The 72089-nt window shown below is 37.9% G+C and overlaps 1 long non-coding RNA gene across 1 annotated transcript; it reads left to right on the top strand.

Moving 5' to 3' along the window:
* Positions 1-40084: 40084 nt before the first annotated feature.
* On the top strand, positions 40085-59433 carry LOC139085075 (uncharacterized). Its single transcript, XR_011543100.1, has 6 exons — positions 40085-40277; positions 52823-52974; positions 53119-53190; positions 56746-56818; positions 57069-57181; positions 57770-59433. It is a non-coding gene; the product is annotated as an uncharacterized lncRNA (long non-coding RNA).
* Positions 59434-72089: the final 12656 nt, after the last annotated feature.

The raw sequence follows: 72089 nt of genomic DNA, 5'->3' as shown, positions 1-72089 counted from the left end.
TATTTGCAAACCTGATAAGGGGCTAATATCCAACGTACACAAAGAGCTCATACGTCTCAACAACAGAAAAACTAACAACCCAACTAAAAAATGAACAAAAGATCTGAACTGAGATTTCTCCAAAGAAATTATACAGATGGCCAATAGGCACATGAAAAGATGCTCAACATCATTAACTATCAGAGAAATGCCAATCAAAACTACGAGATATCACCTCACTCCCATCAGAATAGCTATAATTAACAAGACAGGAAACAACAAGTGTTGGAGGGGATGTGGAGAGAAGGGAATCGTCATGCCCTGCTGGTGGGAGTGTAAACTGGTGCAGCCACTATGGAAAGCAGTATGGAGTTTACTCAGAAAATGAAGAATAGATCTATCATGTGATCCAGCTATTCTACTGCTGGGTATTTATCCAAAGAACTTGAAAACACAAATGCACAAAGATACATGCACCCCTATGTTCATTGCAGCTTTATCACAATAGCCAAGACTTGGAAGCAATGTAGGTACCCATCAGGGAAGAAATGGATAAAGAAAATATGGTATATATACACAATGGAATACTACTCAGCCTTAAGAAATGATGAAATCTAGCCATTTGCAACAACATGGATGGACCTTGAGAGTATTATGCTAAGTGAAATAAGTCAGAGGCAGAAAGTCAAACACCGTATGATCTCACTCATAAATAGAAGATAAAAACAACAAGAAACAAACACATAGAGATAGAGATTGGATTGGTGGTTACCAGACAGGAAGAGGGGAGGGAGGAGGGCGAAAGGGGTGATTAGGCATGTGTGTGGTGATGGATTGTAAGTAGTCTTTGGGTGGTGAGCGTGATGTAATCTACACAGAATTCAAAAGATATTACGATGTACACCTGAAAGTTATGTAATGTTATAACCCAATGTTACTGCAATAAAAATAAATAAATAAATAAATTCCATCCAAAAAACACCACTCACTGTCCTACTTTAACAGTCCAAATAGGATTTAGTCAATAAAGACTCGTGTGTGTGTGTGTGTGTGTGTGTGTGTCTGTACCCTTCCTTTCCTTGCCAGACACAAGATTCCACTCTCTGCCCCACAGGGGGATTCAGTAGAGCTCAAAAAATTAACCACGTGAAACAAGGACATCCTGGGAGCTGAAAGCAGTGCAAACCCTGCAGAGTGAGCTTCCCAAATTTCTGCAGGGTTCAGAAGTTTCATGGAGCATAGATACTTCCTGGTGGGAGATGAGAACATTATGTACAAATAGCTCTGTTTGCACAGGGTGTGTGCCATGCACAGGTTCTGTGTGCTTGTATTTGTTTCTTCTCTGTGATAGCACAATTTTTAAAATAGCATAAGAACAAGATGATGCTTTTACTTACCTAAGATTGTCCATGCTAGGGAGCTGGGATGTGGCACAGAAAGTGTCCCGTGTAGGACTCATGCATATAGAATAGTGCAATCAGACAAAAGGCAGGGGCATCTCAGGCAGAGTAATGCCAGGTTTGCAGCATAGTCATTACAGGTGTCTTCCCATTGCAGCATGGGCAATGTAGCCAAGGACTGGAATGTACTTCGGGCGAAAGTTGTGCCAAAAATGTTAATTTTACTCTTTTGGTTGGCAGGATCTGAGATTCACATAAGCCACTCTAAAGAAAACAAGACATTTTAAGGATAAGTGTGTTGAGAATTGGAAGTGAACGACCATCCAGAGTCCAGGAAACTCTAATGACCTGTTATTTGTGGCCAGCACAGTATCTCGGTCTCATAGCTCATGGATCATTGGTCCATCGTGCATGCCCATCCATTCTCCATCCATTGCTGATTGATCAGTTACTCCATCTTCTTCAGGACCAAGTAAGACAGAGCACATCTGATTGGCCACATGAAAACCATCACCCCTGCTGGATAGAGAGCTTTGCCCCAGATCACCTCATAGATTACTTGCCAAACTGTGGATGATTCTGGAGATGATTTTCATCCCTGTACATTCATTGGACATTTCTGCACAAAGGCTGGGCAAGCACTACCTTCTTGAGTTTGGAAATAAAGCTTTTCTTTAGACAAAGGGAAGTTGAACAGGAGGGGATTAATCAGCTCAGCATAGAAATCAGACAAAAGGGATTTGGTTCATATTCTTGCAGCAAAGAAGTAAGCCAAAAAAAAAAAAAAAAGGTGATATAGAGAAAAGAATTTTGATTTGAACTTGTGGCAACTGTTTAAGAAATAACTCAATAATCGTGGGCTGAATTCTTATTTGGTCCTGGCTACTAAGAAAATAACATGAGCATGAGTTGAGTACCTAGCAGTACAAGGAATTATTTTCTCACCTACAAATGAAAAGCCTGAAGGTCAGAGAAATTGAGACTTGTCCAAAGGCAAACAGCTGCAAGCAACAGATTCTGGACTTGAACCCATGGTTCTAGGGCTCCAAAGTCCATGCTCTCTGCCAGACTGCCTTCCAAAGATGAATGTGGCTGGTCTTCTCCATCTGGGAGCTTAAATATGATTAGAAAAACAAAAGGTAACTTTTAGAAAAGAAGATAAGTTATCTCTCTTGAGAATCCATATGTCAGAAATATGAATTATTACACTTTTCCCTTTATAAGCATAGGAAGCCTAAGTCTTTGGTACAGAATATAGAAATCACTTGTTTACTCTTCACTGTGTGTAGTTTATGATTTTGCTTTCTTGATAAAGCTTGGATGAGCTAGAGCCTCTGACGCAGAAGTTGTCAACCCTGCACAGCCTCCATCTAATCAGCATTGCTCTCTGAGGACTTGCCATCACGTGTTTATTTGTTCAAGAGTGACGTCATTTAACAATGACTGTCAATGGTTTTTATATTATCTAAATGAGAGCAAAATTCTAAGGCCACTCTTTATTAACTTAGCTAATGAGACAATTTCTAAATGGGAAAATAGTTCAAAACCCACATGAAATGACTTTTTAGTTGGTTTTTCCTCAAGTTTAAACACAGAGCTATTTTCTTTTAGTAGGTAAACAAAACTCAATTTTTCTGAGGTAGTTCAAAGAATTTGTGTTTAGATATAAGGTAACAAAAAAACTGCTCTTAATATTAAAAAAACATTTAAAAAAAACCCTTTAAACAATTGCTATGAACTCTCAGCAGTGTGAACACCATGTCTATGTCATGGGATGAACCTCCCAAGGTGAGTGCCAGCAGCAGCTTCTGACTCTTACCACCTCTGCACCCAAGAAGTCTGGTTTGTTTTGTCGTCATGGTGGCTGGGCTCATCTTGGTTTTGCTCTGTTTGAGAGGACTCTGCTAATGGTGCACATGATGACCTGGGTTTTCTCTTTACTAAGTAAAGAACTCACTAATGATTTAGAGCTATTCTTTCAGAGTCACTGATCTATTTTAAGTCCACCCTCTCCTACACGGGGAAAACGTGATCAGCTTACCTTATCCTCCTTCCCCTGCTGAGTTGGGTCTCTCAGTCTGGCAGAACGTTAGAAAGAATTGGGTGCTTTCTTCACCAACAAATAAAATATTTTTTTCTTATCTAGAAGAAGCTGTCCTATATGTGAGGAGTATGTCATGCACATGTTTTTCCAAAATTCTCAGCCTCCAAAAGTCAGTCTTCTTTATCTTCTTCTCCAGTTATCAGTTAGAATGTGAGATTCTCCCAAAGTTTATGACTAGAGAAACTATAGCATCCTAGTAGAAAACTAGTAACTCACATGCTTTTTTCATGGGATTTTTTTTCGTTTTTGGAATTGGTACTCTCAGAAACAGTGCTAATTTGTATTAATTTATTTTACAATATTTTATTGTGTTTAAATTAATGTCAATTTGATTTATTTTTTAAGAATTTTATGACATTGTGGGTATTACAAAACTGTGAATAACATTTTATTTGAATTATTTGGTCTCCTAAACTCTGGAAAGCAGAGTGAAAGTCAAAATGAGCATGATATGAAAATAGTCTGCGTTCCTTGGGAACCAGGTTTTCCTCTTAGCTGATGATAATTTCCTGTATTCACAGACTTATTAATGTTAAGATCTCCATCCCTCAATATTGTTTTATTTTAAAGATTTTTTTTTTCCTTTTTCTCCCCAAAGCCCCCCAGCACATAGTTATATATTCTTAGTTGTGGGTGCTTCTAGTTGTGGCATGTGGGATGCCACCTCAGCGCGGCTGGATGAGGGGTGCCATGTCGGCGCCCAGGATTCGAACCGAGGAAACACTGGGCAGCCTGCAACGGAGCACATGAACTTAACCACTCGGCCATGGGGCCGGCCCCCTCTCAACATTGTTTTAATGGGCATTCTATTTAAATTGTATTCCTTTTGACCAATGAAACATTTTATAAGCATGGTTTCTATGTGACTTTTACTGAACAATTATTAAATGTTATCATTTTGATTGAATTTATTAGACATTATATGAAATTACCTTCTCATGAAACTTCTCTAGATTTGAATTTTCATTTACTTAGAAAATATGAAAATTACAATTCACATTAGTTCAGTACATTATGGTTTGTAAAGCTGTTTCAAGTCCAATATGATATCTGATCCTCAAACCAATTATTTGAAAGAAGTAGGGTAAGAGTTTCCGTGTTTAAATTCATTAGATAGCAAGTGCTGAAGCTGAGATGAAAACTCAGGTCTCCACTCTCTGAGTTTAATACTCTTCTAAGAGTCAATATTATTGAAAAATAGCATCTCAGAGGCAAGGAGTATCTTAACAGTTCCGGGCTGAGTCTCAGTCAAGAACCTAATGTAAAGGGAAAATTATATATACCAGACAGTCTGAAGAGTTATCATGGGAATAACAGCTTGTGTTCCCATTACATGTCTGCAGACTCATAATTTTTGGTCAAAGTTGTAATCCTAGCATCACTTTCCCTGGATACTCTGGTTCAGCTCTCTTTTCTCCCAAATGGTCAAGTGTTCAAACATCAAGTAATAGGAAGCAGCCAAATTTAGTTAGGAAAGGAAATTTGCTGTGAATAAATGTAAAAACCTTGTGCTATGGAGGTCCTTGCCCAGAGGTTTGCTTATATTGAAAGGACTGGTGGTACTTTTACTGGTTCCTGTTCCACTTAAAAGCCTATGAAATATATCTCACGGGACATCAGTCTTCCCTATTCACAACAATTCAAGCAAAGTTAATATAGTCTTTTCATGAGGAAGAAGACTAAGAGGCCTGAAGCCCTGCACTCCCTCCATGATGGCGTCTTTATGGTCTTGGGGACACCAAGTTTAGACTGAACAGACAGAGCCTAACAGAGACACCCTCACAGCCCATCAACACAACCCAATAAACCTTTAGTTCCCTGTAAGTACTTGATTAGAAATAGGATTAATAGGATTGAGCCAAAATATGAATTTCCACATGATAAATTTTAACCTGTTAAATAGTGAAGAGTCATTGTGGTACGGTAGGGTAATACTTTGAAACGTCAACTAATGTATATTTTCATTGTTCACCAGGACCCCTTGGCTTCTGAGGTTCAGAATCTTAAGTCTAAAGCAAACAGGAAGTATTTGTGTACTTAAACATAATTTTGAGTGAATACATAACAGGGAAAAGCAAGACTTACATGCATCCTTACCCTGCAACCTCCAAGACTTGAAACCAGTTACCCCAGATTGGGGAAGGAGGAGAATAGAAAGGTGAAACAAAAAGTGAGGAGATATTGAGAAAGGAGGCCTGTCAGCCTGGTTCCCCCACCTCCTGAAACAGTAGTTTAGGAAGACTAAGTATGGCAGCTGTGAGAGGGAAGACTTAGTGGGAAATGAAACTGAAACTTTCTTTTATAAAGCGCAGCAACCCTTGAGAAGGTTATCATCTAATATGAAAAAAAATTAGCAACCAATACCACAAAAATAAACAAATGTTTGTTGAAAATAGTCCTGAAATTTGTTGAGCTGACTTGTTGGACCAATGGTTGTTAGATTAGATTAGGATGAAGGATGCAATATTTGAAAAGAATGATGATACATTTAATTGTATTAATCTGGATATGACCCACTTTTACTTCCTGATCCAATGGTTTATTATGCTGCCACAGACTAGCTACTAAACATTAGTAATATGTGTACATATACATATGTATATCTTTATCCTAAAAGTAACCAGAAAGTAAGAAACTTTTGTCACTTGGGGCTTTTGGATGGAACAGCAGGAAGCAGAATTTGCCTAGCTTAAAAAGATAAGCAATTAATTGCAAGATAATGGGGAAGCTTCGGAATCAAAGAGGAGGCTAAAAGCCAGGCAGAGGAAGAGCAGATGCCAGGTAGCTTCAAGAGATTCATGAATATCACTACAGGGAAGACATGACAGTCTTCTCCAGGCACTGTGGCAGGAATGAGCATATCCAAACATATTTATTTCCTGTCATTCTGTTCATGATTTATATTTTAGGGAGAAAACTTGGGTCACATGCTTGAATAGGAGGACAGGGTGCCTTGACTGACAGCACTACCAAGCTGTACTCAATGATACAGAGGAAATGCCTTCAAAAGGAAACCAGAATTTGAGTACCCAAAGAATGAGGAATTGGTGTTACAGAGCCAACCAGTAACACGTGTTCCCTGCCGGTTGTATGCTATTTTGACATTTGTGAATAAACAGCAGAGGTTACCTCTAAACGCTATGAAACAGTTCCACATGTTTCTTTCTGTGTTTTCTGTCTTGCAGGTTCCATTTGATCAAAGGATGTCAGAATTACTCTCAAGTGCCAACTGCCTTTTAGAAGAAAGAACAACTTAACAGATCCTGAGATGCTAAGACTGGGTCTGAGCCAGAGACACTCAGTGCTAAACATTAACATTTGGCCGGTGACCGTGAGTTCTCCTATATGCAGTCATATATCTCTTCTTAAAAGAGAGAGTGTCGTTCCCAATCATCTTGAAAAACAACCTCAACACATTCATTATTTAATGTGCTTTTGTAAATATCTTCTACTGACAGGATGTTCTTCTGTTGTAAGGGAAATTGCTACCTCTTCATTCACCGCTAAGATCATCACAGGAACCTAAGTATTTGGAATCTCTCAATCCTCACAATTCACGATTAAGTTATGTTTAAATATGTCTATTATGTCTAAAGTAAATGGTATGTTTTATTTATTAAACTAAGTGATCACCTGCATTCATCATTAAATAATTAAAGATGAGCATTTTTCATTAAAGTCTGAAATTTCCAGTCTATGATAGTAACATTGTGACTAAGTAATGCCTCTCATTCCACTGAACTGTCTGCACCAATACACTGGGTTTTCAGTTGGACTAAAGACCTAACAACTGCTTCCCATATAAATGCATTAATCACTCATTTATTTATACTATTTATTAGAAACCAATTATTATAGAATACTCAAAACTCACTTAGGGACCAATTCATTTAAAAAATCAATTACACAGTTAGGTTGTATAATGTACCAATTAGCCTAAATGATTTTAGGCTTTTGGAAACTATTTGTAATTTATAAATATATCTCACTAAATTAATAGAAATGATCTATAAATAATTCAGCAACCTGCATTTTTATCCACATAGTTTCTTGTGATAGCACTAGATATGAATATTGGAAATGAGGGTATGGAGAATGCTCAACTCATCACTACCCACATCCCTCCCCGCAAAGACTGCTTGGGGTAGACGACAGAAATAACACCAGCTATGGGCTTGTTCCTTCATGTCATCGAAGCGGGAGGCAAAAACCAGAGCAATTGATTTCGGGCCAAGTGTGAACACAGAGACAACATACAAACATTACAGACACACACTCAAATGCACACAAAATAAATGCACACTCACAGAGACACACAGAGCATAAAAGTGCTCATTACACAAGGCCAGTTGAGTCGACTCCTGATTATCTGTAAGTACAGACTGCTAAAATCCACATTATAAAGCAGTTTTCTGTTTCAGTTTCACCTTTGTATTCATTTCATCATGATATTCTCCACTGCACCTAGCACAGTTCATTCACAGTAGTTGTTCAGTTGTGGGGATCTTTTTAAATAAAAATGAAATGAAAACATCTACACAGTTTAATAATGTCTTTTTACAGTAGTTTCTTCTGTGCCTAATTATTTGCTTTTTGAAAGAAACACAAAAGAATTAATTGTTTTATTCAGGCTTGACACCTTTCCTTATCCTATCTGCTGGAAATGTTACTGAGAACTTTATAACCTCAAAGCAGGTGCTGGTGCAGAAAAGTAAGAGTCCAAAATTATCCACAAACTGAGTCACCAGCTGCTGGACATAGGAGAATAAGTCCTCTCCCGATTGAATATTCAAGTCCTACAATATGTCCCACACTGTTTTTTCCCCTCTAAAAGGAAAGTGAAATGAATTATGAGCAATTGTCAATTTTTAGGATAAAATAACACCAGATTTATCTAGTGTACAGTAAAAAGCACATGTATGTTAAAGACAAATTTCACGCTCAGTATCCATGACATTCCTGGTATCTTGTTCAGCTATTCCTGTGCAATTCCTGGAATCTTGACTATTTTAACCGCTTTAGGGCACGAGCTGCTGTCGGACACGTGAGCTTTGATACTAATTACCCCGTCGTTTAGGCTTGCCTTTAAATTTTCAATGCTGCAAAGAATTCCAGGGAAACATTTAAATAGACTGTTGGCAATCCGAAAATTGAAATACTAATGGAGTAATCCCTACACACCACTATTTTTCCAAGTAAAAACTTGGAGTGTTTCAAAATATATCATTCCATCAACACTTATAACCTAGACAGTAGAAAATTTCATTTTGAAATAGTAAAATTATATGACTACAAAACAAATCAGAAGCAAATGTTTATATTCTCATAAATGTATTTTTAGAATCATTGTCATTCTTCACAAATAATTGAGAAGATTTTTCTGAAATTCAGTCCAACACTACTTTCTACTTAAGTGGGTATTTATTTTCAGAGTTTCAAGGTCTTTTTCGCCAGTTTTGTAAGACCAGTTTTTTTTCACTTTTTTCTTCTAAAATAAATAACCAACAGGAACGACAATGTGTTATTTCACCTCTTCTGGCGATAACACAGATATGGTGAAGTCACCCAATCCTAAAGAGATTTGGCTCGTATCTTAACGTCTTCCTTCTAGAACCTGGCTTCATGAGACAAAAATCACTTCATTTTCAATGGGATTAATTTAGAGAGATAACAGATAAAGGATTCATGTCATAACTCAGAGGATCAACACTATGATTAGGAAAATAACTCATCATGAGCTATTTAGGTTGACCAAATGAACTTTAGAATGAAAACATGCCCTTTGTAATGCTAACACCAAGTGATAGGTCACCTTTAGAAATTAAGTAAATAATTTACTTTTAAATTTAAAAAAATAAAAAGAAAGGAAGATACTTTCTGGCGAATTAAAGAAATATGGATTTCCAGACTTCCTCCCTTGTCCTTCTTAAATGTTTCTATATATGAACATTTGGTCTAGAATCTCTTTCCATTCCAAGAAGAACTTGTCACTATGACTCTCAGAATAGGTTACAATGTCCCCATTCAACACAGGAAGGACTGTAGGCAAGAATCAGAGGTTAAGGACAAGGAGAGGCAAGAAAGGCGAGTCCAAGTTCTCCACCTGTGGGAAATGCAGCCCCTAGAAAGGAGCAGCTGACTCCTATTCACCTCCATTTGTGAGACGTGTCTGAGCTCCGTAGATCCTACCAGGTGCCTGGGTGCCTAGGTGCTGACTGCCATCAGCTGAGGCCAGGTCAGGGACAAGTACTTGGTTCCTAAATTTCATGTTTAGGGCAAATTTGATCAAACAGAACATTAGAAATATGATTATCTGAGTAATTCATGTACAGGCAGAGTTTTGATTGAACCACCACGAATGTGCAGACAAATATGCTCATGACTAATAACAGCCATTCCTAGAAGCATAGAAGCTGGCTTGGTGACCTTTAAAGCTCTTTTTCAGTTCAAAGGCCCTGTGGTTTCCTGCAAGAGACTAGAGAGATGGGAACACAGTCATGCACCACTTAACATTAGGGAAATGTTTTGAGAAATGTGCTGTTAGGCAATTTCATCATTGTGTGAACATTGTAGAGTATTACTTACACAAACCTAGATGGGATAGCCTACTATATACCTAGGCTATATGGTATAACCCATTGCTCCTAGGCTATAAACTTGTATAGCACGTTATTGTACTGAATTCTGTAGGCAATCGTAGCACAAAGGTAAGTATTTGTGTATCTAAACATAGAAAAAGTACTGTAAAAATACAATATAAAAGATAAAAAATAGCACACCTGCAAAGGGTACTTACCATGAACGGAGCTTGCAGGACTGGAAGTTGCTCCGGGTGAGTGAGTGAGTGAGTGGTGAGTGAATGTGAAGGCCCAGGGCATTACGGTACACTGCTGTAGACGTGATAAACACCGTACAAGTAGGCTACACTAAATTTATAGAAAAATATATTTCCTTAATAATAAATTAACTTTAGCTGACTATAGCATTTTTACCTTATAAACTAATTTTTTAAAACTTGTTGACTGTTTTGTAACGACAGCTTAAAATACAAACACATTATACAGCTGTGTACAGCTTTCTTTATATCCTTATTCTATAAACTTTTTTCTATTTTTAAATTTTCTTTTGTACTTTTTAAACTTTTTCGTTAAAAATTGAGACACAAACACACACATTAGCCTATGCCTACACAGGGTCGGATCATCAATATCAGTCTTCCACCTCCCACATCTTGTCCCACTGGAAGGTCTTCAGGGGCAAATAACACACATGGAGCTATCATCTCCTACGATAGCAATGCCCTCTTCTAGAACACCTCCTGAAGGACCTGCCTGAGGCTCTCCTTGAGGAGATACCATTCTTTTCAGAAATATGTCCCTGGTGGGTTGCTCAATTTGTTTCTTTTTTTTTTTTTTTTAATCATAGATTTGCTTGTAAGTAGATAATACATCATGAACATTCCTCTCTATTAAGGAAAACCTTTTGTTGTTGGGGTCCATGTCTCAAACTTTTTGAGATTGTTGAGGTTTGGAAAAGCTTCTGTTAAACCCTTCACTGTGAATTTTCTTGAGGATTCTGCTTTTGTTTTTCTCCTGAAGCTTCCTTTTCTTCTTGCTTCTTCTTCAGCGATGTGTTCCTATTCCAGTTCCAACAACTCCTCCTTGGTCAATTCCTCAGGAACCACCTCTAGGAGCTCCTCAATGTCATCCTCAACCATACCCAGGGTAAAGTTACTTGCCATCTCAGCAAGAGCCTTGTTGATTTTTGCAACCTTTTCATCCTTGGAAAATCCTTTGAGGTAGTGAAAAAACCTCTTGGATGACTTCTTCCAGATGACATTCATACGCTCTTTGGTGACATCACCCCAAGCCTAAGCAAGGTTCCTGATGCTGTCATAAATGTTGTAATCCTTCCAGAATTACATCAGTGTTTTCCTCAATTCCAGCAATAGCCTGGGGGACGTCTTCCTTGGATAGTAGGCCTTAAAAGCTACTATAACTCCTTGATCCATTGGTTGGGTCAAAGTGGTGGTGTTTGGAGATAGAAACACCACTTTAATATTGGGATGAATACCACCAAAAAAAGAAAGATGTCCTGGAGTATTATCAACAATAAGTAAAATTTTGAAAGTTATGTGATTCTCCAAACAGTACTTCATCATTTTGTTGGCATAGCAATTCAGGATGGCATCTTGGAAGAGAAACTGGGTCATCCATGACCCAGCTTTTTTATTGCTCCTGTATTACACTGGCAATGTGTACTTACTGATATGCTTGAATTGAATATGCTTCTCACTGTGCCAGATCACAAAATGTTTCAATTTGTGGCCTGCAACATTGCCCTCAAGCAAGACTATACTGTCTCAAAAGCCTTGAAACCTGGCATTGGCTTAACCTCCTAATGCATCAAAGTCCTTTCAGGCATCTGTTTCCAGAATAGGGAGGTTTCATCCATATTGAATATTTGCTCTGGCAAGTAATTTTCCTCAACAATCAACTTATCTAGAGTTTCCAAAAATTCTTTAGCTGCTTTCACATCAGCACTCACAGACTCACCACTCACTTTCACATTATGTATGAACAACAATGCTTGAATCATTTAAACTGCCCAGAACCAGCAGTAAATTCAACATCATAGTTGGGTCCAGTCTTTTCTTTCAACGTCATAAACAAACGTTTTGCTTTGCCTGAGATTGTCATGGTGTTGAAAGGGATACAGTTCTGTCTCTCTTCAATCCAGATCATTAGAAGTTTTTCTCTCTGATATAGGCCCTTCTTAAATTTTTGTTGGTCTCATTACCTTCAGTGAGCAGATCCTTTAACTCCTCCCACCACTTTGTTCTTGTTCTTCAAGATCATAGCTATGGTGGAATTGGGCATGCCTGACTGGTGAGCAATAACCATCACCACTTTTCCACCTTTGTAATCCTTAATCACTTTTAATTTTGTTTCTAAGTCAATCACTCAATGTGACCTCTTACTAGCAACACTAGCAGTGGATTTTCTATGCCGGCCCCTAATAGCACTGCTCAGTTAAACTATTTTCCGTACTTTGAATGAATATGATTCAGATTTAAAACAAAACAAAATTTCTAACTCTTTTAAGTTGGTCAAGTTTAATTGAGGAGCAGTCCTGATTTTCAAAAAATGACAGAAATGTTTCTTTCTTTCCTGGTTTATGGATCAGGTCTGTACTTCCTCAGCACCTCAAAAGATGGGAAAAATGTGCTCTGGCCCAAAGGTTTCCAGATTTAGCAAATAAAAGTACAGAATATCCAGTTAAATTTGTATTTTAAGCTTAAAAATAAATACTTTTTTAGAATAAGTATGCCCCATGCAACATTTAGGACATACTTATATTAAAAAATGTTTTGTAGTTTATCTGAAATTTTAATTTAACCAGGTGTTCTGTAGTTTAGCTGGCGCCTTGTCTGGCCTCTGCCTGTGCTCTCTCTCTGTGAGTGGCTTCTTTGACAGACAGTGTCCTCTGTACTACTCACCTACCTTGCTGCTCAGAGATCCTCACCAGAGCCACTATGACCTCAAGTTTCTCCCAGACATGAACCATTTTGTTTCTGCTGACAAATTATAAAAGCCAGGAGAATTTAAGATTTTAGTGATCGACAAACACAACTTGTTGCACTGAATATCTTGATAAAATTCTCATTCTTTAGAAGTTTAGACGTCAGCAAAAGAAAAAGAAATGAGATAGTATGTACCAAATCCTCTTCACTAGAGCTTGCCAATGAGATCTGAAACCCTTGGATTTGAATTCTGACTCTGCCACCTACAAGCTGTGTGAGTATGAGCAAGCTATTGAACTCTGAGATTCAGCATCCTCACTTTTAAATTGGAGATAATGGCAGATAATAATAATAGCTACCCCAGGAGGAGGGTAAAAATGAAATAAAACATGTAAAGTACTTAGCACAGTCATGGTAACAGCTATTTCTATTGCTGCTTTTACCGTTACTACAACTATAGCTATCACTATCTTTATATGCAAGGCACTGTGGCAGACACCATAAAGCAGTTGTTAAAGAGCCCACGGGCTATTTTGGAAGTAGACCAACTCCTAAAGAAATAAAGAACAGTACAAGCCAGCAGGCCCTAAGTGCCAAATGAGGGTCACGGATGGGTAAACTACAGATCAGAGGAGGAAGGGACATTGGTCACATCCCTGGAAGAATATGAGGATAGAACGGTTTGTGTCCTATCATTTTCCCCTGGGAACTTTCCTCAGTGTACACCTCCAAATGCAGATAACTGATTACCTGATATAGTTCTACAAGCTGCCTCTATTTCCACCAATATTACCTGCAATGCCTTAGGGATTCTCACTAACAAACAGAAGCAGTCTCCCTAGAATCACCAAGAACTTTCTCCAGGTTAAATTCGAAGGTTGTTATTTCTTTTCATATCTTTCCAAAAAATTGTCTGATCATGTGTTGATCATGCGTCATTCTTAGCATCCTTTTTTAGTGTTCTATATGCATTCACTGGCTTGGCTTTCTTCTTTCTCCCCTTTGTTTTGTATGTCAGTTCCATGCCATCTCTTTTCACTTTTTTCTACGCTTTTTTTCTTTTCAGCTCATTCATGCAAAAGGTTTCAGTGGCTCATTCTATAGAAATATTTTGTAGCTTCTAAAACAACCCCTTCCCATAATCACTAAAACACTTCAGTCTCTATCATCTAGACTCGTCATAATTACATAGTATTGAAAGAGGTATATCTTGGTAATGTGGCACATTTATGTGAATATTGGCAAGACTGTAGTCTTACGTCAACAGTGAATTCATAAAATTGAAATTGACATAAAATTAGCATTACAGTGAACCAAGTGAGGTTGATGATGTCCACTCCATTAAATTAATATTTCCAACTTAATCGAAGCATTTGGCAAGTTTCCTGGGATGATTCACATGGTTCTCCTCCAGCCCCATCCTGAAAAGTATATTATTAGGTTGTCACTTCAATAAACATTGAGAAACAGTAAGCGTTCTGTTTTTTTGCTTTTTACAAAATGACACCCATTGACCTACTCCTGGCATTTTGTGAAACAGGAATGCACCAGGGTCCATAATAGTAGAACAATAGAAGGAGGCGGAATGTCAGAGGTGGGGGGGACTCAGAGAAGGAAAGTGTTGGTGGGAGGAGTTTTCTAGTTTTTCAACATAGGAGCCCTGGAACTTATTTTTTTTAGTAAAATAAATGGTACAGCCTTAAGAATATTACAGAAAGTCAGATGTTCAGCTAGTGAAGGGTAAAACCTTTCCAGGGTATCAACTATGTGTCTGCTCCTTATGGTTCATCTCATATGTAGCATAAGAGGATCTTAATGGTATTTGACTAATAAATTGGCCTATCTCAGTAAGATATTTGTTGTTTTATAAACTAAGAAATCAACAGAACTGGTTAGTTTAGGTAACCTTCTGTTTAGGAAAGAATTTTAAAAACAAAGTGAGAAAAGTGAAGTACATGGATCTGCCTGGGCACTAAAGAGGATTCAGACACTAATGAACAATAAAGTAAAACCAGCTATCAGTCAACTAATCCATCACTTATCTTTTAGAATTGAAGATCTACACAAAGACGTAGTTCATAAGCCACTTTCCTCAATCATTTTTGTTCAGAAGGATATTTCTCTTTTTATTAGGAATAAAAACATCTAGAATTTATATAAAGCCTTTTCATTTGTGAGGAGTTTCTTTACACACATTATGAAAGGACAAGATCAATAGTCAGAGGGCAAGTTTTTTGGTTCAGGCTCTACCACTTTCACGGTTATCACTTTTCCCATCTGTAAAAAGGAAATGCTGGGGCCAGCCCAGTGGCATAGTGGTTAAGTTCATGCAATCTGCTTTGGCAGCCCAGGGTTCATGGGCCTGGATCCCAGGCAGGACCTACACACCGCTTATCAAGCCATGCTGTGGCAGCATCCCACATATGAAATAGAGGAGGATGGGTACAGATGTTAGCTCAGTGACAATCCTCCTCAAGCAAAAAGATGTAGATTGACAATAGATGTTAGCTCAGGGTCAATCTTCCTCACTGAAAAAAAAAAAGGAAATGCTAATACTACTCAGGATTGTCAAGAGAATTCACTGAGTTTGCCTAATACATTTGTCTATTGGGATGTATAAGAGTATAAGAAATTAACACTTCAATTATCCAAATTATGTAAAAAAAATAATTATTATAATAAGGCAAACTAATTTTGAAACAAAAAACAAATGGTTTCCTCACATTTGTCTGTCATTCAGAAATGCCTGCCAATGTACATAAAAGATTTAGTTTATCAATTAATTACATATATATATGTGAGCATCTTGAACATGGAATCAACAGATATTTGCTAAGGTTATAAGATGACACTGATGAATATCAAGATAAAAATTTCATCAAATAACTCTGAAGTTTTTATGTGGATAATATAAAAGCAAAAGGCCCTTCTTAGCATTACATCTGGATTACATGCCCTTTGTGGTAGGGCAGATTTTGTGCTGATAGACCCCAGAACAGTCCTGCCTATCATTTAAGGTCAGCATCCATTATAATTGGCTGATGTTTATGTCATAGGTGTTAAATATTTTTAATTTCACCCTACTTATAGTTATATAAAGACATTTTCAAAATTGCAAAAAATAATTGGTTGATATCTAATTCATTCTCACCATATTACATCATTAGAGAGATTCAGTGTTATTTGTTATTTAATTACCTCATGGGAAAGATCTGTGCTGCTGTTTTGTCCCATTTCTTAAGCAACATACATAATAAACTTAAATGGAACATCTGTAATAGTGGTAAATATTCCCATCCCATGAAACTTTTTGTATCTTAAATGTTCTAATTGGCTGCATCTGCTTGGTGCCAAACATGTAGATGAAAATTTAAAAGGTATTAAATTAAAAATTACTCAGATGCTTGGAGATATGTTTTATATTTCCACCTTTGGTATTCTTCTTTGTATGTGTTTTGGGAGTGTCTTGGATAATAAATTAATTAATTTCCAGCCTCCATAAGCAAATATTTGTTGATTGCCAAATATTTGTGGTATGTTGACTGATTGGCAAATATTCAAGCAGGTAGCTCTGCATATTGATGATGGGAAGTCACCAGAAGGATCACTAGTACTGATTTTTCCTTCTGCCTCAGGATCCAATATGGCTCAGCAAGACGCTGTTACTTATCACGCGTCATTTACAATTCTGATATTTTGTTTGTCATGGATTTTTTTGTATTTATTTTGACTGTGTTTTATTGATGGAGGGTAGATCTGTAGATCAATGGAATAGAATCAAGCCCAGAAATAGACAAGTACAAATATGCTCAACTGATTTTTGACAAGGGTGAAATAGCAATTCAGGGGAGGAAAGATTGCTTTTTTAATAAATAGTGCTAGAGCAATTAAACATCATAGGTAAAAAAATGAACCGCACCCTAAGTCTTACATATAATGCAAAAATTAACTCAAAATGGAATTAAATATGAAAGATGAAGCTATAAAACTTTAGAAAAAAATAAGAGAAATTTTTGGAATCTGGGGCTAGACAATGAGTTCTTAGACTTGACACCAAAAGTACAATCCAAACATAAAAAACCTTGATAAATTGGACTTCACCAAAATTTACAACTTTTGCTCTCTTAAGACCCTGTGAAGAGGATAAAAAGACAAGCTACCGCTGGGGAAAAAGTATTTGCAAAACACATACCCAACAAAGGAATAGTATATAGAATATTTTAAAAGCTCTCAAACTCAACACTAAAAAAAAAATCCAATTAGGAAACCAGCAAAAGACATGAAGAGACATTTTTCTGAAGAGGATATACAGATGGAAAACAAGCAATGAAAAGATGTTAAATATCATCTAGCCATTAAGAAAATGCAAATTATAACCACAAAGAGATATTGCTACACACCTATCAGAATGGCTAAAATGAAAAATATTGACACCGACAAACACTGTTAAGATGGAGAAAACGGATCACTCTCTCATTGCTGGTGGAAATGTAAAAAGCTACAGCCACTCTGGAAAACAGTTCGGCAGTTTCTTGAACACCTAAACATGCAACTACCATATGCCTCAGCCATTACCCCTGGGGGTTTATCCCCCCAAAATGAAAACCATGTTCACACAAAAATCTGTATATGAATGTTTTATAGAAGGCTCATTTGTAATAGCCCCAAACTGCAAAAAGCCAGATGTCTTTCAACGAGTGAATGGATAAACAAAACTGTGGTATATCCACACCATGGAATACTACTTAGCAATAAAAAGAAACAAACCACTGATGCGTGCAACAACCTGGAGATGAATCTCCAGAGAATTATGCTGAATGGAAAAAATCCCCAAAAGGCTATAGACTGTATGATTCTATTGAGATAACATTCTGGAAATGACAAAATTATTGAAATGGAAAAGAGATTAGTGATTGTGTAGGACTAAGAAGAGGGGGAGGGGGGAAAGAAGTGGAGGTGACCATAAAAGGGCAACAGGAGGGACTCTTGTCGTGATAGAAATGTTCAATGTCTTGACTGTCTCAGTGTCAATATACCCCCCAAATTGGGAGAAACTGAGTAAAGGGTAGTGGTGGGGAAATTTCTCTGTATTATTTCTTACAACTGCATGTGAAACTATAATTATCTCCACATAAAAAAAGTTTAATGAAAACCAAACTTTAAAAATATGCTGTATTGAAATAGTACTTACCTTGGTTACTGAGTTTTTTGGCGTCCCCTTAAATTTCACATTTGAGAAGGTTGTCTTTCATGCCTCACCCTAGTCCCAGCTCTGGAAGTCAGGTTATGTGTGGGAGAAATCAGAATGAACGGGGGTCCAAAGCAACTGCCAGAAGTTCCCAAGGAGTGCTTTGCTTGTTTACAGTGACAGAATGATTTAAAATATTTGGGAAAATAAAACAAGAAAGATAGATAGTGGAGGAGACTAGAAATCACAAAAGGTTCGGGAAATGCAGAGACACAGAGCTTGGGAACAGACACTTCCTTGAAGCACTTACGAGTGGCAGGCACAAAGAGAAGGGATATTATGCAAATATAGATATTTAGAGGAATAAAACAAAACCAGGTTTTTGCTGTTGTTCCCCTTCCATCACCTCCTGTCTCCTGCTGTGCATCTTGCCAGGAGGAATCTTAGAATGCTAATATCTCTGTTTTGACATAGCGAGTGATAATTGCACAGTGGCCAATTGATTTCTAATTCACGCATTTGCAGATCAGCCCTGCAACTTTGCATTCATTAGAAGCCTAAGGAGTTGAGCACAGCAACAGCAGAGCCCACCTTCACCTGTCAGATAATAAAGTTTAGTCATGCAGCTTAAAATAAAATAAGCAAGAAGCAGATGGCAAAAGGACAGAATGTAGCATATTTAATCTGTCCATGTTTGCAAGGAAGCAATTGTTTTCCTAGCTCCGGAAAACAGAGGAGGACAAACAATAAAGCTTCTCTTTCCTGGGCACGTATGACACTGTTTATATAGGGGATCTGGATTTGGGGGTAATTTGACCCTCATCTCGCTGAATTCTCTTTCTTGGAAGTAGGAAATTGAGCTGGCCCACTTCTCCCGGTTGGCAATCAAGGAAGTGGGAGGTGTGGCCATGGCTGACTCAGTAAACAACTCTGAACAAAATGGCGAAACCCAAAGGAAACAGTATTGGACCGAGTGAACTTCTCAGAACCTCGGGTGGGCACCTATAATGAAAGAGCTGTCCCAGCACATGGGCAAGTGTTACACAGTTCAGTGTAAACTGTTCTGCAGCCACCACAAGGAAAACACAAGGTAGTAAAGTAGCATCATGGAGATTTTATTCCAATTTGGCTTGTTTAGAATCACTGCAATGCTAGAGAAAGGCAACGGAAAAAAATGACTTTGCCTCCTCTGAGAGGGCTCTCTGACATGGAAATCTGTAAGGCTGGCTTGAGTCCTTTGCCTGGAATTTATTCTTGTTCCAGTTCAGATGGTGCCTGACTATATTTTATTGATGTGTCAATTAAGGCCTATTGTTGACTGCCAGGGTAGAAGCACCAGTAGATATCTAAATGCAAGAACAAGGTAGAGCTGGGCAACTAAAGAAAATGGGAAGGAAAGTTAAAAAGCAAATGAAAACGAGGTTCAGGCTGGTTATTTTTTCCATTACATTTAATCATGTGACAGGGGAAAATTTCATAAAACCTGCATGTCTTTAAAAAGAATCCATTCAAACAGAAGGAACTTGATGAGCGAGAAGAGAACTGGCAGTAGGTCTGACTCTCTCCCCGTTGTTCTGCATCTACATCCTTGGTGAGTGTGAGTTCCAAAGAAAGAAAATGCTGCATGACCTACCAAGAGGTGAAAGCCATTCCCTTATCCACGTGAGCTGGACTTTGCACTTTGTCTTCTAGTACTGTGCTCTGTGGTTTACTACTATGAGTCAGGAACTGAAGGAAGAAGAACACACAAAAAAACTGGCTTCCCCTTGTCATTATACATCCATTTTCAACCATTCCAAGTCTTTACCAAGTCCAGTATACTTCAATGCTTCCTTTCCTTCTCTGGTTCCTATCCCACAGAGCATGTAGCACACATCTCAACACTTAGCTTTCCCACGCGTTCATTTTCATCTACCTCATTTGTTCACACACCTGGCCAACCGGGTTAGCACTAGGGTTAACATGGTGAGGAAAATAGCCACAGTAGCTATTTTCTTAGAACTTTCCATCAGGCAGGGGAGCACATTGTAATCAAAGTTCCTTAAAAACCAGGACTTTCTCTGTATTCCATGATTTCTCAAAGATAGTGGAGTATGTTTAAGTGGTTTTGTCTGAAAACAAGTAATCTCAGGAGTGCACAGAATTCATCCAGAATATGGCTCCTAAAGCAGGCTTTCTTTATAAAAATACAGATGCTGGGCATATAATTCTGATTATTTTCTGAGAGCAAAGTATGAGACTTTTAAAAATGGAGATACTGTAAACTATAGTTTTGTCATGGGCAATAAGAAACGTAATTTCCCATGCTAGAACAAAATTAGAGATTGGAACCTACCACTGACTGTGGTTCTAAGTGGACAGAGAAAATGCAGAAAGCTGCTCAGCGGAGGGAGAAGAACGAAGCAGACACTCAGAAAGGCTCAGCAATGACAGATGGTGACCAACTGTTCCAGTGTGCCTGCACTGAGGGGTTTCCTAGGACACTTGGATTTCAGTGCTAAAATCAGGAATGTTCCAGGTAAGCTGGATGAGTTGGCCACCTTACTAAGAGTTCCTGGAACCTAGCTTTGTTCCTGCACTTGATTCTGAGAGATTTGTCTTTTTGCTTACACTTATCTGATGTGGGTTTCTGTCACTTACTTGCAAACTAGAATTCTACTAAAAAATAAGTGTATTTTTCACTTATAAAGTATAAACAATTTTTGAGTCCCACTCAATTCTTTAAAACAAAGTAGATGAGATCCCCATTTTAGAAAAGAGAGAAGGGACTTAAAATCCTGGGAACATTTATCAAGATCATATGGCTGAGGGGTCAGGTAGCAAAGCTGAGTCCTCTGTCTCCTATCAAAGGAGCTTTGTATTTCTAAGAAGGCTCCTGCAGGGGTTTTAGCATCTTGCAGAAATGGATTCTGCAATACATGGGCAATCCATTAATCACAACCCGCACTTTTAAAGAGAGTCCCAGCCATAGCTCTACTTTGCTAAATCCGGGGGTTGCCCACATGTCCTACACAACTACATTGTTTTAAACTCTACCATTGTCACCCCCTTTTCTACCCATGGTCTTCATTGAAGCTTCACTGCCTGAAGAAGTGGGAAAGTAAGAATAACCAAAACTCAGAGATTACTTCCCTTGGGGTTTTACATACATTATCTAATTTAATCCTCAAAGCAATTGTGTAAAGTAAATTTTACTATTTCTTTTTACGGATAAAGAAGCTGAAACTCAGGGATTATTAAGTGGCTTTTCCAATGTCCATTCAGTGGAATCATGATTAAAATCCAGAGCTTCTGAGTCCAAAACCCATTCTTTTTTCCCATACATAATGCAAACTTCTAGGTATGTAGGTAACACTATTTTGGAGCATACAACTTGTTTCATAAGATCAAAGGAGAGTCTATGGAGACTTTCATGGTGGTGAAAGGCCATTGAGAATGTCAGGTGACTCTGGATGCTGTCTTCGGGCTGTTCTATGGAGTACAATTCTAGAGCTGCTTGAACAGGAGAGGCCCCAAGATACGTGATAGTTTCTATTCACAATTCATTTACACTCACTTTGGAATTTTCCCCTTTGTGTCTTTGGAAGGCCCTCATAATGATTGTTCCCCCAAACGAAATAAAACATTTCGAAACGAAAGAGAAAAACAAATAAGAATAATCTTGTGTTTAATGTCTATTATTTTTTACTTCACAAGTAATAGGTGTTTATTATAAAATTATAACTGAATCATAAAATTATTGAAAATACAGATGAATAAGACAAATGGTAAAAAGTCATCCTTAATACACTGTAAAGATTTTGCCATTTATCCTTCTAGGTTAAAGACACATACAAACACACACATTTTTTTATCTGAAAATAAAATCATATAAAAATGGCTTTGTAACCAGTTTATTTTCTTCTTATCAATAAATTGTGAATATCTGTACATGTCAATGAACGCTAATTTTTATTGTTTTTTCTTAATAGCATAGAGCATCAATCTCCCCTAGAGAGACGCCAGTGTTTATTTTTTTTACCTGTTATTTCCTCCTCTCCCTCCTCCATCAACACAATTCAGGTCCTTCCATGAGTAACGCAGGGTCTGATGAACTGGAGCAGTTAGGAAGTTAATGTGCACTGTCCACAGCAGGAGGCCTGCACAGCTCAGCTGCTGAGAAGTGAACTGCCTAAAGCCATCTTTTAATGGCAACTAATTTCCCATATTTGATTCTCAGCTTAGCCAACTAATGTCTAGTTCAAGTGTGACAAGGCATTCATGGTTCTCTTTGAAGGTTCTCTACGTGAGAAACCAAACAATGTGTTCAGGGCCATCGTGACCGTCTGAGATTTTGTCCTGACTTCTCCAGACCAAACTTTGATCAACTAAGGTCAGTGATCTTATAAAAAAAGTTTAAGGGTGGATGTCTTCATATTGAGCCCTTTCTCTTTTTAATTCTAACTATTTTAGATAAGTTAGTGATGAAAATTACTGGACAACAAAGTTTGTAAATGTCAACTAAGACTCTTGAGAAAGATCATACATCTAACCCCTAAAAATATTTTCATTTTGTTTCCTCCAAATGATTTTGTATCAATCAGTCCTTTTCACTCTTAATGCATTTAAGATATCTAGTATGTATTAAGCTCCTCTATCCTTGCCTTAAACAAATCCTATTACTCCGTGAGTCTATCCCATTACACAGTGATTATTGAATAGAGCTCAACTTAATTGGATACGATCATGTCCTGGTACATAGAGTTATCACCCAGGAAAGTTAGTATTTTTAGTTGTCACTAATATCCCTATTTCTGCTGTATTTTACATTTAACTTTTTTCCAAATATACAGAAGGTTTCATTAACATTTTTTTAATGGCTCTTAAAATTTTTAATTTTTTAATAGCTATAGTATGACCAGATTCAGGAGACAATATATTCAAGGATCACTTGGTCACAAGTTTTACAGGCAGAGAGGCGGTACAGCGTAGCCTAGTAACCATTGCAGGTCTTAAGAGTAGGAGCATACACGTATGTACACACATGCACACACATACACTGAAGTCTTTTATATCAAAGAAAAATGTCACTTCTTACTCCCTTACCTTGCAGCCATGACCTCTATTCCACAATCCTGGTTTCAGAAAGCCAGAATTATAAATTTTTTTATTCTGGACTAGATCACCATTTTTCAATTCTGAGACAACCTCACCACTTTATATACACTTCAGTAAGAATGGCAATCTCAAACGGTACTATAAACCATTTACAAAAGCCTAGCCTGATATAGGCAGCATGGCAAGCCTCATAGAAGAAAAAAAGTCAGGAGGCTGTCAGGGAGCATGGTGGGCCATGAGTCCTCACCCTAAGCACACTAAAGCACGGATGTGTTCCTGTCAATGAGCTAATCCTGAGCTGTTCATTTTGGAGGATTAACCTTCCCACAAAACTAGACTCCAATGCTTCATTCCATTCTAGCTCCTCAGCAAGAAGTGAGATCATTGTCTGCCTTAAAAGAAGGTGAGTCCAGATACTCTTTTGTCCCAACATCCCTTTAAATTGCCCAGGAAATAGTTTACCTAGTTGGAGACTCACTGATACTGGCAGAGTAGGGAAATATTTTCTCTTCTATGAAACCTAAGAAATTCCATAACTTTTCTAGAACGTCTTTACCTTGAGAGGTACAAAACCATGGCATAGTAGTTACAGCAGGAGACTCTGGAGTCTGACTGATCTGGCTTTGAATTTCAGCTCTGCCACATGTTTTCGCTATGACCATGGACAAGTTATGTGGCCTTTCAAAGTCTTGGTTCTTCAATTAGGAAGATGGGGGAAATAGTAACAACCATCTCATAAGGCTGTCATGAAGAATAAATTACACAAAGTATGCAAAGTTCTTACGAGCGTCTGAGACATAAGAAATGATTAGCTGTTGTAGTTACTCTATTAGTATTACTATTATAATTTTGTCTATGTCTTCAAAGCCACATCAAGTTAGGAATAATTTTTAGGCTATAGGATTTCAGATAGTTGGCTAGGTCACAGACTTTGATTGTTTAACAGTCCATCTCAATTAGATGATATTCTGACACCTAATGTCCATCAACAATCAGATTGCGGGTATTAAAGACTTTAAAAAAGCTCTGCCTTTCTACTGCCTTGTTACTTGTTTGTTTTGCTTTGGGTTAGGTTGGATTCTAATAAGAGAAAATTAACTGTTATCTTTAGATCCTTGTGCCTTTTTTTAGCTTACTGATGATGACAAGGAACGGGTAGAAGAATTTCTTAAAAAGTGTCAAAGATTGCCATGCAAAGGGAGTATTAACATATTTTTAAAGGGTAGGGGTAAACAACTGTGCACAGTAAATAACATTCATAGTCTATAGTGTCAAATTATTACTTGATAATTATTACGTGAAAATTATTGCATTCCTTTTTGCACTAATATGGTAGCCATTAGCCTCATATGGCTCATTAAATTAATGAAAATAAAATAAAATTAAAAATTTGGTTACTGAGTACCCATCAACAACACTTTAAATGTTCAATGATCACAACTAACTAGGGGCTGCCATATTGGACAGTGAAGATTATGGGACATTTCTATTATCACAGAAAGTTCTGCTGGACAGCTTGCCTTTCTAGGGTGAAGGAAGAAAACGGCCAGCTTCTGGCTGGGTTGAGGTTTATGTGCAGATCCTCTCCAGTGTCCTATGGTAATCATACCATCTAGGCTTAAGAGCCCTGCAAATGTGCCCAGTCTTCAAATTCAGAAGACTAACCTGGTTTTGACCCAACCCTTGGACCTTGGACTAGCCTTAAGGAGATTTGTTAGGTATGGAGAAGGTCAGGGAAACCGACTTCAACTGAGTTGAGTTGCCTGTTACCTAATGGTGAAAGAGGTGGGACCCAGGTTGTCAGCCCCATAAAGTGGAGGAGGGAACAAGAAGTTGAACAGATAAACACTAACAGATGAGATAATCCCGATAGGGTTCACCCTGACCTGGCACAGGCATTGACACAATTTACTTAGCATCAGCATTAGTAATACAAGATGCAACGAATAATAATAATCAGATTCAGTATCCACATGAACAAGACTATTATTTCTATTTTGAATAACTGTGATTTGGTGTTAAGTGACTTGCCTAAATCTCCATATCTGGAATAGACATAGTTACATGGGATTTCAACTGAGGTTTCCTGCTTACAAATCTTGAGTTTTCTCCCACAAACTAGGATATTTTTTAGCTTTAATAATAAATGTCAAATAACTAGTATCTTTGCCAATGTGGTCAGAGCGTTTATCTTCTTCTTGGGCTAATGCCTTATCTTGCATTAGCATGAACCTCTCATTCACACGTGGACACACAATTCTAATAAGAATGTGGCAAATATAATACGATTATAATTATTATTTTTTTCCAACTAGAGTGCCATGGGTACCAAGCAAAAGTGCCTTTGCCTTATTATCTCTCAAAAGCTCACCTGGCATATGCCAATCAGGTAATTGCTTGTGCAAATGGATCATTAGGTACACAATTGCCTCATTTGAAACACAAATTCAGGGCTGAGTGGAAGCAATCCCTGCATGTGCAATTTTGTGAGTGTACTCATCATTACACCCAATATGGAAAAATTAGCCCTTAAATTCTGTTCCCACCTATGGCTTTCTGTTTCCTTCACTGATGGTATCCATTAAAGTCAAGCAAACATGATGTGTTTTCTGGACATAAACAATTAGTCACTTTCCGTCATCGCGTCTTGAGTAAACATGTACATAAAACTGAGTTGTGTATGCAAACTTCACCTCATTCTAGCCAGGCAAGGAGGTTCTCCCTTTACCCCAGGCTCCAACTGACATTCTATTTCATAACTGTTTGCATGGAAATGATGAAGGTTTTATTTTATTTTATTTTTTCTTCCCAAATACGTTTGGCAAAATCTTTCAAGCTGTCTCCTTTATGGCAGAATATTGTCCCTGGCCCATTTATATGCTAATTGCTGAAGTGCTACCTTTCACAGACAAGTATTTACATGTTAATTAACTTTGGGAGGAGGGTTAGAAGTACTAGTTTGCCCTGTTCAAATTGGTAAAGGGGATGCTCTTTCCTTTCAAGAAGAGAACAAAGACAGTATCATAAAAGGATATTATTTAGTTACCTCCTCCTAAGAATTAGAAATATGTTTTCCAACCTTTCTCTCTGTAGAAGAATTCTCCAGATTGTGACCTGAGGCACAAAAAAAAAGGATCAGGGAGAGAACATTCTTCCTTTTAATCCGAGTTCCAGGTGAACACATCTGGTGTGGGGAATCTAGGTCAGTGATAGTGAAGGAGAAAAAAAGGAAAGAAAAAAAAGTGTAGGGGAGGGAGACATTTCCTCTTCCCAAATGTGGGTTCGTCTGGCCGGAGAACGAATTAAATTCACAGGAGACAGAATAGAAAGAGAAAATTAAACAAAGCTTTATGAGGAACCATGGCCCGGGGCCTTTCTTCCTGAAGGAAGAAAGGGCACCGAAGAAGTGGGGTGCACAGAGTGGTTATAGACCCCCAAACAGGGTGTTTCACATGATTGAAATGTCCCTTTTACAATAGTCACGAGATTGCCCTGTCGGCACAGCACTTGATGGACACAGCAGGTAGTGGTCTGCTATCTTGGTGGACGTAGCAGGAGGCAAGTCTATTGTCTGGAGCTGGGTGGTCACAGGTGAGCACAGCAATCAGTTCCTAGCCTAAGGAAAGATGCTTAATCCTTAAAGAAATGCCAAAGTTGGGAGGGGGAGGGAAGTCAGTTACAGGAGGTTACCAGACAAGCACAATAAAATGCAGATTTAAGTCTTTGCCTTTGGTATTGACTAAGAGTTTCTAGAGAGAAGGTCATCTCCTTTCTTCTTCCTGGTACAGAGAGGGAGGCACCTTTTACAGATAGAGATTTACCTTACAAATGTAAATGTGTCCTACTGAAGGGCAAGTTCCATTCCTCAGAGCCTCCTTCCCTGTCCCAGTTTATCAAAAGCAATCAGCCTCAAATAATCCTGATGCCAAAGAGACATATCTTGGGGTGGCCATTTCCAAGTCCCCACAAAAGCAAGCTTAGAAATAGTATATTTTTAATTGAAAATATGTGAGAATAACCTGAATCCATGAAAACTTATACAAGTGAATTAGAGATAGTTTCTTGATCTCTTAGCTTTTGATAAATAAATGACAAGCAATAGGATATTGGTGTATATGAGGAAGACATTTGGTGTAAACCTAATTCTGTCTGAACTTGTTTTTTCCAAAAGTCTGACATGGCTATTGTGCATGCATTATATAGCTGCTTTAGGTATGTACTATGTCCCAAAGACAAGAACAATGTCCTTAAAGATAAGGATGTAACTTCCCCCCATTGGCATTTCTTAAGGATAAGCATCTCCCCCTAAACTAAGGATTGATTGCTGACCTGCTGCACTCAACTTGTGACCTCCTACCTTGAGACCGCTGACCCACTGTATTCATTGAATTGCTGTACAGGTAAAGCAATCTCATGACTATTGTAAAAGGGACAATTCCAATCATATGTGATAGATGCTCTTTGACAGTATACAACCACTCTGTACATCCCCACTTCTTTGGAGTGCTCCATTGTTTTGTGGAATGACTCTCCTGGGCTATACAATCCTCAGGGCAGGCTCATAGTAAACTCACCCCAATTTTGATTTATAGATTGTTTATAGATTATTTCCATTGACACTTTATTAAACTGCTGTCTGTCCTGGTGATCACTGAAGTCGGAGTAAGAGGAGAGCTATGATAGAAAGATGATGTAACAGTGAAACTACCGGGGGCCAGATAGGAAGATATGATCAAAGTAGGAGTCAATAATGTTAGAAGAACTAAAATGAAGAGTACTTTGAATTTAATGAACAAAAGAAATGTTCACTGTAAAGTGCAGCCATCAAATGGGAGTGTTAAAAGATAAACTAAGATTTTTAAGAGTACATTTGAGCAAAAACAGATTCAAATCAGGCAGCACCCAGCTGGAAGTGGTTAGGAGCGCTCCATGGACAGAACCTAGGGAAAGCTATAGAAAAGAGGCAGAAGAAAAGGAAGGAGCTTTTGATTGGTGGTCACTTAAGTGGATGCATTATTTGGGAATTACTTGGCTCTATGTTATTGGTTGACCTTAGAGCTCCATTTCTTAACCCAGAGGCATTAGACGCTTAGGTTTTGGTTTGCTTACATAGGCTCCTAAGTCTTTAAGGCCACCCCAGTCTAATGGCCTCCTTATTTAATAAATTTAACAGCAGTAAGAAGTTAGAAAGACACAGAAAAGTTCATCCCTGTAACCTTGTGGAAGGACACCTGAGGGAGATGATTTAGTAACGGTCAGTACTTGTACCTTCTAAGTCTTGTAAACTCATAAATGTCCATGTTTGCCCTAACTACATTTGTAGAATTTTTTGGAAATGTTCAGATTTTAGGTGAATACTGTTACCACACAAAATTGGGATTCTTTGCCCCATGTGCATAAACAAACCAATTAATTATGACATCAGCCTTTGGGAGAGAAATCAGATTTTATTCTGAAAGATCGATCTGCAGGGAGGCAGGAACTGTGTGCCCTCAGATCTGCCTCCCCAATTCAGGATTTGGGGTGAAATTTAGGAGATTAGAGAGGACAAGCCAGCATGAGAAAATGCTGGTGGGACAGGTTTTGATTGGTGGGCTTCAAGCATTTATGGTAAGGTTCTAAACATTTATGACAGAGTTCCAAACATTTATGACAGGGTTCCAAACATTTATGAAGAGGTTCCAAACATTTATGAAGAGGTTCTAAACATTTATGAAGAGGTTCCAAACATTTATGAAGAGGTTCTAAACATTTATGAAGAGGTTCTAAACATTTATGACGGGGTTCCAAACATTTATGAAGAGGTTCTAAACATTTATGAAGAGGTTCCAAACATTTATGAAGAGGTTCTAAACATTTATGAAGAGGTTCCAAACATTTATGACGGGGTTCCAAACATTTATGATGGGGTTCCAAACATTTATGATGGGGTTCCAAACATTTATGATGGGGTTCCAAACATTTATGACAGGGTTCCAAACATTTATGATGGGGTTCTAAATGTTTATGACAGGGTTCTAAACATTTATAACGGGGCACTAAACATTTTTGATAAGGTTGGGAGGGAATTTTAACACCAGATCTTCCTGAACGAGGGACTCCTCACTTCTGATAAAAGCCTGACCCTCAAGTTGCAGTCATGTCCTGGTCCTTGGGTTCTGTGGGAAGGAGGATCTTTGGTCCTGAGGTCGTTTCAACTCACAGTTTCTTCTTTTGCCCACGCCCTGATTACGTAACTTTGCGGATTTTCCAAAAGGCAATTCTTTTTATTTTTTTCCAAGTAAATTTGTTGGGATTATGATGGTTTATAACATTGTGTACTTTCAGGTATACATTATTGTTGATCAATTCCTAAATATACTTCATCGTGCTCACCCCCAGTAGTCTAATTTGTATCCATCACCATATGTATGTGCCCCTTTATCCCTTTCACCCACCCCCGAACCTTCTTCCCCTCTGGCAATCACTCTCTGTTCTCTTTATCCATGTATTTGTTATCTTCCACATATGAGTGAAATCCTGCAGTGTTTGCCTTCCTCTGTTTGGCTTATTTTGCTTAACATCATACCCTCAAGTTCCATCCATGTTGTTGCAAATGGGACAATTTTGTCTTTTTTTATGGCTGAGTAGTATTGCATTGTACATATATACCACATCTTCCTTATCCATTCAACTGTAAGTGGGCACTTGGTTTGCTTCCACATCTTGGCTATTGTGAATAATGCTACAAAGCTGGAGGCATCACAATCCCTGACTGCAAAACATACCACAAAGCTATAGTAATCAAAACAGCATGGTACTGGCACAAAAACAGACAAACAGATCAACAGATCAGAATTGAAAGCCCAGAAATAAAACCACACATCTATGAACAGTTAATCTTTGACAAAGGAGCCAGGAACATACAATGGAGAAAGGAAAGTCTCTTCAGTAAATGGTGTCCAATAGGCAATTCTTAGTCACTCTGTTGATGAAAGAAGAGGTCAGTTGAACTGGTCCTGGATGACCCTTGGTTACAACACCAGCTGGTATCTGGGATTTCCTGTCTTTACTGTCCTCTGGATACTAGCCCCAAACCCACTTAAGCAGCAAATCCTAGAGATGTTACTTCCTCTCTATCTTTAACACTTGTCTAGCCCATGATCTTCATTTCTGCTACCTTTTTAGATCTTTGTCACTTACCTCCTTGATATAATTAAAAATCTCCTGCCTGGTCTCACAAGTTCCAGCTTGTCCAGTCTCCAGTTCAACTTCAACACTTCAGCCAGAGTGATTCACTCAATCTTCAGTTCATTGACTTACCTATTTACCAAAGATTTATTGGGAATTTTGCACGTCACAAGCTCAGTGCAAGATGTGTAAGTTTTACATGGTATTTGAATGGATTTGATACCTCTTCACCTGATAATTGATAATAACTTTATAAAATATAATAAAGTTTAAGAGAACTATGCTGGTAGCTGTGAACTTTGGATTTGAAGTATTTTATGTGTTTAGTTCAATAGAGAAAATGGAAATATTTGTATTTTTCTGTAAATTTAACTATGTAAAGTTTACATCATTCTTCTCTAACAGAATAGATCTGCCCTACTGACAGAGGTATCTTTAGTGAAGCTACCACTCAGGAGAAACAGAAAAATAGAAAGTGACACGTCATGTTCTCTAATTTGTCTATGCCTTAAAAGGGAAGTGGTGAATGCTATAAAAATGAGGAGGTCAATTTGGGGAGGGAGATGAGACCTTGCGTGTGTTAATGTATAGAGGAAGAGAAAAAGGCAAAGAGAAGACAAAAGATAAGTTCAAGGAATTATGGAGGGGGGAGTATAGTGGAGGGAGAAACAAGGCAGGCTAAAAAAGACAGAAAAAAGACAAAAAATTCTGATTTCAAAACAGGAAAATAGTCACGATAGAGACCAAGAAAAAATACAGAGTAAATGCTTTATATCTACTTAAATATGTTTAAAATTAAACTCTGGTAATAGACAGCACTTTATAACTAAAGATGGTATATTCCCCTTGAAAGTCTCTTTGCTGTAATAAGAAAACATGGAATGTTAATCGGGTTTTATTCGTAAATCTAAGCATTGTATGAAATCTCAAATTTCTGATCAAATGGAAGAAAGTTTATATCAGTATTTGGTAGAAAGTAAGTAATCTTCTGATTGTGTTCCACACAGAAGAGCATTACTGCCCTGCTATTTTTTTTCCCTTTCACATTATGTTTGGCCTTAAGCGAAAAGAGGAAATAGGGTCTGAGTGCCAGAACTTGGAAGGATAATAAGGGACTTTCCTCCAAATGGCTGGATATCAGCAGGCAGTAAGGGCTTTTTCTCTAGGAAGTAGCAATCTCTAAGAGAAGAAAGACCAAATGTTTTTTGCTTTTTCATTTTTGGGGCAATGTAGTTCTAGTTCCAGCAGTATTTACACCTCAAAAGCGTTACACCTCAAAAGTACCTAGGATGTAAACAGAAGTATTTTGTTTACAAGTTTTCTAAGACCTCTTGTCTAGAGACCAATATTCATGGTGAGATGACATAACCATCCTACCTAAGCTTGGTGGAAAGCCATGGGTACGTAAAGATTAAACAGTAATTGGCCACAGTTGAAATTTGGTGAGAAGGATATATTGAAAAATTGTACTTATACATTTATTCAACAAATACTTGACAGCATATTCAGTATTTATAACATATGCCAGACTCTGTCGTAGGTGATGGGAATACATGTGTGAACCAAGTCATCCATCCTCATGGAGATTACAGCCTGGTGGATGTTTGCCTACTTGTTTGCTTTTTTTTCTTTTTAAGCTTGCTTTATCAATGTATCTTTCAAATAGAAATTATTACTAGTTACTGGTTATGTTGGGAAAGCAGACAGTAATCTTTACCTTTTAATAAGGGGTAGAAAAGCTGTCTGGACCCTAAAGCCGTGTTAAAGCCCACTTCTTGCTATGCATTTGCTACAAGTATATTCTAATTGTAGACAAAATATCAAGGAGAATATTAATTAATTCACCTTTATTCTGCTTGGGAACCCAAATCTAAGAGACAAGAGTAAGCATCACAGTCTTCTCGGGGAAAGTTTTACATTGAAAAAGGATAAGATATTTATAATACCTGATGTTTTGTTAAAGTTCTCTCATAATCCACACACATAAACAGCACATTGGAATCTTCTCATTGACTGTTCATTTGTACTTGAAAAATTAAATATAAAAAGGAAGAAACTGTTAACTTTTTCTGAAACTTCAGAGGCTTTTGTATACAGAGGAGAGAAAAGAGTTCACTGTACGTCCAGTCAATAAGCACAGCAATTATTTGGCACAGTGAAGATGTTGTAAGATATGAAATTAAAAAACAATCATGCTAATTTTTGGCAAATGTTATTAGTTATAGGTCTCTATTTCTCAGGTCTTCTATTGTTTAAAACTTTATCTCCCTTTCCTTTTGAATGCTAGAGTTAATGACTGAATGCTCATGTCAGAATGCTTCCCTTTTATGTAGCTCTCTCAAACCCCACTGCTCACATCCACTTGAAACACGCATAATTACAAACCATGAGAGCCTAATTATTATCTTCTCTCCACCCTGTGCCCTCACAGGTGCCTGGCTACTTCAAGAGTGTGAGCTAATCACAGAGAAGATTCGTTCCCAGTTCAGCGGCCTCAGCTGATCAACTCTAGACCAAGTCCAACAAAAGTGGTGTCTAATGAAACTAATTGTCATTTTTCTTCATTAATTTATACAGGATTAAGATTGTGGAAGGACAGAAGAACATAGTGAAGAATGACAATTTAAAAATCATTTTTTCTGACCCTTTATTTTATTTTGACACTCTCTTTTCTTAAAAAATAAAAACTTTAGCTATTTGTTTAGTTTTTTCTTTCTCATTCTCTTCTACTTGTCCTCCCCTGCTTTTCCCCTTTATCAAAAGGAAATTAGAAAATCCATGATCTGAGTGCTGAGATGATCTGATTGGCCTCCAGGTTTTCAGCTCTACTGTGGATCAGAATGATATATTCCATCGAGGAGCCTGACACTGGCACTGTCATCCCAGAAATCCAGGACAGACTTCACATAAGGAAAAACAGATGGGAGCAAAGTCAGGAAATTGTGAGCATGTGTATAAAATTGTGTATTTTTGCTCACATACAATAATTATGCATTTCTGCTAAGTTTTCCTCTTAAAGGCTACCATTATGTTATTCAAAATTCACTGCCTAGTAAAGTTGTAATTCACCTTTCTAACTTCACCTGTTTTGTTCACTTTAAAACAGAAGAAAAGAAGTCTTCTACTCTCCTTTAGTAACAGAATCAAAATAAAATGAACTTGGAGAGAAAATAAGCACTGTGTCAGAAATCTTTCGACTGCAAGTAACTGAAAACTTGAGTCCAATTGACATCTAAAAAAGGGGTGGGGAGGGGCATCTTACAGAACTAAAAAGCCAGGTGAAGATTAACCCTATGGATCAACGACGTGTCCCAAAGAATCCATTTCTTCCCTTGTCTCCTCTCTGTCTCTCTAGCATTATAAGCTGGTGGGAACTATTTGCTCCTTATTCACCTCTAGTAGGAAGAGACAGCATATCTTACAGAAATTCTCTTAGGGCATCAAGCAAACTTTTTAACATAAGCCCCTAGCAATGTATCTTAGTGTCTGATTGGTCCAGTTCGTTGTGTTCTCTGAACCAATCAACATGGCCAGGAGGATGGAACCTGAGCATTGATTGGTTGAGCCAGTCAGGACCTCTACATGGAGATGGGGTGGAGTTAGTACCTAGGATGTATGGATGAAATACTGTTGCCTGAGTTGTGGAAAACCCAAGGAAAAGGGTGAGTGGATGCTGGGAGGTTCAAAACAGTCCATATTCACCTCAAGGCTGAAAATCAGAAGGCTCAGGCAGTTCTCAAAATGTCAGTCACAAAATGATGAATAGTGACTCGGTAAGCGTTGATTCAAAAAAGATTTAAAAATTCTACTAAAATTACTTTCGCATATGTAAGGCAAATTTTTACATAAGGTGAGTTTTACATATGTATGGTGAATGTATTGTATGTACTTTTTATTTCCTGTATGATTTTTTTTTTGACATCTTAAACTTATCTGACTAGGGAGGGACTGACCTCCCTAGGCTAGCCAATTCTTAGAAATAGCAAAACATGCTTTTGACGTGCAAGCTAATCAATCCAGAGCCACCCTCATCTGTCTGCCGAGGAGGCAGTATCCCTCTGATTTAATCCTCCCAGGCCAGGCCCCAGGCAACTAGAGACCACCCATATAGCTCAGAGTCCACTGAAATTATTCCAACTAGACGATCCTAAACTGTTTACTCTGCCCTGTCTTGCTTTTCACGGAAACCCTAATAAAGGCGCTAGTCTCAGCTCTCGCCTTGCTCTTGTCACCTGACCAAAACCTGGCACTTCCCCGTGACCTTGTGCAGCATTTAGTGACCCCTCTTTAGGACATGTGAGTATAATAATCTTTGTTCTCCTCAGCCTCTCCTGTATCTTCTCTTGTGGCTGAACCTGACTGACTATCACATAATAGAACATAGAAAAGTGAATTATTTATCAAAGTTTTATTTATCAAATAAATGGTTTTATTTATCAAAGAGAATGGACATTCAGGCACAAGGATTGTATGAGAGACACATTCTACTGAGTTATCCACAAGTTATGTAATGATGACTAGTCATGACACATGACCTGTAATGATGACCAATCTGTGGGTGTGAAGTGCCCAGGAGGGACTGAAAGCAGCACGCTTCGCAGGGCCTATTGCGTAAGTCATAGATTTAGAGATACTCTAACATGGTCCTACAAAGATGCTGACTTTAGCACAACCCAGGGTTCTCTGTGTACATTATAGAGAAAGTTCAGGATGTAGGAGATGTCAGAAGATCTTCACTTAAAAATGGATTTTCCCCTTGTAGTATGTAGAATGTGTGACAAATGTCAAAACATAAGAACTATTGCATCCTATTTTCTTTGAATCAAACTAAATCCAATTAATTTCTTTGGTGATGATAGAGAATGTAATCTAAGACATTAGCAAGATTTTCTCTTCTCTTCCTCCTCCTGACCTTCCTTCCACCTTTGCCTTTATCTCCTTTCCATAGTCTCGTCAAGGTGCTTAGTCTTTCAGAGTTCATATCCCAGTAAATTTTTATTACGCTTTGAAACAAAGACTTTCACCGCAGTAAGGGAATGTGTGAATCTGGCTACTTCATTCAATAGGAAAGGGAAAAATGCAATAGAATAAAACAAATTAATAGTTCAAATCATTATATTGCCACACATTACTATAAGATATACTCTACAAACAGTTACATCGTTTCCTGTAATATATATTGTTTTCCCCCAAAAAACCCCATTAGGATAGACTCTCAAGGGAAAGTGTGCACACTCCTTCCCTGGAGATCTTAATGATAAGCCTGGAAACTTCCTCTCCCAGAGAGTTTAGTCAGTTCCTTTCAGTTCGTCAAATTCTTCCGCTTTTGTCAGCCTCTAGACCTCTCTGTGAGGAGAGTTTCCTCTCTCCGCTCTCGAATCTTCACTTAGTTAAATCGTAGTCATTCTAATGACCTCAGGTCAGAAGTTACCCCTTCCAGTCCAAATGATCTCAGCACATCCTGTGCTTTTCCCTGAAGTACATAGAGTTTGGAAGCATAATTTGTGTGCCGTTAGTTGGTGAATGTCTCTCCCCAACCCTGCTAGACAGTCAGACTCGTATGGCCAACGATCATGTTCTATTCCCAGACTCCAGCATGGTGCCGGTTATGTAATAAGTGTTCCATACATGTTTATCAAATAAATGAATGTCTCACCTGGTAGGAAGAAAATGGCTTAGAAAGAAAGGAGGAAAAAAATTTTGGAGTGTCCAGCACTCTACCATGCTTATTTTATTCTAACAGCCACCTGAAACGATCAATGGCATTATCTCTATTTTGCAGATGAGAAAACTGAAGCTTCAGAGATTGTTTGACTTACTTGAGATCACAGTAATTAGGTACTAAGAATATCTGGCGTCAAGTGGTAGTGTGTTTTCCCATGGTCCCATTGTCAAAGTGATTTATCTCTTCCATCAACAGCCTCTGGAACACTGAAAGTGGGGAATGCGAAATATTATTTTTCCCCCTAGAAGGAATAGACAGAAAAGGAACAATTCTGATAAAAACAAATAAGGGAAAAGACGTTTTAAATGGGACTGAAAATCTAAAGAGAGGTGTCTTTTTTTTTTTTTTTTTTTTGGGAGGAAGATTAACCCTGAGCTAACATCTGCTGCTAATCCTCCCCTTTTTGCTGAGGAAGATTGGCTGTGAGCTAACATCTATGCCCATCTTCCTCTATTTTATATGTGGGACACCTGCCGCAGCATGGGTTGCTAAGTCATGTGCAGGTCCATGACTAGGATTGAACCAGCAGACACGGGCCGCCAAGCAGAGCATGTGAACCCAACCAATGCACCCTGGGAGGCCCCAGAGGTGTCATTTTTGTGGATCCCTGCTGTGTTTACCCTCTGCCTTCATCATCGACAGGAAACCAGCATTGAACCTAAATCTCCACCGAGGATAAACTTGTATGTAGCAGGAAGTTCAAGGTTCTCTGATGGTTGGTGTGCTTATTTCTGCAAAGTTGAAAGGCCAATTCACTATGTTGATGCTCTGAACTCAATCAGAGACTTACTCTTATTCCATGGAATGAAAGTAATTTTACTGGGATGGCTTTTCCAAGTACACCCTGTAGAAAGTATGGGACTGCCGAGGTTCATGGCTGTCACTGGGTCTGCCAGCGTGAGGGGCATTTCCACAGGCATGCATATCAGCATTCACTGGCCCCAGCAATGCTATTTGGTAAACAAGATTCTCTCTACTTTAGGTCTGCTTCAGCCTTTCAAGCAAACGAACGAATCATTTTTAGTGGGTGCCCTTGTCGGCTGTTTTTCTGAGAATAAGGCTTTGATAACATCCAGAAAAAGAGTAATTGTGCCACCACCCCTGCCTCATTTACATAACTTAGATTGATGAGAAGGGAAGGAAAGTGTTTACAGTGCAGGAAGATAGGAATTTCGGGATTAAGTAGGAAGCAAACCAAAATGAGCTGTCTGGGGGAATTATGAAAAACATACTTCATATGTTTTCATTAGATATTGCTATTATACTACACAAGGCAAAGGAGTTTGATGAAACTACAGTTCAGTGTATAAATGTATGCGTAAATTACAGGGAAAGGTGCTATTTCATTGCGTTTCAAGAACTCCTCAGGGATATTAAATAAGTAGAAATGTAGTCATTACGTATACTGCATTGGAATAAAACCATGGTCAGGGGAGGAGAGTAGAGTCACAAAACAGCTCAGAAGCATGCCCACAAAACATGGCAAATAAAACTTGATGATCATGGATTAAAAAACTGAAAGCCAAGGTGACAATGTGGTACACAATATAAGAAAGCATAACAACTTCATAGCTATTACTAGAATCTATTGAAAAATAATATCCTTAAAATAATCTTTATAAAAATTATATGAAATAGTTTACCCATTCCCATGTGTTATGTATGTTATTTATACTTTTTTTAAGTCCCTGAGACAAAAGGAATGGTTTCTCATTGTGCCAGGATATCTTTGAGAAAGCCTCCAGGAGCCAGTTATTCCTCAGGCAGGCATGGTCATGGTTTAATCTTCCCTGAATAGTTGTTTGTCCATGAAGCACCCACATGACCGGTCCTTTAGAGGCTCTGCTTGTATCTTACCTAGAAATAGAGTTAAAGAAAAAGTAATTTTCCTCTAGCACTAGCCATAGGCATTCTCTCTCCTCCCCAAACACTTATTGCTAGTCTCCTTAGTCAGCCACTGTATCAAATTGAACTGATTTATTATACTCACGCAACAAATATTCCGTATACAAATATTTGCCTACTAAGTGAAAGACAGAGTGTTTGACTTTCCTAGAGCTGCTGTAACAAATTACCACAAATTTGGTGGCTGAAAAGAAAGAAATTTATTGTTTCACAATTCAGGAGGCCAGAAGTCCAAAATGAAGGTTGTTGGCAGATTGGTTCCTTCTGGAAGCTGTGAGGGAGACACTGTCTCATGCCTCTCTCCTAGCTTCTGGTGGTTGCTGGCAATCCATGATGCTCCTTGCCTTGTAGACACATTGCTCCAATCTCTGCCTCGGTCTTTACAATGCTTTTCTTCTCTGCATCCCACTGTCTCCTTTTTTTGTGTGACTTACAAGGACATTTTCATTGGATTAGGGCCCGTTCTAATCCAGTATGATCTCATCTCAAACCTTATCTTAATTATACCTGCAAAGACCATTATTCCAAACAGGGTCACATTCTGAGGTTTTTGGGTGGACATGGATTTTGGGGAAACACTATTACACTGACTTCACAGATCAAATTGGATTTGCCTTGAGAAATTATCAGAGCTATGGAGATCACAAGTTTGGGGCTTGCTCAATATCCCACAGATATCTAATGTGTTAGGCATCATGTGAAGAAAGTCCTGAGTGAAGCTCAAGACCAGAGGTTTGGCCAAATCCTCAGAGCAAGGTCTTCAAACTGTGTTGGGAGCGGCAACTAGGGATAGGGGCAGGATGTTTAGGGAGCCTCTAGGTAAGTGATGCTTCAACTAGAGTAACTGGGCTTTTTCCTGTCTTGTGTATTATGGTTTTGTGTAAAAATTTACTTGTAAAAGAGAATCCACTTCAGAAATGATTAAAAATTAGTGGCCAAGAGTTCCTTGCCCCAAACACATATTTTTTTCAAAAGTATATTTTCAAGTAGGGAAGCACATTACAGATTTCAAAATTTGGCATGAAGTGAATTCCATCATCTCCCAAGCATCTGAGGGAATGGCTCACAGGGCTGGTGAGTTTCAACAGAAGAGGTGGCTGTAAGGGAAGGTCTCGACCCGGAAGATGCTGCTTCGATGGATGACTCTTTTTATCACTGTTTTGAAACCAGCAGCTTCAAATAGGACTGTAACCAAGGGTCATCAATATATTCTGAGAACAGAGCAAAGCATTTTATGAAAGGCTATGCCCTGAATGCTTAGGGGGTGAATGTTCCCAGCTTACAGTCAAGCTCATTCATTGCCTTTGTACTGGCAAATTACTAATAAACATGAATAGTATTGGGTCGTGAGAGGTAGACTCAAGTCAAGGTACTGAGGTGATTATTCAGAGACTTTGGGAAAGTTTCTTTAACTCACATTCAGGCTTCTAAGCTCTTAAATAAACCCAAAGCAGAGAGATTGTTCGAGTTATAGAGGCTTTCTGGACCCTCACATCTGTTTATGAATAACCCCAAACTCTAAGCTAAGCAAATCTATTTCACTCAATGTAATTATAAATATGAGCCTTTATTATTCAAATGACTTCTTCAGTTGCCAGGAGAACCACCTTGCAAAGCTTATTAAGAACACAGAACAAAATCTTTGTTCACAGAAATGACAGATGTCTTAAAGCAAAACAGAGCATAATAAAAATAAAATACCCAATGTCTTCCCAAATGGCAGCTTTTTATACTAGAGGAAGAATAGATATTTGACCTCCAAACCAGTAAGTTGTCTGGAGGGGAAAAACTGGCTGTTTGGCCACTTGCTGCTTCATCTTGATTAGTAGACTTCTACTTCAGTTGGTTTGGGACACTCATTATGAAGTATTTCCATTGAGACCATGTGGAGTCAACTCTGAAAGCCCCTCTCCTCATTCCATTCACTTCCCCACACCATCATTACCACCAAATAAAAAGTAATTCTAAATTCTACATTTTCTGACATCACTTTGATCTTAAGAGCATTCTTAGTCATGCTGGATTCTCATTCTCCATCAAAGCATGTCTCTGTTCTGAATGAGTTTAATCATGGGCACTGATGGCTTGCTCAGAGAGCTGCATGTCAGAGTGAGGACACAGAGCTGAGGGCTTGTTTCAAAAGATGGGGTGGTGGAATCATTCATTCTCTTCAAGGAATAGTCCAGGTAAGTGGTGAAAGGCACAGGCTCTGGGTAAAATTTAGCTGTCACTTACTAGCTGGTGACGTCCAGCAAGGTCCTAGGCTCTAGTCATGAAAATTATGTAGATCAATGTGTGTAAAGTATTTAGACCTGTACCTGACACTGTAAATGTTAGCTATTAAACAACTCGGACAAGAGCTCTTTTCTCACCATCTCCATGATCCATCAATCAATCAATTGGTTAATTTCAGATACTGGTATGAAATAAATAAAGAACAGGAAAGGGATAAAGGCCCAGTTGGAGAAAAGAACTTGATGTGACAGGGTTAGAAAGGAAACAGTGTAGCAGGAGTGTTGGGGAAGGGGAGAGAGTGAGATTAGATGAGAGAGACAGACAGGCCAGATCACAAGGGGTCTCATGGGCCATGGGACAGGAACCGGATTTTACCAAATGTAATGAGAATTCAGGGGAAATGGAGCTATGAGATTTAAGCTTTAAAAAGATCTTTTGTTTATTGTGTGGACTGTGAGTTGTGGAGGTACAGAAGCAGAATCAGGAAGGCCAGTTGAGGGGTCTGTGTCATGGAAAAAGTTGTTGTTTGTGTGGTCAAGTGGATTCCAACTCCTAGACACTGTGTACAGCAGAGCGGAACCCTGCATGGTCTTTGATCTTCCACTGCTGCATGAGATAATGCTCTGCTGCTATTCATAGGGTTTTCATGGCCAATTTTTTTGGAAGTAGGTGGCCAGGTCCTTCTTTCAAGCCTGTCTTAGTCTGGAAGCTCCACTGAAACCTGTGCATCATGAGTGACCTTGCTGGTATTTGAAATACTGGTGGCATAGCTTTCAGCATCACAGCAACATGCAGCCACCACAGTATGCAACTGACAAACCATGGAAAGAGTGTATGGTTTAGATTAAAAGTGTTTGACAGGAGTGTAGTCAAAGGTAAGCTCTCTGAGACTTGCTTTTCTCATTCAGAAATATGGGTGTAGGGGAGGAAGACATTTCCTCTTCCCAAATGTGGGTTCATCTGGCTGGAGAATGAATTAAATTCACATGAGACAGAATAGAAAGAGAAAATTAAACAAAGCTTTATGAGGAACCATGGCCCGGGGCCTTTCTTCCCGAAGGAAGAAAGGGCACCGAAGAAGTGGGGTGCATATAGTGGTTATATACCCCCAACAAGGTGTTTCACATGTGATTGAAATGTCCCTCCTACAATAGTCACAAGATTGCCCTGTTGGCACAGTGCTTGATGGACACAGCAGGTAGTGGTCTGCTATCTCGGTGGGCATAGCAGGAGGCAAGTCTATCATCTGGAGCTGGGCGGTCACAGGTGAACGCAGCAATCAGTTCCTAGCCTAAGAAAAGATGCTTAATCCTTAAAGAAATGCCAAAGTTGGGAGGGGGAGGGAAGTCAGTTACAGGAGGTTACCAGACAAGCACAATAAAATGCAGATTTAAGTCTTTGCCTTTGGTATTGATTAAGAGTTTCTAGAGAGAAGGTCATCTCCTTTCTTCTTCCTGGTACAGAGAGGGAGCCACCTTTTACAGATAGAGATTTACCTTACAAATGTAAATGTGTCCTACCGAAGGGCAAGTTCCATTCCTCAGAGCATCTTTCTCTGTCTCAGTTTATCAAAAGCAATCAGCCTCAAATAATCCTGATGCCAAAGAGACATATCTTGGGGTGGCCATTTCCAGGTCCCCACATGGGAAACAGTACTCACCTTGCAGGGCTGTATGAGGATGAAATGAGATAATGTATATGGAAATGTTTGATGAACTGTAATGATAAATGCACACCAGTGCTTAAGAATATTTCTATAACTACTACCTAAAACTGTGTTTTTCAATATATGGTTCTCGCACTATCTGCATCAGAATCACCTAAGGCACTTATTAAAAGTACAGGTTTTAGTTTAGACTTCTAAATTTCCACCCACTTTTTCTGGTTCCGACTGAGGTATTGCAGTGTAGTGGGGAAGAGTGTGCAGGCTTGGGCAGGACAGCATATTTTCAAATTCTAGTTTTTTGTCGACAGTTTTCTTTACCTCTCTGTGCCTCAGTTGCTTCACCTATAAAATCGGAATGATAATTAGAGCACTTCTCTTATCAGATTTTGAAAAGGCTAGTGACTCAGTACATAGAAAGGGCTAAGAACAGAGATAGACTCATGGTAACTGATAGAATGTTAACCATGATTACTATACACGAAGGGTCTGATTGGGCACAGATGTTAGTGTTGGACACAACCATTCAAGACTGTTCCCTTGACTGCAAAGACACGGTCCCTGTTTGTGAGGTGCTCACAGACTTGAGGAGGTGACAGACATACAAGCAGATCAATACATTGCAATGTAATAATTGGCACAATAAATATTAAAAGAAAGAACTGTGGATGATAGGAAGTTCAAGCTGGTAAATTTTGGTTTAATTTGCATTCCTTGATGATCTCTTTTTTTATTTAGATCTAGTTTAGTATTCTTCTATCTTTAGAATTGTTAAACCTGATTAATTTAAATGTCAATTGAAATACCATTTAAATATTTGGTTCTGAGAAATGAGCCTTGGAGAAGAAAAAGGATTGCAAAAGCTTTACTCCCTCTATTTTTCTCCTAGGCTTTCTCCCAGTTCGTGTTCCAGTAAACATTGATATTTATAGCTGACTGAATGAGCTGGCTTCAGCTTTAAAGAATTCAATGCAGTCTGGCTTTAGATATGGAAACATTAGCAAAGCTGAGAATATGAGTATTAAACCGAGTATAAACTGGAGTCTTGGATAAAGACTTGGATAGAGTCTTGGATAAATTTTAAAGAGTTCTCGCTTTGGGTGTGGACTTTTTAATTTGGTGTTGATTTTTAAATTTAATGCTGGATTTTTCATGTATTCCATCAAGTAATTTTTTAAGTGGCCATTGTGGTAGAAGATGTGTAAACTTTTACATGATTTCTAGGAGGTAGAGCATACACAAAAATGCAATAGTATATATCAAGTAAGCTATGATGGGCAAGGACCGTGAATGCTGTAGGCATTTGGAGAAGGAAAATAGTCAGGAGAAGCTTAATGAAGGACGTGGTTCTTAAGCTGGGCCTAGGAGGAAGTTTAAGAAAAAAATCATTTTTGATAAAGAGATATTCTAGCGCTTGATACTAAGTATGGGATATCTAACCAAAAATAAATTACTTTCTTTATAAGACCTGTCATGTAATGAGAAAACATTTTTGAAGCTATAATCCACCTTACATTTCTGGAACTGATTCCTTCATCTTGGACAAATTGTATTTGTATATTATTTTACTTTATAGGTTTTACTGGAACAATACACATTGGCATCAAGAGTATGGGCTCCAGGCATCATATTACTTAAGGGTCAAATATGGGCTCTACGGTGTCAACGTCACCTAGAGTCGATAAGTAAAACTCCCAACCCTTTATTTTCTGATTTTCAAAATGAGAAACGTAATAGTACCTACTTCATGGATTTTTTTAATTGGTAAGTGTATTGGTGGCATATTTAGACACACTATTGGGTAGAAGTTCTGGTCACATTAATCTAAATGGTTTTCATATTTGAGAGCTTTAACTCAAGAGAAGAGGTAGATGATGGCTACGCTTTTTAAAAAATACCACCAAGCTAAAAATGAGTCTTAGGGGAGTAAATGCTTTCCCAAAATTACACATTGAATATTTACCCAAGCCAGAAATATAATGAAGAAGGCTTCCCATTCTATAGCACCAGATTTTTCTTCCAAATGTGGTTCATGGCTATTTAGGTCATGTCCACCTCCTCACAACCAATTTAATCCTTGCTTAATCTAGTTTCCATCCAAATCTACTATGGAAGGCTCTCGAGGGTCACCAGTGTCCTCTGAATTAGGAAATCTTCTTTAACCTTGTAGAGTATTCCTCCCTGAAATGCTTTCTAAAGTAGGCTTTCTTGTTGTGGCATAATTGGACTATGGTCTTTTTCCTAAGAGCCCTATCATTTCTTTTCTTTCACATAGCCCTATCATTTCTTTTCTTTTCTTTTTTTTTACCATTTTTGCATTCTGCCTGTACTATGCTTTAATCAGTAATTTTCTTTATGCACTCTCTTTTAAAAAACTAAGCTAGATCTATTCAACAATTAGGAATAAGAAACAATGGTAAAACTATAGTGGAAAAGTCAGTATCAGTAGCCATCAACGGAAGATGACTATCAAGATAAATAGGATGTGAACTAAAGAAATTTTTAAATTCTAGATACATTTCTACTGGAAACTTTGAACCTGCAATCCCCCCTCTTTTTATTACAGAAGGAGACTAATGATTTTTAAAGAGGTGTTTCAACTCCGTGTGTAAGGGAAACTGTCTCCTTAATGTGATCCCAAGGATGCAAATAGTTTTCTCTCCATATGATTAAATGTTACACATAATCAAATCTGTGTACTCTTTAAAATAATATTTTTAACTCCTAGTCATCCTGGCCTCACACTTTAGGAAACACAAGCATATAGAATGAAACATAAGTCCTTCAGCCTGGCACAGAGATCAAAAATATATCTCAATTCTTTTTTCTAGCATTGCTATTATCCATCTACATACACCTTAGCCTGCAGTGAAACTGAGCCTCTCTCCTTTCCTAAACACATCTGGAATATTCCGTATCTTGCTCATACTTTTTCCTCTGCCTAGAATGTCACCTCAAAAGCTCTGTTCTCTACCTATTCTCAAATGTTAACTTAAAGCCTTCTTGATTTCCTAACTTGAAGTATTTTCTTTCCTTTAAGTTTCAAGAACATACACTTCCCTTGGGCTACCCCATTATTGAATTGTAGGGGAGGAAGACATTTCCTCTACCTTTTCTGGGTTTGTCTGGCTGGAGAACGAATTAAATTCACATGAGACAGAATAGCAGGAGAAAATTAAACAAAGCTTTATGAGGACCATGGCCCGGGGCCTTTCTTCCTGAAGGAAGAAAGGGCACCGAGGAAGTGGGGTGCACAGAGTGGTTGTATACCCCTAAACAGGATATTTCACATATGATTAAAATGTCCCTCCCACAATAGTCACAAGATTGTCCTGTTTGCACAGCGGGCACAGCGCTTGATGGACACAGCAGGTAGTGGGTCTGCTATCTTGGTGGGCGTAGCAGGAGGCAAGTCTATTGTCTCGAGCTGGGTGGTCACAGGTGAGCGTAGCAATCACTTCCTAGCCTAAGGAAAGATGCTTAATCCTTAAGGAAATGCCAACGCTGGGGGTGAGGGAAGTTGCACCTTTATCTCAAGAGCCTTTGTTCTTGCCATAGTAAATGTTTTAAAGCAGATATACAATGCATGCTCAATGGCCTCGGTCATGCCCTTTTGGAAAGACAAGGTCAGGCCGAATTAGGTTTACACCAAATGTCTTCCTCATGTACTCCAACACATCCCATTGCTTGCCATTTCTATTTGTTAATGTATAGATGGGAGAGGCTCAGGCAAGCCGAGCAACTCGCCAAAATAGCCAAAACGACCACCCCAAACATCATATCCAGCTAAAAGACAAAGAAGGATGTTGGGGGTGGGGGGTGTCAGTTACAGGACGTTACCAGACAAGCACAATAAACAAATGCAGATTTAAGTCCTTGCCTTCCCCACTGACTAAGAGTTTCTAGAGACAAGGTCATCTCCCATTCTTCCTGGTAGAGAAGGAGATATCTTTACAGATGGAGAGCTCCTTTACAATGTAAATGTCTCTTACAAAGGGTAAGTAAATTCTACTTTTCAGTTGCTTTCCTGTCTGCAAAGTAACTAGTGCCAAATAATCATCATGCCAAAAAGACATATCTTGAGGTGGCCAATTCCAGGCCCCCACAAACTCATCATCCAATATTGTAGTTATTGTCTGCCCTTCTCTTTGGTAGGGAATGCTGCATTCCTTGAGGACTTACTTATTCTTACTCATCGCCAAAAGCTAGCAGATGGACCAGTAGATAATAGGCATTTAGAAAATATCTATAGACTTGCATAGTTGGGTTGGGTTTGGGTGCAGTATGATAGAAAAGAAACTTATCTGGGAATCAAGGTATCTGAATTTTCACTCTGCCAAAATTGACTGTCTCTTGGCAATCAACTAATTTCTCTGACCATTTGTGATAATATCAGATCTGTTCCTCTTTAGATAGAGGGGAGAAGTTTAGTCACTGGATACTTAAAAGGGCTCATGAGAATGCCCCTGAGAGAGGAAGGGGGACTGGATGGAGCTCAAAAGGCAAATCGTGCCCTAAGATGGCCATTGGCCATTATTTGCCCTCAGTACCCAGGCTCTTTGTGGCCAATAACTCCTTTATAAGAACCAAGGTCTAATAACCCTTATAAGGGTTTTGTCTCCTTTAAGAGACAAAAATACTTGTACTCTGGACTCAATCTAATCTAATTTCTCATCTTTAAACTTCCTGTTCCTCATCTATAGCAGGGAGATCATAATGGTGTCTACCTCCTAGAGTTCATGTGATGATTAAATTAGAAAATGTGTGCTTTACTCAACATTAGGTGCATAGCAAGTGCTCAGTAAAATATTAGTTTATTATTCTTGCATATTAAACTACATCTTAAAAACATACGAACGATTCAGATCAAGCATAAGGCATATAACCCAAACCTTACCGATATTCTTATAACTAATGAAATTCAATTTGGTTGGTAAAATTTCCATTTGTCCCTGCTTGTGTGTCTCTCCACCTTCCTCTTTCCTTATTTACTAAACTGCATCTCTTTTCATGGCTTCTGATATCAATGAACAAGTGACCCCCAAGCACTTCTCACCTGGAGCCAAAACATTGCTTTCCTTCATCTATTCCCATAGAAACAAAGCTGTAGGGGAAGGGTGAGGGGCAGTTAAGGAGGGGAGGGGAAGGATGAGGATGGGCCAAGGACAAATTTGCAGTGATATTTCCTCTGCACCTTAGGCACCTTGCTTGGACATGGTTATTTTACTTTCTCTATAATTTTAATCTTACTCGTGACTATGTTTGTGCTTCTTTTTTGAGTAAACACTAAGTATTTAAGATTTTTTTGACCATTCAGCCTCATATGCTTATCGGTAGAATGAAAAGACGTAAAGTTCTTTGTTATCTGTATTTGGTTTAGCCACTGTTCTCCTCTCTCATCTTTTTGCTTTTTTTCTCCATTCCTTCTCCACTCCACTCCGCACTTTGCCCATGACCATTTAGATTTATTGTCAGTTCATTGGCTATTTGTTTGATTTGATCTTCAGTTCACGTCTACACTGAAATTTGATTCTCAAGCCTTCTTTCTTTATCCTCTCTGCTTTCATTCCATGATAACTCTGCCCCCACTTCTATGTCTCCAGTATCTCCTATCTCATTTACTTCAATGGCTTCAATAAAATGTATAGCTACTCCTTCCATTCCCTCTAATCACTTTTAGGCAGTCATTATGCTTAAATATTTAGCCTTCATTGATTTCCACTTGCACATCACAGTTTAGTTAAGACTATGATGTCAAATATCATTTATAGCTTTTTCATTCCTCCTTTTTCCTTGTCATGCTTCTTTGCTCCTGCATAGAATTTCCACAGAAATTTCCCTGGAGTGACTTTCTAAGATCTGCCTCTATGTTCTTTTCTCCTTAGGCTGGCTTTCTATTTCACTGTTCAATATTTTTTCTTCTGCTGCTGCTTATGTTAACTATTGCTTCTCTCATTTTCTTTCCTCTGTTCACTCACTAATGAACAACAGTGCTGATTCGTTACACAGTCTTCTGCTTTAATTAATGAAGGGATCTCCAATTGCAGCTGCTCCAAAATTTTTGCTACAGTGTGATGGGATTGAAGAGAAAGAGAAATGTTATTAATTAACATATGAAGAACCAATATATAAGTTGTCCACACCAGCTAGAAGAAAGCAAAATGTCATTTTTATAAGCAGAACTCTGGCCATGAAATTATTGAGGAACCAAGGGTGTCTGAATTTGGGAAGGTAGTGTAGTAAAGAACCTTGCTACTCAAAGTGTGGTCCATGGACCAGCAGTGTTGACATCACCTATATGCTTGTTAGAAATGATGAATCCTTGGTTCCACTTCAGACCCACACAATCAGAATCTGCATTTTTGGCAGATATATGCACATTATGATTTGAAAGCACTGGTATAGAGAAAAAGCATCCTTAAAATTCATATCAAGCTCAGCTTTAGAACTCCTTAAGCAGACTTTGAGTAAGTGATTTGACATCTTTGAATTTCTGTTTACTCACCCAAGAACTGTGAGTAATAATACCTAAACTTTGAAGTTGTTGTAGGTAATAGAAATACAATGTGTACAATTCTTGTAGCAGCCAATAAATAGCAATAGCTATACTTGTGAATTTCTTAAAAGACAGAACAGGGAGCAGATTCTAGTTTCTCTGACTCCCTTTTAAGTTTGGAGTCATTAAAAGGGGAAAATGCTTGGTTCCAAAAATGTTCCCATTTTTCTCCCAGCCATCTGAAACAAAACCCTACATTTCTCAAGTCATATAGATGAAAGTTAAATTATTTTGTAAATTACAAAGGTATTAACACATAGGTAAATGTTTAAAATTGTGTTTACAAAGCAGAGAAATGGATTAAATGTTAATCGTTTCAGGAACTTCTCTCTTTTTTCTTGGTTAATTGAGATAACATTGGTTCATAACATTACATAAATTTCAGGTGTGCATCATTATATTTCGACTTCTGTATAGACTACATTGTGTTCCCCACCAAAAGTTTAATTGCCGTCCGTCACCGTACACATGTGCCCCTTTACCCCTTTAGCCCTCCCCTCACCCCCTTCCCCTCTGGTAACCACCAATCTATTCTCTATATCTCTGTGTTTGTTGTTGTTTTATCTTCCAGATATGAGTGAAATCATACAGTATTTGTCTTTCTCTGTCTGACTTATTTTGCTTAGAATAACACCCTCAAGTTCCATCCATATTGTTGCAAATGGCATAATTTCATCTTTATGACTGAGTACTATTCCATTGTATATATAGATGACATCTTCTTTATTCATTCATCCTTTGATGGGTGCTTTGGTTATTTCTAAATCTTAGCTATTGTGAATAATGTTGCAATGGACATAGTGGTGCAGGAACTTCTGTTTGGTAACAAGAATAATGACTGGATTTGGGTTTGAGTCTCGATTTCCTTGCTAATTAAGCTTGGGGAAGTTACAGAACTTTACAGGGCTTCAATTTTCTCATCTATAAAATGTGAAAAGTAACAATTCATAGGGTTACTTTGAGAATAAAATAAAAATAACATGATTATTTATGCACTGGTCCTCCCATCTGTCCATCCATTCATTTGACAAATATTTATAAACTGCCTGCTATATTCTGGGAACTAGGAAAGGCACTCAACATCTAAAAGTGAAGAAGATGTAGTCCTTCTATCAATCAAGGTGCTCGCTCACTTGAGCCAGCCCTGATGCTCAAGAGAGTGGCCCAGTGGTTGAAGTTTGGTGCTCACTGCTTTGGCAGCCCAGGTTTGCTTCCTGGTGGTGGAACTAAACCACCCATCTGTCAGTAGCCAAGCTGTGGTGGCAGCTCACATAGAAGAACTAGAACAACTTACAACTAGGATATACAACCATGTACTGGGGCTTTGGGGAGGAAGAAAAAAAAGGAGCTATCTTAAAAGAATACGTGTATAACCTTGCTACCAATAATTATTGCACGTATAATAAATGTCAGGCACCATACTAAACACACTATGGTATGTTACTTGTTTCTCAAGAAATCTGAGGCTTAGAGAGGCTAAGTAACTTCCCAAAGACATTCAATTTGGCAGACACAAAATACAATAAACCCTGCTAGTATAAGCTGGAGAGCAAGCACTCTGCAAAAGTTAGCTCTTATGATCATGGCAGAGGGCAGAGCCCAGAACTAGATGGCTTTATTGGAAACTCCTCTGTCCCTGAGGTTCCCTGTTTTGCGTCTTTTCCTGAGAAACAAATTCCTTCCATTGTGTACTGTTTCTCCCGTACAGATGCCTCCCAGCTGGAGCTGGGACTGAGAAGTCACCTGCAGAATGTTGAGACTCACTCTCCTTCCATTCCCATAAGAAAAAAAACTCTTCTATGGTTAAATTTCATATGTCTTTTAACTCTCCAGCAGCAATGTGGTCTCTGCTGTTTCTGTTTTGTGGATGAATTTATTTTATGTGTTATTTCTCCCTTAAATTTTAAGGACATGTATCTTCATGAAAAGAACAAAGGAAGAAAATCAACTTGTAAATTATTACAAGAAAAACCCTTGCTAAAAACAATAAGTTTGCTGACAGATGGCAGAATCAGTTGAAAAGCGAGTACCATATTTACTAAGTCTAACCCATTTAGGAAGCCAAAAAAGTGTTATCTAATTCTATCCACTGTGTATGTGTATGTTTTGGAATAAACAGATGCCTAATGAGGAATGCGTCTAGTGCAGTTTTGGAGGAACCTGGATAAACCCAGGTTCTGATTCAGGGTTTGATTTTGATAAATAACGAAGTGTGCAAAGTCGAATCTATTGTAAATAGTGTTGTGAGAGCAAAAACAGCATTAAAATGCTGTCAAAGCAATAACATTATTTTTTAAAAACAACACACCCCAGAATCATTGTACCTCATAAATTTGCTTTTAAAAATCCCTCTATTATTTATATAGTTTTATAACAACTACAAAGTACTGAAAATGAGGACACATGGCCTGTCATCATTAGGAAACCTGGATGTGTGCCTGGCCAGAATAACACATTTGGATATCATCAAGCTTTCTATGAAACAATACAAACCATAATGGAAATAAGTCATCAAGACATACATTTGTTTATATTGTGTAGGACATGGCCGAGACACAACCTTCTCACCTTCACCTCCTTCCCCCAAAGCCTAGTTTTCTGAAAGAAGGAAATGTTAATCCTGCTACTGTCTTATTTTGAATACTGAGTTTTGAGACTGTGGATTCAGATGAAGATGTACCATCCAGTCTAAGCCGTGAAGAATAAATAAAGTCTGGGATACATACAAAGAGCTTAGAATAGACTCAAATTCTAAATGAGCACATACACCATGGCTTCTAGAAAGTGAATTTATTGGTTATTACTTAATGCCTCTGTGAGTTTCCTCAGGAAAACATTGAGAGCAGTGATTTTCATGGAGTCAGCATGGGCATAGGTTTTCCTCCCTAAGAAGCCAACACACATGGAGAAAAAGCTAAGAAATATCTTTTCTTTTTGGCTTTTCTTTCTCTTTTTAATGAAAAGCATGGAAATATGATTAATCAATTAATATCACACAAAGTACTCTTCGAAATAAGGAGTATTGCTAGAGAGAAAGAAAAAATGTCACGTGATAACAGTGTCCGTTAACTAAGAATGCATTATAGTCCTAAATGTGTAAGCATCTAGTAACCAAACTTCAAAGTACATGGAGCCAAAGTGAGAGAAATAAAAAGCCAAGTAGGAAGAACACCCAATCATAATTGAAGATGTGAACAATCCTCCCTTAGTATTTGGCAGAACAAGTAGACAGAAAGGCAGAAAAGATATAGACAGGAACGACTATAAACTGCACCTAACAGACTGATAGAACTCTATACCCAACACCTGCAGAGTATACATTCTTTTCCAATGCATGTGGAACATGTGGTATCTCATTAGGCTTTAATTTCCATTTTTTGTAACTGATGAGGATAAGCATACTTTTATATCTTCATTGGCTATTTGGCTATCGGTGTAGATGCTATTGATGTCCTAACCAGATCTCCTTCACCAGGTCAGGCATCTGTGCTTCACTTTATCAAGCTTACACCTGCCTCTTCAGAGAGACCTGCCACTGGCTGATGGGAACCGCCTCACCCTATGGAAGCCACCTTGCTTGGAATTCCTAGAAGGATATGCTGTCCCACCAAAGGCAGCTCACAGCTAGTGACTGAGTGAAGTGGGGGTACACCAGGCCAGCTAACTTGTGTCTGGGCAGGACAAGCTGTGGGGTACAATTCATGTTCCAGAGCTCCCTATAGGATCAGGCTGAGGCTGGCTTTTAAAAAAAAGAAAAGTAAAGTGCTTGGCTTTTCTTCTTTCCCATGCCTGCCAGGAATGGGAGCTGTGTGTGGAGGAAGGCAGCAAGGCAGGGGGCACTGCCAGTTCTTCCATTTCAGCTCACCCATGAGAAGCAGGGAAACACTCAAGTCTGACCACCTTAGTCTTTGTTTCTTTAAGACATAAATTGCTGATAGTGATGGCAGAGAATCTGTTGGCCGCTTTTTATCAAAACAACAATGCAGGCCATTACAAGAACAGAGAAACTTTGATTTTCTTGATTTGAGTCCTAAAACCTTTTTAAATCTGAGGTTACCAGCAGGGTTGAGTTACCTTCTTAAAGAAGGCAGAGCCCATCATGCCAAGCCAATTAGTGACACACACTCTCCAAGGGTGCGGTAGCCAGTGTTTCCCCTTTCTTTCTAAAATACAAAAAGTTTTAGTTCATGTAAAGGTCCCAGATAAAATTCTTGACTCTCTTTTAGATCGATTCAATCAAGATTCAAGTACAGAGCTCCTTCTTGTTTTCTTTGCAGTAATTTGTTGAGCTGTGCTGTGCTGCTTGGCAAGCTACTTAACCTTTCTGAACCTGAATTTAGAAAACTCCAAAATATTTGACACATTTCTTCCGAGGCGCCAGTGGAATTAGTGAATGATTCAGCAAATGTGTTTTATGATTCCTGGAAAAGTAAGCTCATATTTTTTATAAGTACTGGGTAATGTAAAATAAGTCTTATCAAACACTCTGGCCATCTACCTTGATGTACTGTGTTAAATGAATACTTTTTCCTTATTTACGTGTTTCTTTTATTTATGCTTTCCTTCTTTTTAGAAAGCCAGTCTATATAGCCTTCATTTAATGAAGCAAAGTCTGGAAAAGCTAAGCCTTGAACATGCTATACTGGTTAGTTCTTTTTATTTTTTATTTTTCTGACTGAAAAACTGAAATATATTTGATTTTTAAAAATTTCAAATGTACAAATGTATGACTTAGATCAGGGGTCAGATTAGGCCTGAGACCTAGTTGGCCAACCTGTGATGGAGCTGGTGGGAGAAGCCCATATTCCCCCCGTCTTATACACAAAGTCAATCTCTTTCTCCTATAGCCATTATTTATTTGTGGTTTGGTTTATATGCACAAAGTCAATCTCTTTCTCCTATAGCCATTATTTATTTGTGGTTTGGTTTATATGCTTTAAGAGGTTTTTTTTCCTTCTTATTGTATTTATTAATGTAGCAGAATAATCTCACAGAGAAATGAGCTCTATATAATATTCAGCTGTAGGATACTAGTATCCTGTATCCTATGATAGTAAGTTTAAGACGTAATTTTCTCTGACTCCTCTAACTCACCATTGCCACCACCCCTAAAACAGCTGAATCTTCCTTTTTCTTTGCAAAATTTAAAATTTTATCTTCAGTTGTTTTTATCTTTTACCCTCTCTTTACAATTGTTTTTCAAACTTTTTATTTTCAAAAATTTCAAACCTATAGAAAAGTATGAGTACTCATATAACATTCACCTGACGCCACCAATTGTTAACATTTTGCCATTTAGTTTGCTGAAATATTTGAAAGTAAGTTGCAGACATGCAGATATTATTACATTTGACCCATTTATACTTCAACATATATCCCCTAAGACAAGGACATACATCCTGTAGAACAAGGACATTCTCTTGCATAAACACAAAACCGTTGTCATGCTCCCAAATTAACCCCCAGCCCCTAGCCCTGAGTTTGAATCCAGTTAAGGATCACTCTTAGTGTTTGTTTGTCACGTATCTTTCGTTTCCTTTAATATAAAATGACCCTCTTGCTTTTTTTGTTTGTTTTTCATGACAGTAATATTTTGTAAGAGTATGGATTAATTGATGTGTAGAATACCTTCAGATTTGGATTAGCCTAATAATTTCCTCATTACTAGATTCAAGTTAAACATTTTGGCAAGAATATTCCTTAGGTACTATCTTGGATTTTGCCTTGCATCACATCAGGAGGCGTATGAAGTGTGTTTGTCTCATTACTGATGATACTAATTTTGATTGTTTGGTTAAGGCATATCTCCTAGCTCTCTCTTCGCAACCAAGAGGTACTCTGTGGTGTGATACTTTAAATTATGTGAATATCCTGTCTCTCAATAATGTCCCAATCTTGATGTTTGAGCAAAAGGATGATTTCATGATTTTTTCATTCCTACCACATTTATTGGTTATTCTTATTTAAATGAAAACTTTACCATCTGTATCCCCACTTTTTGTGGAATCTTATTATGGTCTCATGGACTGTTTTTATTCAATACGTTGTAATCTATTACATCTTTATTCTTTTAGATGCTCAATTGAAAGCAGTTTGGTCAATGGGAGCCTGTGAAGCTGACTTTGTGTCTTATGGATATTTCTCCATCATTCTTTGAGCTCTTCAGTGCAGGATTTTACAGGCTGACTTTGTATTTTCCCTGCCCATACTTGGAATCGACCATCTTTCCAAGGAACTTTGTTTTCTTTTAGAGATAGAGAGTATTTAGAAACCAAGATCTTGGTCCTAGGTGTGCTCATTGCTACTGGGACGTCATTTCTTCTAGATTATTTCAATGGACAGTTGAGATAGATATCTTTAAAAACATCATGAGTTCATATGGGTTCCTCTCATTTAAACTATATCACCATAGAGTTCTTCTTGATCTTCTCCTCATTCCATATTTATATCTCTCTTTTTCCCCCATAGTGAGATCCCTGACTCCAAAATGTATCATTCTATTTACTCATGTGTTCTATTCTAATAAAAAAAATTTAGATTAAGTTTAAATTTCTTTGCAGTTATTGATTTTTTATACCTATATTGACCAAGAATATACAGTAAAGGTGATGTGTCTACAAGTAACTTCATTTGATTATTTTTCTGTGTGGTTATGCTATCAATTTGATTAAACATTAGGTTTATTTGTTTCTGTTTGTATTTAATTTTAGGGTTATGTTTTTACATTCATTTTGATTGAATTCTTTTAACTCAGAAATATTCATATGGCTCAAATGCTAAAACTATAATTTTTAAACTATGTTTAAAAATATAATCAGCGACATCTCATTCCTATATCTGTCCCTCCTACCTACTGCCTTCTTAACTACTCCTGTAGGTAATAATTATCATTTTTGTATAGTTTAAGCTATCTAGTTTGTTTTTTTTTGTGAAAATTAGCAGCATCTACCCACTCAAAATATATATTCCTATTTTGTCATCTTTCTGTGTATACTCATATGCATCTTACTTTCTTCACTAACAGCATATCTTTGAAATCACTTCCTATCACTTCATGAGACCATCTCATTCTTTTGTATAGCTTATTTCATTGTGTGGATTTTTCCACAGTTTATTTAATCAGTCTTCTATTAGATATTTAGGTTATTTCCAATATTTTGCTGTTATACATATTTCTGCAGTGAATAATCATGGCACACCTGTGTGTGCGTGTTGCCTCATCTCTAAGGATGGATATTCTTATCTTGAAGACCTAGATTTCATTGTCTCCTAGGAGATAATAAAGCTATATTATGGGAGAAGAAGGAGTCAGTGGGATTGAAGAAGAAGTGAGTGGGAGGTCCCTAAAGAGAAGAGTTGGATTCCATGACACTGAAAACGGGAAAGGTGCTAGATTCAGCAGACAGTAGAGTCCTGTGTCCAGTTCCAAACATCACCTCAGAGATAGCAAAAGCCATGTGGGAGAGACTCATAGAGGAAACAAAAAGGAACTCTAATGGCCCAGATCTTGGGAGCCTAGCAAATTTCCTGGTGGCTGAGTGGATTTTGAAGGAATGGAGTCTATGAGCAACAAAAGCAGCCAATCTCCAAAATGCCACCCAGGTTTGGGCAAGGTTCACCTCTTTGGTGGTGGTGATAGAAGCAAGGAGAGATGTTTTTCCCAAAGTTACATGACTTTTAAGATCCAGAACTCTCGTATAATCTTAGGAAAATTCAATCTCAAAATACTACTGAGATTGAACTTTCTCCCAGCTGGGAGAGACAGAAAAATACAGACATAGGATGTTTCTTTGTCCCTACTGTTGTGAAATAAATTCATTCCTATTCCCAAAATGATTTATTGTATGTATGTGTATGTATGTGTGTTTACCGAAATGGTATAGTGTTCTAAATATTCACTAAATGGTATAAAATTTTCTTTTATGACTCATTTTTCTCACTTAACAAAATATATTGGACATCTTGCATTTTTTTCAACACCTGCCTAGTATTTCACTATATGGTGTATGGTGTTTTGTTCTTGATAATGTGCTATTAGGATAAATAAGGACTAAGATATCCAGAGAGTATTACACAGATTTCTTAGAAGCAGAGTTTGCAGCTCATTATGCTGCTCTAAGAAAGTTTTAGCCCTAAGAAAATTTGCATTCATCTTTTTCATAAGAACAATAATTATACAGCATTCTTTGTATTTTTTCAGCATTGACAGATGGTAAGCAAACAGCCTGGGAGGAGGAGAAGTGACCCAACTTGTTTCTGCAGTGTTAGAAAAGGTATCAAAGCAAGAGGCGGACACTCCCAGTGCCAAAGGCTTTGTTTTCTTTCTCACTCATCTCATTCAAACTGATCAAAAATTGCTTTATTACATTCTACTGTGTCAAAGTTCTTTTTTTTTTTTTTGAGGAAGATTAGCCCTGAGCTAACATCTGCTGCCAATCCTCCTCTTTTTGCTGAGGAAGACTGGCCCTGAGCTAACATCCGTGCCCATCTTCCTCTCCTTTATATGTGGGACACCTGCCACAGCATGGCTTGCCAAGCAGTGCCATGCCCGCACCCGGGATCCAAACCAGTGAACCCCGGGCTGCTGAAGGAGAATGTGGGAACTTCACCACTGTGCCACCTAGCAGCCCCTCAGAGTAAGTTCTTTTTACCTTCACATTGAAGTAATGTCTTAGCCTGTAATAAAATGATTTCCTCAGATCATATGAGGTTGAGTGATCGGGCATGGAAATTGTTCAGAAATCTGTCATAGTCAGAATAACAATATATGGAAAGACAGAATATATCAGTTTACTATTCAATAGGAAAAGCTAAAAGGAAACTTTCCAATGAGCATTATCCTGTGGGCTGCAGAGAACACACTAGCAAGAAGCAAAATTTATGACGTGATTCCCCCGCCTCCCAAATGTATCCCAAAGTGTCCTGCTTTGCACAATGCCAAATTTAAGTTGTCAGCTGATTAAACAATAATGTTGAGAATATTCTGTATTGCCAGTGGGAACTATTTCGTCCATTTTTCTTTCTTATTTAGCATATTTGTAGAACCAGTTAACCTAACAGTCTCTAAGGTAGAAACTCTGACACCCTAATTTGCATATATTCTTGGGAAAAAAAGAAAGGAGGTTTTCTAAAGCACAGAAAATGGTTTACACCTCATGGGGTGAGGGTCGGGAGTGGAAGGATATGAATGATAAATAACCCATATACTTAATTTCTGTTTTCAGATATCTCAGATATCAAAAAGAGACGGTGAACATGGACAACAGCAATGACTGAAAAGTGTATATATAACAGAGTACAAAAGTTAAAGTCGGAGCATTTGAGCTTTGGTTCTCATTTTTTCATTAGCTATATGATGTGGGCAAGTGATTTTCAGCATCATTATTTGACAAAATATGTGTGGGAGTATTGGACTAGATGGTTGTCAAAGTACTAATGATTATTCTGTTTCTCTTGGCAACAAGCTTTGCGTAGAAGTAAGATGTTTTTAAGATAATGTGATTTAGCACTCCAAAAATTTCTCTAGTGCTATGTAGTTGTTTTTTATTTATTGATGGCATATTATGGAAAATAGAGTATATTAATTTTCATGGTATAGGTGATGAAACCAATAATATTCATAAACTAATTTTTGTCTCAAAGGTCAGTATATTGCAAATATGTAATTATAATCCAGATTCTCTGAATATTGATTTTATTCACAAATAGTTAGTAGGTACTAGCAATAGACTGACATGTACTGAGTACCTGTACCAAGCTAGGAAGTTTGAAAGCAAGGACTCTGGAGTCAGAAATGCCTGAATTTTAATCCTGACTGCCATATTTTAGCTGTGACCTTGCACAACTTGAAGACCTTTGGGTGGTAGAGAGAAGTTTGTGGGGAAAGCCTTAATTCTCTGAAGGCGAAATATGTTTACTTAAACACTTTTCAGTGAGTGTATTTCTGGCGCAAGTGTGCTACAAAGTACTTATGAATCTGGATTATTATGAAAATTATTTATTAAAAAGTTATTTATAATAATCAGAATATATATTAAGCTTATTTTATAAATTATTTAAGTTGATAGCAGAAAAGTTCATTAGCGAACATGTTGAGTGTACGTTGTGGACTAAGATGGTACTTAGGAAAAATATCTGAAATACTAAGAACCAAATCTCAAGGTAAGAAATCTTGAGCACTGGGTGAGGGCTTTGGAGACCCAGCAAATAGATGATGGACAGACAGGCCATTCAACCCAAGATCCCACTGATAGAAGAATTCAGGATCCTATTACACTCAGAGTTCACGGTCATATTACACTCATTTTAGCAAACAGAAACCCAGAGCAGCTTCCTGAAAAGATAATAGCCCCAAAGACCTCTGCTCCTGAGAATGCCATGGGAAGCCTTCTGACTTCTCAATGCATACGTCTAGGAATCTTGGAGAGTGGCTCAGATGGTTTTTATTGGATGTATAATCTGTGAGGGTCTCTGTCTTTCAAGCCAAGAACCACAAGAAAAACCCTTTGATTCTTTCCCGTCTCCCTCCATTTCTCTTTGTTTTCCCTGGGTAAATAAAAATGGGACAAAAAATCTTTCAAAACTAAACCTTTGATTCTTTTTTTTTTCTTTTTGGTGAGGAAAATTGTCACTGAACTAACATCTGTTGCCAATCTTCCTCTTTTTACTTGAGGAATATTGTCGCTGAGCTAACATTTGTGTCAATCTTCCTCTATTTTATGTGGGATGCTTCCATAGCCTGGCCAGATGAACAGTGCTAGGTCCTTGCCCAGGATCCAAACCTGCCAATCCTGGGCCACCGAAGCAGAGCACGTGAACTCAACCACCACACCACCAGGCGGGCCTCTAAACTTTTGATTCTTATTTTCAGTTCCTGGGTACTCTTCAGGTAAGAGAAAATAGTTTAAAAATCTTTTGGGTATTGAAAATTCAAATCTAACAAACTAAGCTTAAAATGTAAAATGAGAGTGCCAGCCCTGTGGCTGAGTGGTTAAGTTCACGTGCTCCACTTTGGCGGATCCCAGGCGCAGACATGATACCACTCATCAGGCCATGCTGAGGCAGCGTCCCACATAGCACAACCAGAAGGACCTACAACTGGAATATGCAACTATGTACCAGGGGGCTTTGGGGAGAATAAGAAAAAAACAATTTAAATTAAATTAAATAAATATTGGCAAAAGATGTTAGCTCAGGTGCTAATCTTAAAAAAAAAAGTAAAATGGGAATAACAGTATAACCTTGTGCATGGGGTTGTTGAATGAATTAAATACAATAATATATGAGCAACTGAGATATACTTAGTTACCTCAAGACCAGACCCCGCTTTGTCACAGATTCAAAATAAAAATAAAGGGCTGGCCTGGTGGCATATTGGTTAAGTTTGGCACATTCTGCTTCAGTGGCCCAGGTTTGTGGGTTCGGATCCCAGGGATAGACCTGCACCACTCATCAAGCCATGCTGTGGTGGCAACCCACATACAAAATAGAAGAAGATGGGCACAGATGTTAGTTGAGGGCCACTCTTCCTCAAGCAAAAAGAGGAAGGTTGGCAACTGGTGTTAGCTCAGAGCCAATCTTCCTCATCAAGAAAAAAAAAAGGGAAAATAAATCTGAATCCATACAAAATCTCTGAAAAATCATGAATATATTCTCTGAAAATTTCTTAGGAGCACGATGGAGGAGGTCAGATAGTATGGCTCACAGAGAAAATCATCTTTAGCCATCTTTCTTCCCAAAGTCAAACCCCACAGGGCAGCTGCTCCAATCTTTCCTAATTCTCTTTACACACACTTCTGAAAACTGCTCTTTCCTTCCTTCACCTTGGTTCTTCTCGCCTTCTCCTCCACTACTCTGGCCCACTACTTATTACATAAAGCAATCTGGTCTTGGATCCTTCCACTTGAACTCCAATTGAATACATTTTGTCCTAGTGATCTCCTCCAATCCCATGACCATATATAACAAGATCTATATGCTAGTGTCCACCAAATTACCATGTTTAGTAAGCATCTAGAGCATTTGACAATAACTATAGACTCATATCTAACTTCCAAGTTTGATGTTATCTCCAATTAACATGCCAAAAATGTAACCCCTGATTCCCATCATCCAGAATGTTTTCCTCTCCCATTCTTTCCTATACCAACAAATGGCCCCATTATCCATCAACTTTCTTAAAGAGAAGAGTTGATTTATGCTTTCTCTTAATGCTTACATTGAGTCTATCAGCAAAGCCTTTTATTTCTAACTCATAAAATGTCACAAATCCGTCCACTTCCATCATCCTAGATCTAGACATAATCACTTCTCAAATGGTCTACTGTAACGAACCACAAACTGACTCATGATTATTGACAATTGACAGTGGGTTTTTTAAACAGAAGCCAGAGATTTTTTTTTTTGATTTATATCATGAAGTTCTTCTGCCTAAAACTCTCCAATGGCTTTCATCATATTTGTAGAAAATTCCAGATTCCTGCAGCCCATAAAGTCTTACAACACCTAGTTCTGGTTTTCTATCCCTCCATCCTCATGACATAATACTCCCTCATCTCTCACTGCATCTCAGACATCTTAGCCTTCCCCTTTGTCTCCTGTTTCCAGCAGGGACTTAGACTTGCTCTTCCTCAGACTGGACTCTTCCTAGTTCCAAATGACTGTCTTCTCTTTTCATTCACACTTCAGCTCACCTATCACTTCAGTAAGAAGCTTTCCCTTACTACATTATCTGCAGTCCTTCCCTCAAGTCAGATCACCCCAACTTATTTTATTAACATTAGTCATAACTCTCAGTAATAATTTTGAATATATATTTATATATGTATGTATTTGTTCATTTTCTGTCTTCTGTCTGTTTCACGTATGTCTTATTTGAGAACAAGGAGAACAGGGACTATGTGTTTCATATCAACAGCTATAATTCCACAGCCTAGAACACTGCATGGCACAATAGATACTTGATAGTCAATAGTTGAGTGACTGACTGAATGGATGAAGGCCTTTTCACATTTTTTTTTTTCCGATCACTCTCACTCACTTCTTCAGTGAATTGTTGTGTCCACTAAGGACACCCAGGCTTTCCTCTAGGAAATCTTTCTTCCCTATCTCCTGCTAGATTGGGAGAGAAGATTTAGGTGCCCTTAGACGTGTTATTGCCTCTCTTTACTGCGTTGTTAAGAGTAACTGCATTGTGTTTACAAAGTTTCTTCTATTGCATTTTGAAGCCAAGAAATTAGAAAGTATTCTTGGGAGCAAATCCAACAGTTTCAGACTTAATATCCCCAGCGTTCTCCATGGTCTGTGTCTATTGAGAGAGAAGGGAGGTGGATGTCCACTGAGTTTTCTCCTTTATGTGTACTCCTCTTGCTACAAGTAAAATAATCACATGGGTGTCACCAACCTGCAAGCACTTGGTTGTTCTGCACCTGTCAGTGAATTCAATAATGCATCCTGAGGTCTGTAAGGCACCAAGAGATTAATGCTGAGACTTGCACAGGAATTTCATTTGGGACCAAATGTGGCACTTGGAAAGCAAAAGAGACATCATAGTCTAGTCTACCCACATTTTGAGCTGCCCTTTAGGGGTCTTATGAGAAGTCTCCAGCTTTGTTAGATGGTGATTATTCTTGCATTACTTCTAGTTAACGAAGCCTTCCTTGACTTCTCCATTTAAACCTTCTTCTTTGGTCTTAATCCCTGAGGGTGGCTATGTTGTTCCCTTTCTCTTTCTCCTCTTAAATGAAGTTCAGGAATCACATGTATCTCATTGACCTCTTGGGTTGAAGGTGAAATCTAAATCTGTTCAGCAGGACTTTGTTGTAAATTGTTTATAATCTGACTTGAGTTTCTGATTTTTTACGCTGTGCCCCCTACACCTCACAGAGAGCAGATTGAAGAAATCTCTTCAATATACATGTAAAACAGTTGTCCCTTTTATGGGGATGTGCAGTTATAAGCTCCACATATGAATCCTAGACACCCCCACCCCCTACAATACTATAAACTATTTCTAGAGGTGACTGGTAATCCACTACAAAGACAGATCTCTTTGTGGCCTGACCCTCAGAATACTTTTTTAACAGGACATGGGAACCCTCACCTAGCCTCCATAGTTCCCAACCGCCAATGTCTATCACTCCACCAGAATTTCTATTGTTTGATCTAATTACAAATCTGCGTTCTCTCCTCTCATCCCTAGCATGAGGTTCCTCACCAGTTTCTTTAGTTTTGGGTAGCAAGCAATTTCAATGTGCTCCAAAGCCTGACTGATTTCTTGTCCAGGCCGAGGCAGACATGATTAGATAAGGACGTACTCATTGCCTCAAATTCATTCATTCCTCCTCCTTGAGCATAACCTTGTCCATATTAACCGTCATCCTTTCCCCAGTTCCTGCATCAGCCTCTTACCTGGTCTTCCTGCATCCACCGTTGCCCTCATCAACCTTTTGCACATTTGTACAGTGATCTTTTCAAGCCTAAAATGTGATCATGTCTCTTATTTGCTTAAACGTTTTAAATATTTCCCATTCTTGGGAGTTAGGATAAAGACTAAAATCCTTAATGTGGCCTTTAAGTAGGGTGATCATATAATTCCCTGAGCACATTGGTATGCATTTAAGAGTGAAAAGGTGTGTTATTATTAATTACACTGGGCAGTAGGCTTAAAGTAAGACTGTCTTAGACTTACTGGGACATGTGTCATCCTACTCTAAGCCTCTGTGTTGGCTTGTCCCTGCCTCTCCAGCCTCATGTCTCACCTTACCTGCTCTTGCTTTCTACTCTTAGCCACACTAGCCTTCTCTCAAATTCTCAAATGTGCTGTGCCATTTTAATTGCAGTAGCACTATTTCCTGTGCCTGGATTGTTCTTGCATCCACCTCAGCTCCATCTTTCTTTTTGCATAGTTAATTTCTTAAGTGAAATCCTACTCTAATGTCATGCATCAGCTAATTATCATTTCCTCAGCAAACTTCAACCTTCCTGCCTCATTTCACCAGTTCCCCCATTCCTCACTCACTGTACCAGATACCTCACTGACAATGGACTTAAACTCCTCTAAAGTTTACATTTATTGATGCGATTACTTCATCATGTTCTTCTCTCCCTGCTAGACTATGGGAGCAACAGAAGGCATGATACCATTTTATTTCTGCATCTGGAAAAATTCCTGAATCTCTGTATGTAGAAAGTGCCCAATACATTATAATGCCTGCTTAATCAACAGCTGTTGAGTAAATTAATTAATACTGTTCTTACACTCACAGAGTTTACATAGGAGACCTAAAGCATATATCATATACATTTTGTTAAGAATGATCACCATGTATGTGTGATTTTTTAGAACATGTTTTGTTTTCTCTTTGAAAAAATGTTGAATTCAAGAAATCTTAGATGCTTGCCTACATCTCTTCTGTAACCATTTAAATTTCTCCTTCTTTTAGAAGAAAAATAGAGGAAAATGAACATTTTGGTTTGTGTAAGATGAGGTGACCAGCATGGGAATTAAAGACTCATGGTTCAATGACTGTATTCTACATTCATGAAAATGAATAGTCCATAGTATATCCAATATTTTAATTTCAGACACATTCACAATCAATACTGATCATCACAGTTTAGTCAATTGTTCAGTGATCCATGTTGATCATGATGACAGCTGAAATTCATTGATTGGGTATGTCCTACACAGGCAGAGTTGACATCGGGAAAATCGTTTTCAGAGAAGCAAGGCCAGGCTTGACCAATTTGTAAAATAACGGTCAGTTGCCACATGCGCCCCTAGGTGGTCTTGTGCCCTCAGACGATTCCTCCAATTAAAGTGCCAAGTTCTCTAGATGTTCCCTGATCCTTACCAAATCCTACTTTCAGAAAATTATCAGTCATGTTATATTGTGGGGAGAATTCTAACTTCAGTTACAGAAACTTCAGAATTTTCAACAACATCTCTTAATACGCTAAAGGAATACTACGGGATTTGAGATGGGACTTAGGGGCCATCCTAAGTACCTTCTAAATAAAACCTGTTGAGGGCTGTGATAAAGAATTAGTCTCACTCTTCAGAAAAGGTTACTCTACATTAGTAGTTTCACACTCATGTTTAGGATATTGCCTCCATTCCTTTTAAGATTTCAAGAATCTTAGTTTTAAAAAACTTTTTTCAGGGCAGGCCCTGTGGCTGAGTGGTCAAAGCACTGCACCCTTGGCTTCTGTGGCCCACGTTTGTAGGTTTGGATCCTGGGCACAGATCTACTTGACTCATCAGCCATGCTGTGGAGGCATCCCACAACAAAATGGAGGAAGATGGGCACAGATGTTAGCTCAGGGCTAGTCTTCCTCAAGCAAAAAAAAAAAAAAAAAAAAGGAATATTGGTAACAGATGTTAGCTCAGGGGAAATCTTCCTCACCAAAAATTTAAAAAAATACTAAAAATAACTTTTCTATGCCTGAGGAAAAATGGGTAAATTTAACATGAAATTCAGCATCGAATAGTAGTCAACCAACATTGTTTTCAGTACAAGATCTTACAAAAGAAAATTTCAAGAAAATCTTCAATTGACACAGAATCTGCTCTTAACAGTTTAACGATTACAGTCCCTAAATTATTCTTTCTCAGGATTGGTTACACTCAAACTATGTGGATTCCATCTTAGCATAGGCCATTTGACTACAGAGGGAGAGAGAGAGGAAAGTGCCAACATGAACTTTCTGTCATCATCCCCTACACACACACACACACACACATACACACGCAGAGGCAGGTACACACACTTCCATCTCCTATTGCATCAAGTACAAGGCCTAGTCCTCAACTTGTAAGTCAGAAGAAAAGATAATTAAGTAGGTAGAGATCAATAGGAAAGAAACCACAGAGACTATCATACTTTGTCATAGCAAATAGAAGCAGTTAAAAATATCTGGAAATAAGGAAAGTTTTATTGAGAAAACATGATTTGTATTTTCTAGATTTTTGTGATCCCTATAGAAGCTCTACAGAATCTCTTACTTTTATAGTCAGTATGTTTTCTCGTGTTAAGCATGAAAAGAACATAATAAATGGCACAAAAGCCCTGCATATAGAATATTGGTTATGAAGAAACCAAAAGGAATTTAACACACTTCGCCCTATGAAATACAATGAGAGTTCAAAGACGAAATGAGTGAGATGAGAAGGATATTGAAGAGGCAAGAAAACAAATTGGAACGAATATACAAAACTACAGAGAAAAGCAAAGATGAAAGAAAGACAGAAAGAAAGAGGCAAAATAAATTGATTCATGACAATAATATTTAATTTACTAACATTAACTCAGGATAATCACAATGAAAACAAAAGAAAAAGGCAAAGGGAATAAAGCCATTACAGTAGAGATAAAAGATTTGATGGGAAAAGAGATTCAACCTCATGTATCACTGATATCTTCAGAATGAATAACCCAATAAATTGAGCAGAAAACGTATACAGAGTTAAAATGAAGGACAACTTCCCTGAGATGAACAGAAACATTGAATCTACAGAGTGAAAACTCCTCTGCATCTCAGGAACTCTGAAAAATTACACAGAACCATATCTTGGTTAACTAAAATGAATGGCAAAAGTAGAGAAATAATTTTGCATGCATCTATAAAAATTCAATAACTAAAGGGTGAAATTAGACTGATTTTGTATTTTTACACAACGGTCAATACTAGAATGTGATGGAGCAATGCTTAAACAGTTTGAGGAAAAATAAAGTGTGACCAAAAAATATTAGCCAAGATGTAATTTAAGTATACAGGCAATAGGCAGATATTCTGCAACATACAGGACTCAGAAAAAGAGAAATAATAAATTCTTCTTGGAAATAAAGAGGGAAAAAGCACCTCATATATTCAAGCCACATGAAAGATAAATTAAAAAAAAAGAATTCATAGATGGTAAAGTGGTAAAACAACTGTAGCTATTTATAATTATTGGAGATTAAAATGTAAATTAGTAAAATTTGGAAGATAAAAATAATATTCCAACTATCCAAAATCAAGAAGTGGGGCACTGGGGAGGAAATCTAAGATTGTTAGTTTTGCACATCGTAGTGAGAGGTTAAATGTAGCATGCAAGTAAGAAGATAGAATTATCCCAACAAGCTGATGATTTTCACAATCTATTTTTTTAAATCGTATAAGAACTTTTGAAAAATAGTTTTCCTTGCGTCTAAAAAATTTTTGTTTAAATTTCAGCATTGCTTTACTTTTATTTATTTTTTTAAAGATTGGCAGCTGAGCTAACCTCTGTTGCCAATCATTTTTTTCTTCTTCTCCCCAAAGCCCCCAGTGCATAGTTGTATATTCCAGTTGTAGGGCCTTCTGGTTGTGCTATGTGGGCCGCCACCTCAGCATGGCTTGTTGACTGGTGCCGTGTCTGCACCCAGGATCCAAACCAGTGAAACCCTGGGCCACCGAAGCAGAGCAGGCAAACTTAATCACTTGGCTATGGGGCCGGCTCCTCAGCATTACTTTAATATTTATTTTAGCTTCATTTTTTTCTATTAAACATGTAAAAAATTAATTTCAATGATTTTTAACTTAAGGGGAGGTAGCATTTACAATTTCATCTCACCTTGTAAAAATATTTTTTCTAACTTCCCAGTATTCCTTTGGTACATATGATTGTCCAATGTTTACAATCATTATTTCTGGGTGGTGATATTTTCCGTAATGCTTTACAATTTTTAGTTCACAGTTTGTCGTTTACAGTTTTGTCTGAACTTTTATTAAACATGTATAATTTCTTTAAAGTACAATAAAGTCATCCATGTAAAAATAACAAAGAAGAAAGTTAAAATATCTCAGTAATTTATTAGTTGATTGCTTTCATTTTTAGGGCGTCAGAGTAACTCTTTCTGCTTCTGTTTCTTCATTTTCTTTACTTGAGGGCTAATGTTCATGGATAGAGAAGCATGTTGAAATTCTTCTTTGCCAAAGATTAGCTTAATAATTGGTAATTTTCACATTCACACTGTTTCTCATTTTTATAGAGTTCATTTTCTCATAATTCTTATTTCCATTTCCTTTTTGTTGCTCTACTGGCACACAGTCATTTTCTTAAACCTTTAAAGTATAAAAAAGCATACACTATTCATGTATACAATTAAAAAAAATAAAAATAACATCCAGGTAACCATCACCTAGCTTATGAAATAGAATGCTCCTAGTATTTTTGAAGTCTACACCCCTTGCCATTTTCTTTTCTGTCTTTTTTTTACCTCATTGTTCATTCTGTGCCTTTTCTCTCCCTCACAAGAGGGCACTTTTGTAAGTATCTTCTTGCTTTGCTTTATGGAATTTACATGTATATACATATAAATCTAAAACAAAACACTTTAATTTGACCCATTTTTTAGTTATATAATTAAATCATTACATGTACATATTCATTCCTCTGTGATGTTATGTTTTTGAGATGCATTCATATTATGCATTTATTTATAGTTCTTATTTTTAACCACTGTGTACTATTTGTAGTAGAGTTCTCCAACAAAACAGAACCAAAACGATGTATAGAGATATATAGAAAGAGATTTATTTTGGGGGATTGGCTCATGTGATTATGGAGGCTGAGAAGTCCCATGATCTGTTGTTTGTAAGATTTGTAAGCTAGAGGCCCAGGAAAGCCAATGGTTCAATCCTGAAGGCCTGAGAACAAGGGAGCCAATGATATAAGTCCCATCAGAGTCCTCAGGCTCAACAGCCAGGGGCAGACAGTGTCAGTCCAGGTCTGAGTTCAAAGGCCTGAGAACCAGGAGCACCAATGTCCAAGGGTGGATGACTCAGCTGAAGCAGAGAGCAAATTCACAGTTCCTCTGCTTTTTTGTTCTCTTCAGGCCCTCAAAGGATTGGATGACGCCCATCATTGGGTATGTGAGCACTCATTTTATTCTCTATATCTCTTACTCTCTCTTTTATGTTTTCCATCTTCTTTGTCTTTCTGTGCTAACATCTGTGTAAATTGTTGAGTTAAATATTCTGGCTTAGAAATTATATCTTCAGCTCTGTCCAGTCTCCTTTTCAACCTATTCATTGAGTTTTAGATTTCTGTTTTTATATGTTTAATTTATAAAATTTTATGTGGATTTTTTTCAAATCTAAGTGATCTTGTAAAAATATTGTTCTGTTTTGCTATTTGTGAACTGTTTCATATTTTTAAATACTAATCATAGAGGAGCAGTAGCTGTCTGTAGGCAATCCCTTATAGGACTTCATTCCCTTGAGCGTTTTTATCATTCTCAACTGTGAGCTCATATTCCTTAGAATTTTATCTGTGGGAATATTTTGATTCTGGATTGAAATATTGTTCCCCTAAAGAAGACTACACAGATAGTGTGAATTAATTAATTAATTAACTCATTTAGTTTTGAGGATTTACAGATTATATTTAGAAGGCCTGAGGTTCTAGGAAGTTAGTTGTGACAGTGTGAATTTAAATCATTAAAATACAAGAAAACCAAGTTGTATTTACAAATTCTCAGGGACTATATTTATTTTTCCCATCACCCTGTGCCAAGGTGTAGATAGGCAATATTTCTGCTGTTTCTTCTGTGCAATTAGCTGATTTTCATTCATTCTTTTGCTGAGGGTATAACCATTTAGGTTTCTTGCTTTGTTTCCTATCGAACTCCCCACCGTGGACAGCTCTAAGACTTCTCTCCAGTTTGCACCAAACTTGTAAACAACTCAAATATTCATCAACAGTATATTGGACAAATCAATTATGATATATTTATACAACAGGTCCTATACATTAATAGAATAAATAAACTATTGCTGGTTGTTATAGCATGAATAAGTTTTTCAAACAAAATATTTCTTAAAAAGGAGCCAGTCACAAAATGCATGTGATTCCATTTTTATGAAGTTCAAAAGTGGGCATAACTAATCCATAGTTTTGGAAGTCAAATTAGAGGTCACACTTTAAGGGAATTAGTGACTGGAGATGAGGGGGACTAGTGGAGCTGGTAATATTTTTTTTCTTGGTTACAAAGTTTACACATGTGTACCATAGGTGTGATTACATAGGTGTGTGTTCACTTTGTGAAAATTCATTGAACTGACACCTGTGATTTATTTCCTTTTCTGTATGTGTGTTATATTTCAATAAAAATTTTTCTAAAAAACATTTTTTCTCCAAAGCCATTTATTGCATAACCCACAATTTCCCCATTAATATCTATGGCCGACTTCAGAGAGAGAGGGAGAGTCAACCAGCATGGCTGCAAAAAACAACAGAGGCAACAGCTACCTGGATAGCTGCGCTCCTGAGGGGAGCCAGGCTCGTCCTGAACCCTGGCTCCTGACTCCATGTCATGCCAGTAGCATTAGGAGCACAGGTTCGTACTTGCTCTTTGCACGAGTAATTGCAGGTTCTCTTTTTCTCCTTCTGTTTCCTGACACATGATGATTAAGTGTGCAAGCACTGGGTTTGAATCCTGACTTTGCCACCTACTAGCTAGTTTAAGCTCGATACTAACCTTCTTTAACCCTCAGCTTTCTCATTGGTAATTTGAAGATAAAAATAGTTCCTAAATGAAAGGAATATTGTGAGGCTTTAATTAGATAATGTGTGCAAAGCACTTGGCACTGTGCCTGGTATATAGTAAGCTCTAATCAAGATTAGGTATGACTATTATTATTAACCTTCCACTTCCTTTGATTTCTTCTTACATTCTCTTTCTCCCTAGTCTATTCAGAGTAGAGCATCGTCTATTTAGATTCTCATCTATCCATTTCCCTTGTTCTCACTCTCCTTTCCACTATGCTACAATCAAAGTAGATGGTGGCGGAGTGCCCAGTAATTTATGATCTCCAAAAGTGTTCTCAAAAGTTATCACGCAAATTGAAAAGAGACAATAGCTTGATCCAAAATGAGAGAGAAAGGGTTGTGTTCTCACGTATTACAGCTACAGCCTTGCAACTCCCTCAGTACCTAGCACAGGATTCTGTATTTAGACCTAGTGTTTAATAAATGTTTTTGACAAGAATGGTGAGAAGAGTCTATCCACTTCACATGCGTACATGCAGGGCTAGAATCCTATGAAGTTACAAATAACTTCCAGCAGGTCCCTGACAAGGTGACTCCGTGAGATTTGTGGTGGTAGTGGGTGTCCTTTATTGCCTGTGTTTTTTAAACTTTAGTCCTCAGTTTGTGAATTTCCTTTGTTATGTCGCTTCATGACTAAATAGAAAGAGGTTTTTTGTGATGGGGATACCCATTTAAAAGTTTTCTCTTTGTAACGTCACAGTATAATATTTTTATTGAGTTATTACATAGAACCTCACCTATAAATGGATATACTAACATGTTATTAAGTCATTAAAAAGATTAAAAGAACAAAGTTTCTGGCACAAAGTAAGTGTTCAAAAAATGGTGGACTCTTCTCAGATCAGATTAGAGTGTTGACCTGGAAGTGTAAACTGAGAATAGAAAGGAAGGAACACTCTGAGTCTACTTCACTGCCCAGAATGCTCCATCTCCTCTCTATTTCAGAGATGGAGAATGGCCTCAAGCTGGAGGTGGGAAAGACCCTCATGTGGTTTTATGCCGGATTGTGAACCATACAAACCACTTCACCCAGGATACCATTTCCATGTCATTTACTGTTGGTAAACGCTAAACTAGTGACACCTTTGTAAGTGCGTTACAGGTTGTTGCTGCGGTACATGCAAAGTTTATTGGATAAATGTCTTTAGGAAAAGGGAAGACATTAGTCTCTCAGTGATCAATAGGATAATAAATTGTGTTTTGTTTCTCTAACTGGACTTAATGTTTACCTTTCAAATAAATGCTAGCTTGCTCATTGCTTCTCTGGTTTTCAGGGCTTCTAGTGTTTTCAAACACTTACAGTCACTCTCTCCACAGTCAGCAAATTCCTAGCTTCTCTGCTGGACAAATAGTCACACAAGTGAAGAAAACAGAAAATTAAAGCAACTAAAAGCAAGGATAGAACTCTGACATGGAACAGAACTTTGATCGTCGACTGTACTTATCATGTAGCATGTGAACCCCAAATAGAACCAGATTTTCAAATAGAAACATCCTCTCCCACCCATCAGAAACCCTCATATGTTCCCCTCCAACTTGCTAAGCCCTTTGTGACATTCTTTTCAAGGAATTTGCCCTCTATCACTTTGTCAATAATTTATGAAAAGACAGGTATCTGACTATTCAGTATTTAAGAGCAAATGCAGATAAGTTTTAAATTAATAGCAACTTAAACACTTTCTGCTCTATTCAGCTTTCTGCAATCCAAATATGATCAAGATTTAAGATTCTGCAAAAGCCAATGTGTAAGGGCCCATCATTAGCAAGGAGATAAAGGAGAGGAAGAGAGTTCTGTTGGTGTAGTTTCCCCCTTGCCTTCTTTTATCTGAGTTGCTCTTATTGAGGCGAACAGCTTCCTAACTTCCTGAAAGATCATGAGTCAGCCATAAAAAAATGAGAATAGAGAGAATGTAAAAAAGGCCTTCATACTTTCTTTCCTTAATTTTCCTCCAAAGGACCCACTCTGAAAA

This window comes from Equus przewalskii, chromosome 8, assembly GCF_037783145.1.
Source record: "Equus przewalskii isolate Varuska chromosome 8, EquPr2, whole genome shotgun sequence".
Lineage (NCBI taxonomy): Eukaryota > Metazoa > Chordata > Mammalia > Perissodactyla > Equidae > Equus > Equus przewalskii.
Note: the sequence above shows the minus strand (reverse complement) of the source record. Positions and strands in the feature narration are given on the sequence as shown.